This window comes from Carettochelys insculpta, chromosome 7, assembly GCF_033958435.1.
Source record: "Carettochelys insculpta isolate YL-2023 chromosome 7, ASM3395843v1, whole genome shotgun sequence".
In the NCBI taxonomy this organism is placed as follows: Eukaryota; Metazoa; Chordata; order Testudines; family Carettochelyidae; genus Carettochelys; species Carettochelys insculpta.
In genome coordinates this window covers 72,295,565-72,357,641 of record NC_134143.1, presented here as the reverse complement: position 1 = coordinate 72,357,641, position 62,077 = coordinate 72,295,565, and the positions used below count along the sequence as shown (strand labels likewise).

Here is a 62,077-nt window from a genome sequence, read left to right as displayed (position 1 = left end):
TTTGCCGCTGGGGCACATTGTGGTCAGTGATGACTCATTCTGGACCAGGATCAGTAGCAGGAAGAGAACACTGCCCAAGTTCAGCACTCCCCCGCCCTTTGAGTTTGACAAGCCCATGGATTGGCAATGAAATTAAAAACCTCGAGCTGTGATAAGACTAAACACGCAGCACAGGGAAGTAAGGTCCGCTTACTCTGGTAGCCAGGCTTGCTGAGCAAAGCTGGAAATATTTCCAAATCATTCGTCTTTGCTGACAGCAGAGATAAGAATAACTGCTGGATCACTCCTGAAAACTGGGATGAGCTCTTAACTCCAAAAAGGAGTTGGCTACAGGAACACTTACAGTGGTGTCCTTTCCTGCAATTTTATCCCGATTTTCAGGGCACGTGGATTTTTTTTGTTGTTAAAGCCCCAGGTCCTGGATTCATGTGACAGTGTGAGATACTTCGCTTTCACGTTTTCAGAAAGGTAAGTTGTGGGTTTCCTGAACAGGATCCAAGTGTAGCTCAAAGGCACCAAACTCAGAAGTAAGATAAAAAGTAGCCAAACTTCATTATTTGGATTTCAGTCTCGTGATCCCTGAAGGCAATCTCTCAGTCTCTCAGGGAGCGACTCATGATTTTGGAACACTCGTGTTAGGCTGTACTTAGACTCCTCATGGGGCGCAGGAAACACAGAGGCTATTACCAGGTTGTATGCAAACCTGTAAGACTCTGGCATGCTCGAAAACCAACAGTCCTAGAAACAGTGAGTACATCCTGGTAAACACCTAGTTGCAGAGTCTGTATTGTTAGCTGCGCATGAATCCAGCTCTTTGATCCCGGGTACTTGCAGGGTGGATACAGCAGGACTGACAGACAGCCACTGCAGGCTGACAGGCAAGGTGAGGGGTGGGGCTGGATGCATGCCCCAGAATGGGCAGAGCCAAGAGCCGAAGGGGCGGGGCCTAGGGCAGAAGGGGCAGGGCCTGGTGCAGTCAGACCTTAGTCCCACTTCGCAACTGGAAAAAACAACTAGTTTCCTGGAGCTTGAATAGCTTTGATCACACACAACATCGACGAGCCCTAAGAACACTTGGCTGAGACTTGGGAGCAGAGTTGGCCCACCAGGAGGCCTGGCCAGTGGGTGGAGCCCAAGGTGGCCTGCTGAGATCAGGGCCCGGCCGGTAGGTGGTTGATGCTAGAGTCAATTGGAGCGCAGAACCCTGATGGCGCTGGGCCTGAGGCAACTGCCTTGCTCGCCTTGCCCTAAGGCCGGGCCTGCTTAGGAGATCAGCATTCAGTTCCTTGCTCTGCCCTAGACTCCCTGTGTGACCTTGGGGGAAGTCACTCGAGCCCAGACCCGCAAAGGTATTTGGGTTGCTCACTTCCGCTGAAATCCATTGAGGATCTAGGCCTTTATCTCTGTGCCTCAATCCTCCCACCTGTAAAATGGGGACAGCAGCATTTCCGGATTGCACAGAGGTGCTGTGAAGGTGCAGCTCTTAAAGAGCGGGAGAGCCAGACCCGCAAAGGGATTAGGCACCTAAGTCAGGTCGATGGGGCCAGTGTGATGAAGGGTGTGTCTGCACAGTCTGCACTGCCGGCCTCCAAGCTCCAGTGGACAGCCGTGGGCTCAGGCTACCCGTGAAGCAGGTCCAAGCTTGCAGAGCGGCACTGGACCCAGAGGCTGGCTCCTTGGGCGGCACTGATGCGCCCGCCAGGCGTGGCAGGATCTGGGCCTCAGACACGGCGATCACGGGGGCTGCGGATGTGTGGCGGTGCCCCCTCGCCGGCGGAGAACCCTTGAGGCCGTGCGGCCCCAACCCTGCGGCTGCCCTGCGCACGCTGCCAGGCCCGGGCGCTCGTATTGTTCTTGCAGCCTGTGCCACCTGCGCGCCCACCCGGGCCTCGGAGCCCCGGCCACAGCCGGTGTCCCCCGGAAGCCGAGCACATGGGCGGCCGCCCAGGAGAGATTGGGGTGCTGCCCCGCTGCTAGGCAGAGCGCCCCCAGGCGGCAGCGTGCTTGCGTGGGTGATGCACATGCACACTCCTGGAAAAGCTCAGCGGGACCCCTGGGCATCGTTTCACCCTGCCAAGGCTGCAGAGAGGGTCCTGGGGGCGGCCGGTGGGCCCCACCCCTCCCGGCGCCGCGGCCCCTTTAAGGCCGGGGGGGGCCGAACGCGGCGGTGTTTCAATGTAGCGAATGGTGGCGGTCACGTGGCCCGGGCGGGGCGGGGCCCGGGCTAGAGGCTGCGGCGGCGGCTCGGCCCCGGTGTGAGACGGCGGCGGCGCGGCCACGGGAGGGGGGCGACGGCAGCAGCGGCGGCGGCGAGGCCCGGAGCAGCAGGGCGAAGAGGCGGCCGCGCACCCTCCGGACCGGACCCATCCCCCTCCCCCGCTCCCCGAGGCGGCTGCCGCCGCCTGGTCACTCGCCCGCGGAGGAGGGGGCGCCGCGGCCCCGGGGGCAGCTGCTGGGGGCGGGGGGACCGGCCGGGGGCTCAGGCCGCCCCCCCCCGCGCCGCAGCGCGATCCCGAAGAGGAAGAGGAGGAGGAGGAGCCCCGGCCCCTGCCGCCCCCCATCCAGCGGGGAGCCGCTTCCCGGCTGATTTCCACCCCCCCAGCCCCACATCGGGGGCCCAGCCGGCACCCCCCGAAAACCGCGTGGGCTTAGTGCGTGGGGGGCCATTTCTCCTGCGGGGGGCCCCCCCCACGAGGCCCGCAGCCCCTCTCTTTGCACCTGGGAGGTGACAGCCTTTTTCTGCCCCGCTGCAGCTGTCAGCAGACCTTCTTTCGGGCCCAGCCGGACGGATCTGTCGCTTGTGTGGTCCCCCCCCCCCCCTTGGCCTGCGTGGGAAATCCGGGCCCACCCCACTGGGGTCGTGTCTGGTTTGTGGGGGGGCTTTTTTTTTTTTAATTTTGTAGGGAGCCCGTTTATTCTGAACATCTACCCCTGCCCGGGGCAGAAAATCAGGGAAGGGGGAGGCGTGGGGAAAGAAGGGGATATTTTTTTATTATTCTAAGGGCGCAGGGAGGCAAATAGACGTCTATTTTTATTAAATAGATTATTTAAAAAAAAAAAAACCAAGATGGCTGGAGGTGGCGGTGATGAGCGCTTAGGCTTGCTTTTTTTTTGATCTGATGATAAAGCCAAAAGACAACAGCAGCTGCTGCAGCACAGACCCATTTTGGAGTTTCCCCTCCTTAAACTGACACATCAGGCGCATACTTCGCGGGGTGGTGCCGTCTTCCAGATTATTTTGTATTGTTTTGATGACTTTTTTTTTTTTAAAGTACCCCCACTTTTTTTTTTCTCTTGTCGCTGTGTTTTAACATCCAAACAGAGAGAGGCAGCTCAAAATGGCTGTGGATTGACTGGACCCTCCTGGAATTGTACATTTCAGCAGTCTCCTTTAAGCTGTCTGTCTCACCCCCTTTTTGCAGGCTGGATCTGAAAGGAGAAATAGCTTTCATGTCAGAGAGAAAACAGCGAGGAGCAAGGAAAGGAGGGGGCAGGGCTCTTCATTAGCAGTTGAGAAATTCCTTTTCAGTTTGATCAAGGCATGCTTGTTTTCCTTCCAGCAAACCAGCTCACTCTCAAATATTGAGGGACTGTTTTATTTTATCGTTTCTACTTTGGGATGTTTTATCTTGAATCAGAATCTTTCCAGATCCTAAAATGAGATTTTCTTCTTTAAAACCTGTTCCCTAGTGAGAATTTAGAGCACAGGTTGACCTTTTTTTTTTTTTTTTTTGGTATGTTGTTTCATGGGCCTTTTATCCTCTCCTAAACCGTTTTTTTCTCTCTCTCTTTCGTTCTCATTCCGACTTGTGAAAGGAGGAAGGGATTGGGAGGGTTCCTTTGGCTCTGGGCTGGAATTCCATCTGAATGATTGACCCGTCTTCCTACGGTGTTCTTCCGTCCAAGATTTCACTATTCCAAAGCAACCGAAAGGATTTTTTTTTTTGCTGCTCAGCTGCTTACAAGAAAATCTTTTGGGCAGTCGAAAGAATTCAGTTTTTCATTTTTTTTTTTAAATCTTCCATTGGGGTCCTAACTCGGATTTTTCTTTTAAAGACTAATTCCTAAAAAAAGGAAGGAGGGGAAAAATCGGAGGTCGTCTATTCTGTTGGACTTCTGACCAGGTTAGGGGACAAATGTCCCTTTAAATATTGAATGTCAGTTGCAAACCGAAGAGGAGAAAAATCAAATCTGGAGTTCTAAATTTAGGAGCTTTTTATGGGACTTGTACTCTGCGACTGGATTTTGTATGGATTTTTTTCCCCAACCGTTGGTAAGTTTTGATTCTGGAACCAAAAGAACTGCGAGCTGTGGGCTTTAACCCTGAAAGCTTCTGTGTTTTTTCAGCTGTTAACACCGGCTCTTAATCAAATCATACACATCCATTTTTGTTAGTGGTTGACTTCCGTAGAGCTCAGCTCTCTGCATTCTTTTACTTTTGAATTTTAGGATATACTGTCAGTGTTTTGTTTTGTTTTTATTTCAATAACTGTTTACTGGGAGGCTTCCCATTGCAGGGAGGGAAAAGTCGTCTCCGTCTGCTTCTCCAGATCAAACTGAATAGAGAGACATTATAATTGCATCAGCAGAAATGGCTGAAAATTGGAAGAACTGTTTCGAAGAGGAACTTATATGTCCCATTTGCCTGCATGTTTTTGTGGAACCTGTTCAGCTTCCTTGTAAGCACAATTTCTGCAGGGGCTGCATAGGGGAGGCGTGGGCCAAAGAAACGGGTTTGGTGCGGTGTCCCGAATGCAATCAGGCTTACAACCAGAAACCCAACCTGGAGAAGAACTTGAAACTGACCAACATTGTGGAAAAGTTCAACTCCCTCAACCTGGAGAAGACCCCTTCAGTCTTGCACTGTGTCTTTTGCCGCCGGGGTCCCCCGCTGCCTGCCCAGAAGATCTGTCTGAGGTGCGAGGCTCCCTGCTGCCAGTCCCACGTCCAGACGCACCTGCAGCAGCCCTCCACAGCCCGGGGGCACCTCCTGGTGGAGGCAGACGATGTCCGGGCCTGGAGCTGCCCCCAGCACAACGCCTACCGGCTGTACCACTGTGAAGCAGAGCAGGTTGCTGTGTGCCAGTTCTGCTGCTATTACAGCGGGGCCCACCAGGGCCATTCGGTCTGTGATGTGGAAATCCGGCGCAACGAGATCAGGGTAAGTGCACCCCCCCTTTTTTTTTTTTTTGTCCCTCTTTTTCCGAGGCAGGTGGAGTGTTTGCAGCGCACCAGTGCCCTGTGTGTGGTGCTGTCCCTGGGCGTGAGTCTCTGCCCCAAGGGGACTCCAATCTGAAAGATGTGGTCAGAGTCCTTCTAAACAACTGGTCATCGCAACTGAGCGGGGATGGGCCTGTGGGTCAAGGCAAAAGGGCTGTGTGGATCTCTTCTAATTTGAGAGAGGGGTGAAAATGTATGTCTCCCCCACATTTTCTGTGCTCTTTTATTACCTTTACCTGACCCACCTGGTGATTATTTCTGATCCAGGGCTTTTGCTCAGCTGTGAAGATCCCTTGCTCTGGTGGGCACTGGCAAAGATGAACCCTCCCCCTGCCTGCCCCCAATTCAGTCGGCTTTAAAATCCTTAAGGGTGAAAGTTGCCACCTCTTCCCTGATCTGCCTCATCTCTAATCTTCTGCTGTGCCACGGAGCCTTTTATTTATTTATTTATTTATTTATTTAAAAGGCCCATCAGTATTTATATCGTCTCAGAGGGGGATCGGTGTTAGTCTGTAGCTTCACCAAAAATAAAACAAGCACCTTAAAAACTAACAAAGTTATTTTTTAGGTAATGAGCTTTCCAGGGTAAGACCCGCGTCTTCCAATTTGGAGCAAAAATTAGAAGTGGTGTGTGTGTGTCCATCAAGGATGGGGGGCGGGGGGGAAAAAAGGGGGGAGAAATCAACTATCATTAATAGGTGCTGTGGAAAGAGTGAACCAGTGTAAATGAACTGATTTACATAGGCCCTACGCAAAATAACTCCTTGAATTCTGTTCTTTCCTGATAGCTTTGTATCTATTGTCTGTTCCCTGCACCTTGGTGAAGCTAGAGTAGAAATTAGGAAATAAAAGCCAACCTGAGAAGGCCGTGGCAGGTGAAGTAATAGGATTTTAGTGGAGCAGCCTATCTAGTGTGGCTCATATTGTGTGGCTGCAAAAGCAAAGTTAAGCTCAGCTGGAAAGGCATCCTGGAAGCTGGGCCCAAACAGGGGTGGCTGATGGAAAGCCCAGGAAAGTGTTGGGGGTGGGGGGGAAGGGGGGGGTGTTTTCCACTCTCAGGGGGTTATTGAAACAATGGAGTGGGGGTAGGGAGAGGAAGCGATGGGGGATCTTTTGAAGTCTTTTGTCACCCAGCTGCTGGTGACAATGGGACTTGAAATCTTCAAACTGCTTCGCAAGCTAATTAAGGAAGACATGCGGGTAACTGGCCCATGCAGCTGATAGGGGTCTGCTGCAGGATCAGCCTCCGCGCACCATTTGGCGTAGAGGTGAATGCTGACCCATCACCCTTGTTTTATGACAAAACAGCAGCGGAGAGACCCCTGGCATGTGCCTCAGGAGCCTTTTCTGAAGTCCTGGCCCTTCTTCCGCTTTCCAGATCAGTGGAGGTGGAGGGGAAGTCAGAGGGGTTCCTGGGCTGAATTGCATTGAAATCTGGTTTCAGGCAGCTTGTTCCCAGGGGCCAATTACAATGCATCCTTCCCATGATAGGGCTTGTGGTGTCAAATCAGCCGCCCCCCGGCTCCTAGCTGGATCCCCCACCCTCCCAGTCTCCTCCTCCTCCAGGGATGTTTTTTGGAGGTGGGCCTTGTGGAGGCACTCGGACGTCTGGGGGTGGTGTCGCCCCAGTGACTCACCTTCTCCCAAAGTCCCAAGTGAGCTAATGCTCCAGCTTTTCTCTCTGCCTGTGGGGCACTTGGGCTGACATTTGGCTGAACAATGAGGAGTTTGTGGTGGGGGACGGATGGGACCCGCACCCATCCTGGGAGGAGCACAGACCACTGGGATTTCGTGAGCCTGTGCCCAGAACCGGAATAATAGGGGGTTTTGTACATTGAAGCTTGTTTGGCCTGGCAGAGTCCTTCCTGCTCTGCTCCTGGGACCTAGTCCCTTGCCCTGAGTGGTGGAAACAGCGGCCATCTGACAAGCCAGTAGGCCATCCTCCCCTCCCCCTTGGCCGGGTTGCTTATGCCTTTCCTGCTCTGCCCTCTTCCATACAGCCGCTTCGGGGCAGCGGGGCCCTGGGCTTCCGCCCAGCTCGTCAGTGCGCAGAATAAATATTTAACAGTGAATCGAGGGGTGATTGCTGTGAAATGGGGATGATTTCCTGTGTATTCGAACGCTGCCAAAATGAGTCACCATTTAGCAATTAAAAAAAAAAAGGTAATAAATAAAAAGCGCAGCCTAATTACTTTCCAGTTGGATGGCCAGGCCGGGGGGGATTCTCTTCAGAGAGGAGCCAGTGTGAGCTCACGGGAAAGCGATTTTTTTTCTCCTCCCCGCTTCCAGGTTTTCCAGGGAAAGCAAAGTCTTTCACGGAGCTACTAATGGTTCTGCTTCCCACAACACACACAGGAAGGGCAAAGACTCGGCCAGGCTTGTGGGAAGCAGCTTGTTTGCATCTCTTAAGTCATCGCTCTGGGGGAGAAGGGCAGAGCCAGTAGAACAGGAGCCTTGTTCCCTGAGCCGGGAGCAGCTGGCTGGGCTGAGAAACCCGCGCTGTGCAGTATTAGCTAGGGCCGACGGGACGCGTTCCCAGCAACATCGACTCTCATCCGCTCCCACTTTTGAAATGAGAAGGGTGCCTTCTGTTGCCTATTTCTGACTGCCCCCCAAGAAGGCTTCCTGGCCAAACTTCAGGAAAGACGGTTCAGTGATTAGGCCACTAGCTTGAGATGCCTGAGACCTGGGGTTGGATCCATGCTCTGCCACAAGCTGCTTGTGTTACCTTGGGTGAGTCACTTAGCCAGGTGTGCCTCAGTTGCTCCTCTGTGCTAGGAGGATGATGCCACTGACACACCCCCCCCAAAGGGCCATATGCTAAAGATTGTGGAATGTGCTGTGAGATGCCCTAATCTAGTGGATAAGAGAGAGCTGGGAGGTCTAGCTTCTCCTCCCAGTTCTCTCGTTTGCACCTAGTGACCAAGGCCGTGTGCCTCAGTTTCCCCCACCACTAAAACAGCAATAAACCCACCTTACCTTGGAGCCTGGGGATCTGCTCCAGCATCTGATGAGTGGTGGTACTTTGCAGGCAAACGGCAACTTTCTGCCCTCAGGGTCCTGACCTCAAAGGACCAGACCTGGTAGTTGTTACTCTGGCGAATATTCCCTTTGACTGCTTTGGTATCACTTGTGTGTTTAGTCTCCCCACCAGGGATGGCAAAGCCCTCCATCTGGGCCCTGTGGATGAACAGCTAGGAGCATGTATTAGCAGTGTTCCCTGCAAGCCAGGCCCTTGGGCAGCCGCCCAGGAGAGATTCAGTTGCCACCCAGCTGATTAGCAAAGCGCCCAGAGCCAGCAGCCTGTGTTTCTCTAGGTGGTGTGCATCTGTACATGCATTAGTGGATGTAACAAAACTTATTCTGCCCTGGGTGGGAGGAAAATGAGAGGGTGCACTGATTCTGAGATCTGGGGCTGGGGGAAAGGGTTTTGACTAACTGACCCTGCAATATCCCTCCTGTATCTTAAGCACCTTTGTTTTGTTTTTTAATTACATAACAAAGACAGTCAGCGTCTCGGGGCCTGATTCTCCGCTCTGTCACTTTCCTGATGTCCAAATGCAGCGGAACGTGGGCTCCCTCCCACCCTGTCTGTGACAAGAGCCGGGGCCTGAAGTTAACATGGGAGGCCTTTGATGGTAATCTGATCGCAGCTAGCCAGATGGCAAGCTGTGATCATTGCCTTGGCAGGCCAAGGTGTGTGCCCATTGTAGCATTTGTGTTACCCTTGTCCCCGGCCACCCTTCCCTGACCCCTTGTTTGTCTCCCCCATAGAAACGGTAAGCTTGAGTGCAAGGATTGCAATTTTCAGTGTGTTTGGTCTCTGTTGTGTTAGGTTGTGTACAGTCCAATTGAGATCTGTAAGTACTACCGCGATCGAATCGGTACGTTGAGCCCAAGTCAAGCCAGATCATTTGAGGTTGCTGGAGGCAGGGAAGAGAGGAAGGTGGCATCAGAGGGGCAGGTGTGTGTCTAACACACACAGAACTGCAAAGGCAGATAGTTTTGTGTGCATTTTATAAGCTCTTCAGGGCAAAGGATTGTGGTCTTGTTCTCTGTGGGCACAGCCCCATGCACAGTAGGGTCTGAATCTGTGATTGGCACCCACAGACACTCTTGCAATGGAGAGAGCACAGAATTTGTGGTTAATTTTTTGCATGCAGCAGTGTGTAATGTATTTCCACCTTCTTTGAGATGTTTTGCCCTTTTATTAGCTGGTTTTTGTGGCATGGGGGAGGGAGGAGAGAAAATGCCTTTTTTTGGTCATTTTGTTTGTGTCAGGGAGCCAAAAATCGAGGCGTTTTTCTTCAGGCCAGGCCTTCATTGATGAAATCTTTAAGTTGCCATTTTTCTCCCCAGTTGAAATGGAATCTCCTTCCAGCCTTGCCAAATAACCTGTTTTGGGAACAAGTTACTTTTTTTTGTTCAGTTTAATACAAGTTGTATCCGATGCTGAAGTTACATAACGGGGATTGGCTGGAAGATGGAGAAACAAAACAGGCAAAACATTTTTCCTCCCAAACATTCTCCGAATTTTCCCCGGTTTGCCCTGCTCTGTATACCGGATATAACTGACTCAGTCTAGCCTGGCTCTGATCTCACTTGAGACCCTCAAAGCAGACACGACAGAGTTAAAATGCTGTTTATAGCCTTTGCTTTGGTACTTTTTTTTTTTTTTTTTAAAGGGATGCTCAAGAGTGGTTTTTTGTTTTTTTGGTCCTGCTGTTCCAATTCCCTGAAACACACAGCAGCTTGGGGTGGCGGGGGGTATTGTTGTGTATTCTGAATAGCTCTAGTATTTTTATAAGAGGAATGGGCCATCTAGATGTACCAGCCATTGTTTTCACAAGGTCTCACTAAAATAATGTCCAGTGCTCCCCCTGCAGCCTGGGAGGCAGCATAGCGGTGTTCCCAGAGCAGCTGCAATTTGATAGACGTGGTGGGCTGGAGAATTGTTCTGTGGTTGGGATTTTTTTTTTTTAAATAACACCAAGGGCTAAGATGATTTCAGGTCTGTTTTAAAATTCAGGCGGGAGGAGACATGTCTTGTCGGCCCACGGGAAAAGTCCAAAACGGATCGGGACTGGGGGAGGAGAGGCAGGGGGACAGAAAGGAAGGCCTGTACCCCTGCAGCAGAGGTTTTTAGGAGTGAAATTTCCGTTCTGGCTGTGTGCCCTGTGCAGGACAGGGGGAATTGGCCACTGATCATGACACAGATGTGACTTGTTAATCTTGCCAGTCCAGGCAGAGCAGTGACAGGCCCTGCCCTCCCTCTGGCTGGTCAGTGGAAAGTGTCCGTTGTGGGGTTCTTCCGCCCCCTTTCCTGGCTGGTCTGATCAGTTTTCCCTTTATGTGCTCCAGCAAGGACAAACCATTGTCTGATACACAATGAGATTGGAAGGCAGAGCTCCGCAGGCTTCTGACAGATAGCTGTGGGGCTGGGGAGATTTTTTTCCCCCTTGAAAGGGCCCTTCTGGCCCAGGGGTAAAAATATTATTGGAACGGAAGTGCCTCTGAATTGTATGTTGGCTGGTACTGGCCAGAACTGAATAGCTTTAGGTGGAGCTGACATGGGCTGCTAGTTAAAAACACAACAAAACCAGGTTTGGTCAGTTGCGGTGTGCGGGCTTTGCTTTACCAGGTGTGTTTGTTTTCCTGGTGATTTGTTGTAAGAAGACTGCAATACAGATCATTGGCTGGATGGCGTGTCTGTCTGCCTCCAGCTTGGTGTACTTTGTGATTGGAGGCAGTGTGGGCAGATGCTCAGTAAGAATTTCCCATAATGCTCTGCAAATGCGCCTCACTCCCGTCTCCTAGGACTTGACTGTTCCCGTGGTATTCCTCTCCATCTAAGCCAGTGCCTTCAGTCTTAAGGGGAAGTCTCCAAGTCCTGGACGCCTGCCACATGGGCTCCGCTGCTGGCCCTTAATCCCTCCTGATGTCCCACGGTCCTGACCTGCAGTACCCCTTATTATTCCAGTGCTGGGCTGCTCCCGGGAACTGATTTTGTGCTCTGGGATTCTGCCTTTATGGGCAGTGACTTTTCAGGCTGTCCTAGGTGAGCTCATTGTACGTCTGGTCCCGTCTCCACGGTTTTAACCGGCGTTGCTTTGTGTGGGCTTTGCTGCTGACCTTGGTTTTCCTGCTGATTTAGAAGACAGGAAATGAACTGCATAAGATAGCAGGAAAGGGTACAGCGGAGGAAGCCTGGTCTAGCCATCCCTGGGGTAAATCCATGGAAGTCCGGGAGGTTCCTGCAAGTGTGAGCTTGTCGTGATCCTCAGAGTCCCTCTTAGCAACACGGTACCGTGACGTGAGCTAATTTCCCTTGTGAATTCCTTGGCTGTGGGTTGAGCGAGTTCTTCCTCTGCTTTGCTGCCTCATTTATGTTAAGGTCTCCGAATGCAGTCCTACCTAGACAATATGACGGCTTATGCCTGCTTCACTGCCGCCCCCTCTCCAGTCCTCCAGTGCTTTATGCAGGGTTAACTACCAGCAGAGGCCCAGGGAGAAGGTTTTGGCTCAGCTGGGATACGAGACATGCGGCTGATAGAATAGAAGAAAGCTGCTTGATGTGTTAAAGGAGCAGTAGAGGAGAAGCTGTGATAGAAGATGGCGTGTAGGCATGTGCAGTGGAGGAGAGGCAGTGTTAGGGGTAAATGTGTATCGATTACATGCATGAGAGAGGTCCATGGAATGGTATGTGCTAGCAAGGATCTTAGTGGTGTAGAACCAGTAGCAAATTAAGCTTCTCTCCCCCGTGGTTTAGGTATTATCCCAGTTTACAGATGGGGAAACTGAGGCACAGTGGCTGACTTGTCAGAACTCAAGGGGTAGGCAACAGGCAGGTTACATATCCATCCTGGACTACTCTCCCTGTGTCACCAGTTATGGCACAAGGGCTTTCTCTACAGTTCCCACCATACCAAGCTGTGCACTTTGCAGAGCCTGTGATGGAGTATATGTATGGAGGTACACATCTCATAGAGGTGGGATGGACCTCTGGAGGCTGTCTAGTCCAGGCGCCTTGCCCTCTTGGCAGGACCAAGCACTTTTTTTTTTTTTTTTGGCCTCAGATCCCTAAATGGCCCTCTTGAGGATCAAACTCACAACCCCAGGCTTAGCAGGCTAGTGCTCAAACCACTGAGCTACCCTAGGGAGCATTGGCCAAATCTGACCCATCATAAATCTTCTGGTATAACTGCCACTGTTGATGACTGTGGAAATACCCAGTTTCTAAAAAAAAAAGTCATCCTCTAGCTTACTTTGCGCTGAGGCTAACCCCTGGTATTCAGACAGTGCTGTCCACCAGAGAAACTAGGCCATGGAAAATCATTCTCTGACATGTGATCTCGCTGGGAGGTTTGTTTCTCTGAAAAAAAGAGGCGAGGAAAAGACCTTCATTTGAAAGTCTAATGTCTTTCCCTTCCCATCCCCTCTTCCTGTTCCCCTCGTCTCACCCTGACACCCACATTTGAAAGTTTGATAACTTGCAATTAGCCATAATGGAAGGAGCAGAGGGTTTTGGTAAACATGATGTTTGAAAGATGCTTCTGGCTAGCCTCTCTGCCTCTGCCTCTGCGAATAGGTGGTCCCCAGGCTTTCTGGTTGCAGCTGCGTATCTGCCCGCATGTGGAGTGGGGTGGGGATGGACACCAGCGTTCCCTGTGAGCTGAGCGCTTCGGGTCCACCCAGGAGAGATTCAGGGACTGCCCCGCTGATTGGCAGAGTGCCCACAGCTGGCAGCATGTGTCTATTGGTGGTGTGCGCCATGGATGCATCGGTGCACCCAACAAAATTTATTCTGCCCGTGGACGGAAAACATGAGCGGGAGCCCTGAGTGGGATGCCAATTTGAAATGCCTCCCAGAGCGCGCTGGTGATCTGATCTGTGCAACCGCCCAAATGTAACTGGCTTGCGCGCGCCCCCATCTTAAAGCAGGCGGTGTTTCATGTGGTAGATCAGCAGCAGTAGGTTGGGGCTGGAGCAGCAAGGAGGGGAGGGCTAAAAGATCTCTGGGGCAGCCTGGTAGCACATGGGTGTCGGTGGGTGGGGTGCGGGGTGGCGCTGTTTCTTAGCACACCATGCTGATGCTGCCAGGTTTTGTGCTTGGAATTGGACCTGAACTGGGCCTGACGAGCAGCTCTTGTCCTTCCTCTCCTCCCCAAGGGGTAGCGTCAAGACAGAGGACAGTGCTTGGGTGGCTTTGCAGAAAGTGCCGGGGCGGCAGCCACCAGCGTAATCAGCGTGGAATGCCACGAGTGTGGCGGCTGCTGGCCATTGCGATGTAGGAGTACATCCAGATTTGTAAATCAGTGCTTGGGACTGGCTCCTGCGGAGAATCTACCACCGTGCCTTGTATTTATCTCCGGCCTGGTGTCTCTGGTGAAACTGTAGCAGGGAAAGCAGGGGAGGGGGCATTTTATCAGCCCAGTCTTGCTAAGAGTGGTGGTGGGCAGTGGCCTCAGCCAAGGACTTTATCTTAGGGGCCTTTGTCCCCTTGCAGCGTGAATGTAGATTTCCCTAGGCTTCCTCCCCCCCCCCCTGCATTAAATGGGGCTAACATTAATATACGACAGCCAGGTTGTGTTTGCACTGTGCCTAGCACAGTGGTGGTGTGCACGGCCTTTCCCATTATTGCACAGGGTCAGAACTGTGTGTCAGAAGCTCTGTATTGATGAAGAGTCTCCTTTAGCTCAAGGGCAGGAGCCTTGGCTTTTGGAGGAAGACAGCTAGCCCTGAGCAGCTGCGAGAGGGCAGCCTGGGTTCAGCCTTGGAAACCCTGCGTTTGCTAGCAGTATTTTACAGCTGGCCTACCGCTCCAACCTGAGACAGTAGCCCCTGTCCAAAGCCAGTTGTCGGCGAAGGCAACTCTGCAGCCCTGGGCCCAGCATTCGCTCAGAACTTCCCCCTCGACCTCTTTCCTATTGTTCATATTATGGCAGTGCTGAGAGCCCGCGGCCAGAACTGCAGTTTGCTTGCGCTGGGTGCCGGGGAACCCCGGAGCAACACATTGCAGTCTAAATTCTCTCCCCCGACGAAAGCGGGATTTATTTTTCGGTCTGGTGCCCGCCTCCCTTTGACGCTTTCTGTGCTTTGATTGGTGCCTTGCATTTCTGGAGCCCTCCGCCCGCGGCTTTGGAAATTCCTTGGCTGCGGGTGGATCCAGAGGGAGAGGTTGGCAGGCAGGAAAGTCCTGTCCAGAGCAGGAGCGTGCTGCTACGGGAGGAGTGAATGAATATTGGCAGGCCCGCAGGTCATCTAGTCTATGGGCGTGGTGGCAGCCTGGGCTGGGCTCGCGTCTCCCCAAGTGTGGGCTTGGAGGAGGGCCCGTCTCTTGGTGCTCCTTTGCAAATCCCTCGGCGGGTTTGCTTCAGCTGCACCTCTTAAAAGAATAAACTTACGAAACAGAACCGGACCTTTCCCTTGCAGCATGGGTGGGTGAGAGCAACCCCCGGTATTGTGGGTCTCCTATCTGCTGCCCTGGAATCGCTTCTCTCCGTCCCCCACCCGCGGCCCTCCCGGTTGGTTCTGCTGTGTGGCTGGCATGCTGCTGCTGTGCCTCATACGGACGAACGTTGATTTAAGTGTGTGGGGGGGGGTTGCCTCCCGAAGGTTGGGCAGCTGGAGGGTGGAACCGGCCCCCGCCCCTCCATCCACCCCTGGGCGCATGGGCACAAAGGGCAGGTCACGGTGTGGAAGCCGAGGTCGCCAGGCGAGGAGCCCTGCTCGCAGACAAAGGGATTCTCTGCCTGCGCGCGCGCGCGCCTGTCTCTTTGTTCTCCGGGCTCTGACAACAACTGCTCATGTGAGCTCAGCTTTCCAGAAGTCTTAAAGCAGGGGGATGAATAATAAAGCCACAAGGACTCGGTCACCACCAGCAGCGTTGGGGAGGGATGAAAGGGGAGATTTGGGCCCTGATTGGTTTAATTTCCCAGTAACTTCTCCGGGTCAAGGAAGCTGTTGGGCCCAGTGGAGCAGAGCACGGGTCAGGCTTGGACAGCCTATGGACTGTTCAGCTCTGATCTCGAGGGCCCAGCCGGCCTCCGCTTGACTTACCTAGAGCTATTCCGGAGCTGGCGCTGCTCGGGCAGGAAGAGCGCTGTGGTTTGGGTGGTAAGATCCTCTTCGACTCTGCACCATCCCTGCAGCATGCAGGGTCTCTGGTTTGTGTCTCCTCCCACCTGTGTGGGTCACACAGCGAGGAAGGGCGCACAAGTGGCCTTCCCCGGGCTGGCCAGCAGGAGGTGCTGGTCACACACAGCAGGTCCTCACCCCTCCCACATTTGTTACAACTGCCTGGGTTAGTCTGCTGGTCCCTGGCCAACGTGCATCAAAATCACAAGCTTAACTGTGCGGCTGGGAGGTAGGCTGGCATTCTTGTTTTGCAGTTGGGGAAACTGAGGCTCAGAAGGGGGAGGCCTCTTGCTCATAGTCACATGGCAAGTCCTGGGCTGACCGGGTCCCATTTTCTAACTACTCATCCGTGTGTGGGCACCAGCACCCGTTTGCAGCGCCGTGGAGGCGGCTGAGACTGGAACCTGCCTTCTGGCCCTGATTCAGCAAACTACTTACACACGGGCCAGGTCTGCCAACCGTCCCCACCAAAGGCAGCGTAGCTGCTCAAGCGCTCCAGGATCTTGCTCAGCTGGGGCCCCTCTTCCGTCCTGATCTTGATTCTCTTTGGGGTTGGCTGGTTGTGCTTGTGACCCGTGAATTCACGCAGCGTTAATCTCCTCGCACCAGAGTGCGCCATGGCTGGCGGATAGTAAACACAAACTCATCTCCAGCGAGATGCCAGAGCTCCCCCAAGAACAGAGGGGAGTCCTGCCCACAATCCAGGGCATGTGAAGGGGTGCCCTGGTGGAGGGATTGTCTGACAGTGTGGCTGCTCTCTTGCCCCACAGCTGTGGCTGGGTCCCGTCAGCTGTCCTACGCGCTGGAGGCTTGGGCTGCCCTGCTGTAAGACTGTCTTGCAAGGGTCTCCGAGCCCAGCCTGCTAGCCCAACTTGCCCGACGTGGGCTCTAACGTGTGATGCCGCAGGTGTGTGTTATCACGGTCTAGCCGTACCCTAAGGCTGGAAATTTCAGTTACGTTCAGATGGGAAAAAATCCCCTTTTGCCACCTGTAGGAGGAGAAGTCTGGAGAATGTGAAAACCTTATTCAGCAGTATATGAATCTGAATACATGGGCATTTTTGATGAGAGGGATGAGACTGACAGATAGCAGCCAAACATGCTGTGCCCCTCCCCAGGATGTTTCACACACCCCTCCCCGAGGGGGCCCGCCCCCCTGGGTTGCTCCCCCCGTCCTAAGGGTGACTGATGGGAGCCCCATGCCGATAGGTAACCCGAGCATAGCACTTCTTTGTGACAGATCTCGGAGCCCTTCAGAAAAGGGGGTTAAGTGTTCGTCCTGCTCTGCTGAAATGAAGTCGCCAGGCCACAGTGGAGTCAGCGAGACAGATGGAAAACATCGGAGGGAACCCTGCCTGGGAGTCCTGGTTCCTAGCCCCATGGACACTTTCCTAAGCCACAGCAGCCCTCTGTATCTGCCTCAGCCCAGGTCCTGCCTGTTGAAGGGGAGCAAATGTTGACCCGTTAAAGGTCAGACCAGATTTTAGGCCTGATTCTGAGGTGCCCCTGTGCAGATGTCCAGGTTACAAGGGAAAACAGCCTGTACGCCTCTGCAGGGGGCCAGGCTCTGAGGAGGTGAGAAGTGTAGGGAGACTTAAGCCCCTAAGTCAAAATAAACATGTAAGTGAAGCCAGGAGAAGCGCAGGGCCTGGTGAGAGTGTGGGACCACAAATGGTCAAGACACTTTGGAGAAAAGGAAATCGGCCGCCTTTGCCAGTACAAGGGTGGAGGGAACTTGTGGGGCAACCCAGGCCCCTGAAAATTGCTGCAGTCCTAGCAGAAGGGCATGCTGGAAGGGGACCAGGTTTCAATGCATAGCGTGGAGCCCAAGACAGTTGGCCTTGTCTTTAGAGCCCTGCTCCAGAAACTGTCAGTGAACCCAGAAATGAGCCTCGAATTTGAATCAGTGCTCTGACACTGTCTCCTTTTGTGGCCGTGGACATATCACTTAACCTTGGAGCCCCAGTTTCCCAGTGTTTAAAATGGCAATAATGTTAAGACGCTGGGCGGGAGAAGGAGGCTGTATCTTAGACCTTGCACTGCCAGCCTCCACGCAGTCCGAATGGGGCCCAACTTTTAGGGTCAGATCTGTATTCTATTTCTGCTGATTGCCAGCTTGCTTGGGGCTGGTGTGGTTTACTCTGTGTTAGTTCTGCACCAGATCCAAAGGTTCCCTGTGCAAAGGAAGTTTCTCAGGCTTGTCTCCACCACACTTATAAAGTGGGGTGGATTCTGCTGGAGAATCGGAACATTTGATGTATTGATATCATCTGCGGAGAGAGGATAGTGAAATCCACCGTAGCGTTGTCAAACTGGGATAGGTTTGCATATCCCATGATAAACAACCAAAGTCGGAGAGTAGCTCCCTCAAATACCCCAGCTTAGCTGTCCAAAACTCGCAAGAAATTCTTGCCACACATCCCTTGGGATAACCGCCGAGGTTGGAATTTGAATCCCTGAGCACCAGTCATCGGAAATCAAAACGAGAAGAGAAATGACAGTGTCATGGTCTTCAGATCAATAGTGTCAAAGGCTGCTAACAAATCAGGGAAGATTAAAAACCAATGAGAGGTGCGCAGATGTTAGCAGGGGGGAAGAAAAAGGGTAATTTTAAAACAAAGCTGCCACAATCTGTTAAATGTGCTTCTAAACACAGAAGGAGACACTGTCCCTGCCCCCAGGGTTATGTGATCCAAAAAGATAAGCAGGTATTGATCTGAGGATCCTATCTATGGAAAAGAAATGTATGAAACACCTGCCACTGCTTTGTGGTCTCCAAACGGCTGTGATGGCTTGGTCCCCGAAAACTGCCGTCATCGGTCCGACACGCCAGGTCGGATTATAGTTTTGAGACCAAGGCGTTCAGAGGACTTTTGTTTTAGCCAGTTAACCCTGGTTTAATGCAAATGGCGATGGAGCTCAGAAGGAGTTCTCCGCTACGCCAGGGAAATAGCAAAGAGCAGAGAGAGGTGTGCTCCCAGATCGATGGGTGGAACGCCGCCCTTAGTGAAGTTCCCGCAGTCCTAATCTCCTCCAGGGCGTTGTACATGGCTGGATTTGCAGGTAGGGTTTTCCAGCTGTTGGGAGCAGGCAGTTCTTCATTCCCACAGTCTGCCTGTCCGGCCTCTGGGGTTGCCAGAGTAGTTGCCAGCATACCTGACCCAGGTGATCTTAAAGAGGATCTGCAAAGAAGGAGGGGAAAAAAACCTAGCGGTGCTCTGTTCTTCTTCATGCTCTTCTGCCGTGTGTGCTGGGTCTTGGAATTCAGAGAAGTTTAATGCAGAGCCAAGGAGTGCGCATCGGAAGTGCCACCCCAGTTCCCCCGGCTCAGCTTTAATCTCTTGAGACGTCCCAGGGCTACTCAATTTTCCTACAAAAAATGAGGAAGTCGGGCCAGAAGGGTCCATTGTGATAATCTCTTCTGACCTTATAATGTCCCATAGAACTTACCCTAATAGTTCCTCGGCATGGTATTTTCAGTGTCTTGGTTTTATTAAAAAAAAAAAACCCACTGAACAGATTTTTCTTACTTTAAACTTTTCCTTTGAGAATTGTAAAGCTGCACAAAGCAATGTGGCTGTGGTAAGGCTGGGAAACTGATGGTCCCCTAGATCAGAGCTTCTCAACCTTTTTTTTTTTTTTTTTTTTTTAAAAGATAAAGTACCCCTTTTAAAAATGTAACTATCCCCTCCCCTCATCTCTCTCACATATCCCCTAAGGGTTCACACACCACTGGTTAAGAAACATGAGCTTAAGGTTATCTGAGGTCTAGAAACAAATGCCGTTCAACCTATTCAGATTACTATACCCTTTGCAGGAATCTGATTTATTTTGCATACCACCAAGTTACACCTCACTTGCAAAAACATGCAGAAATATCACAGAAGACTAATCCTGAAATTGACTGACTTTCTGCCCTCTTAATAACAAAGAACTGAAATCAAAATAGAAATGTTCTACTTCCATTGCAGCGTGAGGCATGGGAAGTCATTGTCTGAATGAACTTTTAGATTGTACTGGTTTTCATGTAGCCTGTTGTAAAACTAGGCAAATCTCTAGATGAGTTGATATACCCCTAGAAGACCTCTGTTCCCCCCCCCCGCCCCCCAAAGGTACATGTACTCCTGCTCTAGTCACATTGGCTTTATAGTAAAGATCCCAGAAAAGGGAACATTTTCCTTTCTTAGGTGTGTTCTTCCCTTCTAGTGCATCCATCAGCCACATGGTGCTGGCTATAGAGGCCCTAGTTGCAGTAGGCACAATGAGAATTTCCATCTTCCTGCAGGGGCTTGGCCTTTGTGTGAAGTAATCCCTCATGAAGGGATCGGTGACTTCCTGAGTGGCCTGGCCTGGCCTTTTACTACCCATGAAGATGTCACTGAAAGCATTGAGCGCGTGGGCAGAGCACACAAGAAATGAATCTGTGGAATGCCCTCCAGTCGTTAACTTACCATCTGGGGGGTAATGAAGAGCAGACACCTGCGTGGGAGCTTTTCCTCCTTTGGGTGGTAACTTTTTGTCCTAAAATTCCACTCTGGGTGGTCGGGTCCGGTTTGTCTCCTGCTTAATCTCTAAATCTGTTCTCTTACATAGAAATGCTCCTAGGTCACGTGGCTGGGTGTGCCTAGTTGAGCTCTAAGAGTGAGTAAACATCTGCTCTCATCAGCCAAGATGGTCCAGTGGTCCCTTCTGTACAATTTCAGGTGGGATCAAGCTATTGCTTTCAGATCAGGAGTCAACAGGGTCAAGGCTGAGCCCACAAGTCTGAACACTCTCAAGGGTGGGGTATTCGGAGCTGATGTTCTAAGTTGGCTTCACAGCTAACCCTTGCTTAAGTAACTGCAGATTATTTTCCTGTTGCTAAGCATGGAAATGGGAAGTCTAAGTACATTGGTGCAGGTGGGCCTGAGCTGGTTTGCTTGGCCGAGTACAGACCACCTGCTCTCAGCAACAGGGGCCAAATCCTGGCAAGCCTGCAGTGTCAGCTCAGCCAGGGAGCATGTGGTAGAATGGGGATTAGAACTCAGCTCGGCTGGCCCTCAGGCTTCAGCTGTAATCATTGGAGCCTCCTTCTTGCCTGGAGGCTGATCTGACGAAGCAGGTCTTTGCCCACGAAGTCCTTATGCTCCAAAATATCTGTTGGCCTTTAAGGTGCCACAGGGCTTCTTGTTGTTCTCGAAGATACAGACTAACACAGCGACCTCTCTTGATTCTTGTTCTTGAGGGCCCTTCTACAGCTGAGCACGTCCCCTGGGGAAGCTAGCAGTCCTGGCCTAGCTTCAAAGGCAGAGGGACTAACGGGAGCCGTATCCAAATTTTCCCTAGTCAGGAGACTGCATTGGCAGGTTACCAACGGCTTGGGGACCTGCCCCTGATTCTTACCAATAGCATGCAGATTTGCGGGCGCTGTGGTACAGCGGTGGGACTCCGTGTCCCAGAATGCAACGTTCCACCTAGCCTGGATTCTGAGAGCAAGACGGAGGCTGGAATGCTGGGAGTGGAAGTCTTTGTTTCCACGCTGATGGCCATTTTGCAATAAATGGGAGTTACGCCATTGAGGTCAGTGGGGTTTGGCCCTGAAAGTGAAGTCAGGCAAGGGCTTTGCTGCAGAGCACCCAGGGGCTGCGTTTGCTCTGTTGCTGGGCTCTATTCACTCCTGTTTGCCTCCGTCCTCGCAGCATAAGCCTGGATTTGGCGCGGAAGCCAGGAAGGTTTGCTGTCTTTTTTGCCACTAGAGAAGTTGGACCCTTTCCTCTTGAGTGTACATAAATGTTCGGATACCCGGTATCTGGTGAGGGCCTTGCTTCAGACTAGGGGTAAAAGATTCATTACTGTTTTGCAGCAGCGGGAAGTGCAGCCAACCATTGTTGGGCGTGCTCTGGAGAGGTTTGAAACCTTCACAGTGGGACTGAAATTATCAGGCAGGCTGTCCTGAGTGCGGTGAACATCCCCTTTCCACTCCGGGGCTGTAATTCCCTCTCTCGGGGCATTCAGGCAGCTTATTGTTAGGGACAGAGAAGATTCTTTTCCACGAGACGTAATTAACCCCCAGAACTCCCTGCCACAGTCTATCAGTGAGGGAAATAATTTCTGAAGTTTGCTCAGAGGAGAAGAGACTTCGCAACAGGAAAAGAATCTGCAGTTGCTTAAGCAAAGGTAGCTTTGGAGCCAAGTTAAAACACCAGATCTGAATACCCTACCCTTTAGAGTGTTTGGATTTATGGGCTCAGCCATGACCTTGTTGACTCCAGATCTGAATGAAAAGCTTGATCCCACCTGACCAGGCAAGGCAGGGGTAAAAAAAAAAAAAAAAAAAAACACCTAGCATAGCATGGCATTGCATTGTACCTCTTATGCTTCAAGTTATAAGCTAATCACCATCTGGGGTTTCCCCATGGAGTGGCGTTCCCCATGGGGCCAGGTGTATTTCAGCTAGGGATGTGTCTCCTTCCTTAGAGGCATCTGACAGTGGCCAGTGTAAGGGCCGGGATGTTGGCTGAGGGTCTGTACTGACAGGACAGTTACTTTGCCACTCAGTACCAGTGGCCTGCTGTGTTAACTTAAAAATCAGGTCCCTTTCCTGCCTTGGGCTCTTCTTCCTAGGGCGGCTTTTCCCTGGCATTACAAGGAAGGGGTAAGTGGGGCGAGAGCAAGGTAATAAATAGTCTTAATGCAGGAGATAATTGGAAAATTAAGGTAACAGGAATTGTTTTCCCGTGTTACTTTACTGATAGTCAGGATGAGCTTCATCCACCCTGCCTTCCATCCGAGCAGGGCAGAGAACTCTACAGACGTTTGGTAAGCTGCAGCATAGTGAAGTGTCAATTAGCCCCATTTTACTGCCAATACAGTGATCAGTGAAGCGAGTCAGCCGCCAGTCTTCATAGTATCTTGATTCCCAATCTCCTGCTTTAACCACTAGGCTCACTCCTCAGCAGGTGGGTGATCAGGCTGACTTTTGGTCAGCTGCCTTCCTGCGACAAGCTCCGTACCGTATCCCTTTGACCATCCCACCTTCAAATTGCTACCTTATGGTACCGTCGCATGCCCCTTTTATAGCATGTGGGAGATAGGACTCTAACGGTGAGTGGAAAACCAAAGTGTGTGTCTGGGAGTCTGCCCTTGTGAGTTTGGATGGCAGGTGAGCCCTGAAGTATTAAATGGGCACAGGGATAAGTGAAATCAGTAAGTACAGCTATCCCCATTTCGTGGAGAAACTGAGGCACAGTGGTCAAGGCACTTGTGCCCAGCGACTCTGTCACTGAGTTGAGACTAAAGGAAGATCTGGCTCCTGTTTCATGACTTAATCATGAGATCATCCTACATTTCCCCTGCCCCTCTCAAAGCCGATCTGAATAGAAACCCAGAGTGGCCCCCTTCATTGTAAACCACGCCAGTGAGGTGCTGCCACTTCCCCCTGGTTCTGGCATCGTTAGTTAGGTAGTGTTTATTTGTGGTGCTTTACTGTTTATTAGCGAGTTTGGGCAGACCCTCAGAAATCCGCCTCCACTCAGAAAGTAACGTGACTCTTTCCTAGTCGGAAAAGGGCCAGGCTTCTGAAGACCCAGTCCTTTGCTGACTTTCGCCACATAAGAGAAGCACGACCCACAGCTTCTGTCAGTACCACAAGGCCTGCGCGTAGCTCAGATACATATAATTTTTTTAATCCACATCTAGATCATTTTGCTTTTTAAAATGAAAACAGGCTGCTTGCAGCTGCTGCTTGGCAGCCTTACTGGAACATCTGCTGTTGCCAGGCTGTTCTTGACATTCTAACTATGGGATTTATAAAGATCCTGATCCAAGCCTTTACAATTCTGACCAACCACCCCCCCGGAAAAAAAATGTATCCAGGCTGATTTTATTTTAAAGAGCCAGCTGACAAGTCGTGAGCTTCAGCAGCTTTGTAACTGGTAATGGCACTTCATGATTGAAATGCAGAGCTTCGAGGGGGGGAGAAATCTCAGGTGTTGAGTTTGATGGACATTGCTATAGAAGTGCAGAAGCCGGTTTTATTTTTCCTTTTGGTTGCTGAGTGCAGCAGAATGTGAAATTCCTCTGGTTTGTTTTTCTATTTAGCTGAGGCAGCAGTTTTGCTGTTTACTGGACCAGCCTTTTGTAGTTGTTAGAGGCATCCAGGGATTGGACCACAATGGGAGTGTTCATATAAATGAGCTAGCGAAGCCCTTGAGTAACATTTTCAAGAAGTGCCTGAATAGGTTTCAAAAGGGGTTGGGTTCAGATGATCAAAGGTATTAAGGCACCTACAGATCCAGATGGGCACCCTGGGGAATTTACAGATGCTCCTTTCTGCATGTTTGAGCCTTTTTTTCAAACGACATTCCTGAACACCTGAGTCACTCTTGACAACGGGGCCAGGTTCATGGGTGCTTCAACTTGTTGGCCCGTGTCTGTCCTGGAAAAGTAGCACCGGTTTAACTAAGGCCCCATCTACCTTACCCAGAAGATCAACCCAATCAGGGTCAATCTTCCAGGGTTTGATTTCGCGCATCTGGGGTTAGCCGTCAGCCTCTGCACTCCTTGCTATCACCAGGACTAAGGGAGGTCAGTGGAGAAACTCTCCCGTCAACCTTCCTCCGAGAGGCTGGCCAAGTACGTTGACTTCAGATCAGTCGAGTCCAACTGTGCAGTTGTCGTTGGTAGACTCGCATCTCTGAAATCGTCTTATTTTCCTAGCGTAGACCTGGCCTTATTCAGTATGGAAATATGGCTCTTTAAACAGGTGAAAACGCCTATGAAAGACACATTGAAGCAGGTTGAACCAGTGGGCGTATCAGTTTAGCCAAAATTTGCAACTTACCGACACAATTTAAATCGCTTTGCTTGAGGCTTAAAGCACTAGCTGCCTCTGTCGGAGGGTTTTGCGTTGGTTTAACTCGGTTGATTTTTAAGCCTGTTTTCTTTAAAATGGTGCAGGTTCCTAGTGCAGACAGACAGCAGGTGGAGAGCTGTGTGATTGCCATCCAGTTCCCAATGAAAAGCAGAGTATCCGCTATAGTCAGCCGCCCCGAGTCCCCTTGTTGACTGTTCCTGGGGTAGTGCTGTCTGCGTCAGGACTGGGCCAGGCCGGGGGGGGAGAAGTTTCCATTGCTTGCCTCTTCCCTTGGGGTGGGTGGGGCAGACATGCATGGTAGGAGCATGGAGTTTTTAGCCACTTCTCAGAATAGGAATGAAAGCAGCATGGGCGAGCGGAGGGGGGAGCTTTTGGCCTCCAGAATGCCGGTCTCAAATCCCTGCTTAGATGGCGGCTAAAGATGGATTTAGATGATCCCGTCTCGGCTGAACTCGGAAACTCCCTACACAACTGGCAGACAGAGACATGGGACTGCGCTACCTGTGGGGGCGCTGGATGGAGCTTGAGAGGCGTGGGCAGGGGAGGAGACCCTCAGCTTGGAATAGGCTGGCTTGGGCTTAAGAGCAAGTGGTAGAGAGGCGCCCAGGCTGGCATAGCTGTGGGGCTGTGGACTGGCATGGAGAGGTATGGGCAGAGCAGGTGGTGGAAGGAGCATCATCGGGCTAGCATAGCAATGGTGCGTTGCAGTTGAGGCACCGGGGGTGGTGCTGGGTGTCTTGAGTCCAGGGCTGGGAAATGGGCTCGTGCACGACCGGCTGGAGGTACGTGGGCAGAACGGTTTGTTTTGCAGAGGTGGGGGAAGGCCATCTGAGCAGGCTCGATTTCCCACAGCCCTTGTCTCCCCTGCACCTCGCTCAGGCTGGAGGTTTCGGTTTTCTCCTTCCGACGAGCACTAAACCCACTTGCACCAGAGAGGTAACAGAGTTTGACTGTGTCTTCAAAAACAGCAAGGAGTCCTGTGGCACCTTATTGACTCACCAAAATTTTGGAGCAACTGTGTTTGTTACAACCGCTTGGTTTAGTCTGTTGGTCCCTGGCCAACGTGCATCAGAAACACGAGCTTAATTGTGCAGCTGGGAGGTAGGCTGGCGTTCTTGTTTTGCAGCTGGGGAAACTGAGGCTCAGAAGGGGGAGGCCTCTTGCCCAAAGTAACAAGGCAAGTCCTGGGCCAACCAGGGTCCCATTTTCTAACTAGTCACCCGTGTGTGGGTCTCAGCACTGTGAAGGCGGCTGAGACTGGAACCTGTCTTCTGGCCCTGATTCAACAAACTGCTTACACACGGGCCAGGTCTGCCAGCCGTCCCCACTAAAGGCAGCGTAGCTGCTCAAGCGCTCCAGGATCTTGCTCAGCTGGGGCCCCTTTTCCTTCCTGATCTTGATTCTCTTTGGGGTTGGCTGGTCGTGCTTGTGACCTGTGAGTTCACGCAGCGTTAATCTCCTTGCACCAGAGTGCGCCATGGCTGGCGGATAGTAAACACAAACTCATCTCCAGCGAGATGCCAGAGCTCCCCCAAGAACAGAAGGGAGTCCTGCCCACAATCCAGGGCAAGTGAAGGGTTGGTCCGGTGGAGAGAGAGTCTGGCGGTGCCCATGAAAGCTTATGCTCCAAAATATCTGAGAGTCTATAAGGTGCCACAGGACTTCTTGTTGTTTTTAAACCCACTTGTACATTCTTAAAGCAGCCCGGAGGGCAGAGGATCGATTGCCTGGTATGCTCCGGAGCAGGTCAGGGAAGGGGTGTGGCAGTACGCCAGCTGGAAAATGTTTCATGTCAAAAATTTCCAAGGGAAAAGCGCATGCAGAAAATTTTTTATTTGCTGCCATAACAAAAGAACTAGGGGGTCACCAAATGGTATGGGTGGGCAGCAGGCTTAAAATTAACAAAGGAGGTTTTTCTTCACACAGCGCAGGGTCAGCCTGTGGAACTCCTGGCCAGGGGACATTGTGAAGACCAGAACTTTAAAAGGGCTCAAAAAAGAGCTAGATAAATCCATGGAGGTTAGCCTGGGTGGGTAGGAATGGTCAGAGGCTGGGAATGGATGATAGGAGAGCGATCAGTTTGATGATTACCTCTTCTGTTCACTTCCTCTGGGGCATCTGGCATTGGCCACTGCTGGGAGACAGGACATTGGGCTAGTCAGAGCAAAGGTCCATCCCAGGCTAGCCATGCTTATGAGCTGTGGAACCAGGTCTTAGCCCCATGCCGTCCCAGTCCCCATGTGCAGATTGCCGCACTCTCTGGCTGGAGGGACCCGGGAGTTCTGGGGGTGATGAATTTCTTGCAGTAGGATGGGGGTGGGGGCGTGTTTGCTGCAGGTAAATGACTGACTGCCCTGGAGGATGAGGGTTCTCTGCTAACTAAACAATACAAAGCGAAATGTTTCGAAGGCTGAGATATTCCTGGCGGTTGTGTTTTCCATCGAACGCTTTCAAAACATGCTAGAAATAACGAACACTTGTGCACTCCTGTCCCAAGACAGGGCTGTACTCTTATCATCACTGCTGGGTGAGGGAAACTGAGGCCTGAGACGTTAATTGATTTGCCTGAGTTTACCCGGGTCCCTGACTCTTCCTTCCTGTGGTCTGAGCCACAAAACCACCCTTTCCTCTTGCTGATTTATTTTCCCTGTTCTTTAGCCAGCGCCGCCTGTGTTTTCCAGGATTTCATGGCTGCGGGATACACGCAATGTTGAAGAATTCAACTGCTGAATCTAGGTTTGCACTGAGGAAAGTAAAGGTCAGGTCTCCAGCCAATGGGTGTGCGGAGCTAGTCTGAATGTAGCTGAGGCAGTGATGATTGCAAGCAGCCCGGAACAACAGCACTGAGAAATCATTCCTTGTGCCCCCTGAAGGGTCAGTGTTAACTCTGAAGTCTAATGACAATGTCACTTGTTATTTCCCTGGTCAACCTTTCAGCGAAATCATTTGGCTGTAGTGTTTTTTTTTCCCCTCACTGCATGTGTGGTGGCAATCAGGGAGGTTGAATTGATGGGATACAAGAGGAGTTGAAACGCTCCAGAGAGTTTCAAGGTCTCTTTCCCCTTTCGTGCTCTTTGGAGCCTGCCTGTCAAGTTTAGGCTGGAAATAAAGAAAGGCGGCATTGCAGCGTGGATGATTCAGCTGTAGCATATCCCCAGTTCTGCGTGCTGTCTGCCCTCAGGGAAATGGACTGGGTTCTGATTAATGCTCCCTCTTAAGGTTTTCTATCCATGTGCAGAATTAATTGTGTTGTGTGCACCACCAGTAAAAATGCACCCTGCTGGCTGCAGGCGCTCTGCTAATCAGCTGGGTGGCACCTGAATCTCTCCTGGCCGGCCGCCCCAGCGCTCGGCTTTCAGGGAACACTGACCCTGGTGCCATTTTTTAGACCAGGCCACGGCTGCTGGGTAAGGATTGTGCACTTGAGGAGCAGCTGCGTCTGGCGATGGGCACCTGGAGGCCCCCCCACGGCCTCCACCTGTGAGCTGGAGGAAGAGAGCAGCTTGGCCAGCCATGAAACCAACCTGTTTTGCTTCTCAGTACAAAAAGTAAACGGTGAGCCTGCAGGTCCCACCTGGTGCCCACCCCGCCCTTATGCTCAGGACCAGGGGGAGTGAGTAGAAAGGGAATTTCTGTATTGAGGCTGCCTGACTCAGAGAGAGAGAGAGAGAGAGAGAGAGAGAGACACACACACACACACACTCTCTCTCTCTCTCTCTCTCTCTCTCTCTCTCTCTCTCTCCCCTGACCTCGTAGTTCCTTTTGCCACCTTGCTCCCCGAGAGACGCAGCCTGGCCTTGCTTGGTTCCCGTCCACCACCTCTCTGGATCTTGGCCTGGATTTTGCCATTTAGACTCTTGCTGTTCTCCACAGCTCCCCCTCTCGCTTCCCCGCTGAGCGCCAGCTTCCCTGGTTCCTGCAGGAGTCCCTGAGGTCCCATCCCTCTGAGAGCTCGACAGGGCCTTCGGGCCACAGCCCTGCCTGGTTCCTGGTTATCCAGCAGGGCCTCTTTTTGCTGCATCCAATCTGGCCCCACGCTCCAGCCTGATCCTATTAGCAGAGCTGCCTCCTGCCAGAGGAGGTGGCTTGGAGAGCCCAGGGCATTGGAGGGGGTGGCGGGCGGGTACTGGCAGCAGCCGCTCGGCTTCAGGGGCGTAAGCCACAGAGCGACCTAGTTTATGTCTTCTAAAGTACAGAGCAGGTCGGCCTGAGCTGGGCTTGGCCAGGGCTGAGGAGGCAGGGGTGGGAGGGGCTCGTCTGCTTCCGCAGAAGCTGGGACCCAAAGCAAAGCTGGCAGCAGGACCATCCAGCCACCAGATGTCGGAAGTTTGATAGGCTGTGTAGCCCTCTGCAACAAGGATGCTGGCTCCAGCCTCTCTGTTACCGGCCTGCGCTGCTGGGCAAAGAGAAGGATTTCAGGGCCTGGGTTTAGAGCTCCCCTCTAGTCAGTTCCCGTCTGGTAAATTACACCTTGACCTCACTAAGGAAGGCAACGGGAGAGCAATTCAAGGCGCCCAGCACCCAGAAGGAGTTAGGGGTTTAACCACTGCCTAAGCCTCTGGGCAGCACCCCCAGTGTTGCTGCCTCCGATTCTAGAGCTGCAAACCAGCTGTGGCACTGGAGGAGTTAAGGGAGCCGCCCAAGGTTGCACAGTGAGCCAGTGGCACAGCTGGAATTAGGCCTCGGGGCTTTGAGGCATCCGCTGCTCATGTTCAAGCCACCAGGGGAGCTCAGCTGCGGGCTTTTATGTCACATTGATTCCACAGGAAAAAACCCAGGGAGGGGGAAGTCCTGCACTTGCTGAAAAGTCGGTGGGAGTTTTTCCACTGTTGTCAGTGAGGCCAGGAGTTCACGCTTTCCTGATGTTGTGATACACGGGTAAAGGGCAGCGTTCCCTGTGAGCTGAGCGCTTGGGCAGCTGCCCTGGAGTGATTCAGGGGCTGATCAGCAGAGTGCCCGCAGCTGGCAGCGTGTGCTCCTGCCGGCGGTGCCGATCTGCACGCGCCTTGGTGCGCATTATAAAATTTATTCCCTCCACAGATGGAAAAAATTAGAGGGGACCGTGGCCAAAGGCCAAGGGGTTTAGTGCCTAACTCCCTTGGGCTCTGCCGCAAAGTCCAGCTGCTGGCTTCAGCTCCCGTCCTGTGTTTCGTGGCACTTTGCACAGCAGGGGCCAGATCTGTGAGCGGGACTCCCAGGTGCTCCCACAATGCACGTTATAAATCATCATTTCTTGTTACAGGGCGTCAGGTGCTGAGCGTGGGAATAAATCCAATTTCTGCTGCTCTCGCCTCACTCTCGCTTTCTGCCATGGCCATTTTTGTCTCTCCTCCGCCTTTTCCTCCTCTCGGCCTCCTCTCCCCGGCCACACGTCCTTTCCTCCCGCCTCCTTTTCGCTCTCCCTCTGCTTTCCCTCCCGCTCTCTGCGCCTCCCCGCCCAACACGCCTTCCTTGCTGCATTGCTGAAAATCAATACAGTTCCTAATCGTTAACAAGCGCAGGGGAGAAGAGATGAGCGAAGGAGCTGATGGAGGCGAGCAGGGCGTGGGGCTGAGCCCTGGGCGTTCGGAAGGGCTGTGCTCTGGGGCTTGGGAAAGGGGCCTGAAAGCCCAGAGTGGGGGAGGAACAGGGATGGGAGACGCGGGATACTCCAGGCCCTGGCTCTTGCTTGTTCTAGTTCAGGGGTCCGACAGTCAAGCTGGGCCTCCAGAATTAGATTGGAACCATGTACTTCGTGGTCCCCAGTTGACCAAAGAAGACGGTTGTGCCCCCCACACCCTCCTTTGAGATCTTCTGGTGAAAGGCAGCTGTATGACAGCAGTGTGGTCCACTGGTGCAGGGGTCTGCAACCTACAGCTCCTGAGCCGCATGCGTTTCTTTAACAACTTCTTTGTGGCTCCCGAGCCTGTCATTGCAAAGAAAAAACAAAACAAAAAAACCCCTCTCCTGGTTATTTTTGATATTGCGGTGAAAGTCTGAAAGCCGAACAAGGAACAAACTCCTATTTAAACAGCAAAGGGGGTGTGATCTGGGAGCACCGGATAACTCCCCTTCCGGACCTGCACTGCACTGGGGGATACATGTGTGCGCGGCCCTTCAAATCGGGGTTACAAGCAGTGCCGACTGCCGTTATTTACTAAGGACCCTCTCATAGTCCCAGGCAGAGCGGCTCTTGAAGTATTGAGTTTTTTTTACTGAGTTTGGAAAAAATGACTGCTCGAAAGGGTTGCCGAGCCCTGCAACGGGCAGACCTGAGACGAACAGTCAAGGTGAAAACCTGGGCCGGGTCTCCCAAGCGGGATGGCGTCACTTGGTTTGGGCCTTGCCTTAGGCCCTGTAACCTCTGCATTGTCCCTTGCCTGCCCACTTTCTGCAGCGGTTACTGTTTCGGTGGCCTTCACCTCTCGTATCTCCTGAGTGTTGGAGCCGATGGGAGCCCGTCCTTTGCACGGGGCAATGTTGGCTGGTGTCTGCCGTTCATCTGAGGCCAAACAACGGGCTCCTTGCGCGGACGAGGCCTCACTGGCTCGCAGAGCTGCTAACCTCCCCCTTAGCCATTGCCTAGCTGTGCCCCTGGTTTCTCCATCCCGTTGCCATGGTGACCGGGCAAGTGAAAGTGGCTGGCTGTGATTTGATGGTGGGGCCTTCCCCTTAGGAAGTTCATGGCGGGGGACTGCTGCTTGGCCTGTAATTAAGGTCAGGCGATGGAGCTCCCCCTTGGGAAACCTCGCTATTGATCAGTTTCCCTTCTCCCTCCAGAGAGGGAACTTTTCAGGGTTAATCACTAGGCTTTATAAAGAGGGGTATTTTCCCACATAAATATTGATTGAGGGCAAATTACAGAGAGAACTTGTGCGTGTTTCTCTCTCTTTCTGCAGGAACACAGCTGCGCTTGAGTGTGTAAGAATTTACACACACGTACAGGTGCATGGAAAATTCTGCTGCACGCAGGGAGCCTGTGATCCCTGCACAGAACACGTTAGTCCAGGCCGCTTGACGTAGCGGTTTTTTTAAAAAATAAATAAATAAACCTGCGTCCGTTGTGACCGATCCTGATGATAAAGTCCACGTTTCTTTTTGGCTGTGGGCGGACTGCTGTCTCTAGCCACGTTTCCACGCTGCGGAGCTACCGATTAGTATTCAGGGGGTTCCGGGTTTTTTGCGTTCTGCAAAGGCAGAAACGCACGGTGATGGCAGATTGCAAATGAGCCTCCCTGTACGCATGGAGACAGCCCATCCTCTCGCTGCAATGTGACTGCTGCCTTCCCCGCTCTTAGCATTATTATTTGCCTGGCGAGGGCCGTTGAGCCCCGGCTGCTGAGCTAGGCACTGTGCAAACATAGCGAGGGATTCTGCTCGTCCCTGCTACAGAGACGCATGTACGGTCTAAACCATGGGCAGGGAGGGAGAAAAATTAGCTCCCATCTGTAGGTGACAGCCAGTGAATAGCAACCTAGGAGTAGCATCCCCATCTCGGAATCTGTATCTGGTTCTTTACCCACTAGGCTGCATAGCCTCCCCCTCCCCCATGTATTGTCTTCCTCTCGCCAGCCAGCCTCTGCCTTCTGTCAAGTTCCTTGCTTGCTGTTAGCCCAGCGGCCAACACACAGATTATTTTGATGACTATAAAGCACCCGTCTCTGGATTCTGGCGTTGCAGGGTCTGGACCAAGTCTGATGAGCAGGGCGGGGGGAGCAGCCTGACGAGGGAGGAAAAGGGGTTAAATCTCGCGCCTAGGGAGGGCTGGCGGATGGGAGAGCTGCGTCTAGCTGGCCTGAGAGGGAGGTGTGATGTCATCTCCCCGTCCGATCTGTCCTCTAACACTGCAGCGTTTGTCCTGTCTGCAGTGCCCGAGTTCAGCCTCGGGCTGGGTCTCTAGGCGAGAGCTGTGGGGGCAAGTGGCAGGGTGTCAGGGCCCTTAAAGAGGCACTGCCCCAGCTCAGAACAGGCTTGTTCCTGCTTTTGTTGGATTCCGAAGGGGTTTTGCCCGTGCCGGGCCCGGGCCCGGGCTGGGCTGGGCGATGGAGCAGGCTTTTCCCAGGTGACTCCTGTGTAGCCCCAGGACTGTCCCCTGGCTTTCAGCAGCTAGCGTGGTTCCCCTTTGCAGAGCCCTGCCTGCAGTGCCGTGGGCAGCCTGATGGTGCAGAGAAGATGCTCCTGGAGGGAACAGAGAGATCAGGGGAGCAGGGTAGGGGAGAACACCGGAGAGTGGGGGAAGGAGGATGTTTCCTGCATTCATTCTCTGCCTGCTCTTTCTCTGTCTCCCTTCCTGTCTATCCTCCCTTGCCTCCCTTTCTCTGTCTCTGGCAAAGGCCCCTAGCCAGCTCAGGACAGGCCTGACCACCTGCACTGGTCTGCAGCAGTTGGGGTAGCTCCAGGGGATGGCAGCCGGGAAAGGAACCGATCATCCGCCTGACTGTGCAATCACAATTGGTTGCATTGTCTCCCTCTGGAAACCTCCCTCTGATTGCGGCTTTCCTGTATCGGGCGCTCACCCCCCTGGAGGGGTGACTCACAACAATGCTGCTGAGGGACAGGGCAACCCAGCGGAGGTCCCTGGCCCGCATGGTTCCAGGAGGGGACGTTTTCCCCGTGGCAGCCTGGAAGTCTCACTAAAGGAAACGGGCCGCGGAAACGGAGGAGGTTCTTGCCGAGGGGCACCACGGTGGTACCAGCGCCCAAGGGCGTTCGCAGGCTGCCCCCTGGGAAATACGGCTGGAGGGAACAAGGCGCGCTCGTTTCGCTGTAGCTCTTGGCTTGGCTCGTTCTGCCGCAGCTGCGGCAGGGGAAGTAGGAAGAGAGCCGGACACGACCCGGCTTCCCCTGGGAGGCGTGATGTGGGTGGATCCACAACATACATGCAACGACTGCAGCGGCGTGAGATGGGCTCAGCCCAGCTTCTCCTGGGCGGTGGGATGTGGGGGAAGCCACAACGCTAGCAAGGCAGGCCCAGGTCTTCAGAGGCATTTCTGCACCTAATTCCCATTGGCTTCAGCAGAAGTTAGGTGCCTAAATACCTTTGGGGATCTTCCCTAGGAACGTTTGGCTGGGGCCAGTGTGTGATGGCTGCTAGGCGTGGCTACCTGTGACCTGGTGTGGACGGGTGTGAAGGAGGGCAGAGTCCGTATAAGTGGCTGGATTCCTGGGTTCTCTTCCTTGCTTGTGGTGGGAATTTTGAACCAGTGATGTACGCTCTTCATGTGTTAGTTTCCACGTGCAGAAACAGGCTGCAGCTCACAGGATCTTGTGAGAGTTGATTAAATGTTTCTCCAGTGCTTTGAGATCCTCCGATGGGGGATCAGAGCCAACCAAAGGTGGTGGTTATTTGGGAAGGTGTCAGGTGCCTTGACTTCCCCCTAAGAGAGTGATTTTGAATGCCTTGGAGCTAAGTTTGCACTTTGCATGCCCATATAGCTATATATTTTGTAACTGTGGCAGATCTGCAAGGCTTGGTGCATGGCCGGGAAACCTTGAAGTCACTAAAAAACCGCAGCCATTTTGGGAGAGAAGATGGGCGAGGTAATACCTTTTCGTGGACCAACTTGTGTTGCAAAAGAGACGAGCTCTGTTCAAGCTCAAAAGTTTTTCTTCAGGTCTGGCAAAGGTACCATGAGTGTCCCAGCCAAGTGCAAGTTGGTTCGCGTAAGCCGTTAACGTATTCAGACCTGCGAAAGAGCTCTGTAGAAGCCCAGAAGCTTGTTTAGCTCACACTCCGACGCTGGTCAAGTAAAACAATATTACCTCCTGCAACTTGTCACTGGAATGCTCTGGGACCGATGCCAACCATTTGGGGAATCATGTTTGAATTCCAGTTAATAACAGTTTGTGATTACATAACTTTTTTCTGTTCAAGGCTCTTAAACCAAATGGTTCTGCTGTGTGTCTTAGGCCCTATAGCGCTCAGTACTAGGAGAGATTGTCTTTTAATTCAAGAGGGCAAGGCCTGTAGGTTTGGACCAGAAGGATCTGAGTTCTGTCCCTGCTGGGAGTTTGAAATTCTGTATGGCTCAGCTGTGTTCAATTCAGCGAGCTCCATGAAGTGCCTCCTGGGTTTGTTACACACTGGGAAAAGGGATAGCTCAGTGGTTTGAGCATTGGCTTGCTAAGCCTGCGGTTGTGAGCTCAATCCTTGAGGAAGCCATTTAGGGAATAGGGAGCAAATAAATAAATAAAAAGAGCCTGTTAGGGATGGTGATAGGTCTTGCTGTGAGTGCCTGAGATTGGACTCCATGACCTCAGAAGGTCCCTTCCAGTTCCATAAGATAGGCGTTAACCTGTCCAGAGAAACACAATTCAGCCCCTTTGTCAAATTGCTAATCTTGCAAGCACCAGAAGCTGAAATGCCATTGAATGGGTCACAAGGCAAGTAGGTAACCATGGCAATTGTAGAGCTGGAATTCCCTGCCATTCCTGTTTGAATCAGAGCACGTCTTTTTTATCAAAACCTCCAACCCTGATTCTAAAAACAACCAGCAATGGGAGTTTCCGACGCCATGTTCCCTGTAAACTGAGCACTTGGGTGTCTCCCAGGAGAGACTGCAATGCAGAGCACCCGCAGCCAGCAGCCTGTGTGTGTTTCAGTGGTGGACACCTGCACATCTCGGTGTGCATAACAAAATTTATTCTACATTGAGATGGAAAAAAAAATAGAGGGCACATTGATCACAACCCTTGGTAAATTGTTCCAATGGTTGTTAATCCTCCAGGGTTACAAAAAACAAAAAATCACCTGATTTCTTTATAAAAGGCTGGACCTGACAGGAAGAACAACTCATTGTGGTTTTAATGTTGTGCAAAATAGCTGGGTCTTTTTGAAATCCAACTGCAAGAGTGATCTTGAGGTGGAGCTGAGCCGCTCTCTCCCATGTGAATTCTCAAGACGATTCTGGCAGTGTTCCCCCCGCGGCCCCCCGACTGTGTTGGTGGAACTTGGCTTGAGATCCAGATCCTCCCCAAAGTAGCGTGAGAATGGCCAGACCTGAAAATAGATAGTGTGTGTTTCGCTAGCAGGGCGGGGGGGGCATTCAGTTTAGCCTCCAACCTCCTCCGTTGACTGCTGGTTACTGTAAATTTGTGTAAGATGAAACCCAGAAAACATTTTCTTCCTGCCTATGTAAATGGATCAGCCTACAGTGAATCTTGAAGAGGTTGGAGGCATCATTAAAGGGCCAGCACCTCTCTGTTCTGGATCAGTCGTGGCCCTTTTCCCAAGCGGAGAGGCTGGGATGATTTCAGGTGGGGACAGGTGAAGTCCCAAGGATGGCTCAGGGAGTTAGCTGCCTCCTGGCTCTGAAGCAGCAGCGTTCTGCGTGCTGATTTTGTGCGCATTAAGAGCAGCACAGTGTTTTCTTATGCAGAGCAGTCACTGAAGGCTGTGAGTGTCTCACATCGGATGAGCTAAGCAGAGCTGGGCTCGCATAGTGTGGGAACAAGGGGCCTCCAAGGAGTGAGCCAGGGCTGTGCGTGGTGTGGAGTTCCAGGGTCACTGATCCTCCGTGGCGATTCCCCAGCGCAGAACCTCACACTCTGTCATTTATAGTTTCTGCAGGAGTCGGAGGGCAGAGGGGGTCGTCCCAGCATCCTGGCCAAATTCCAGCCCTATTATTTAGTTCTGGCCCCCTTAAAATGCCTTCTGTGGCTTTGCATGGGTGCATTGTTCATCATTTCCTGCCTTGCTCTTGTACAGTTAAACAGCTGTCACGTTCCCCCCAGAGGTGGCTGCATTTTAGAGGGGACTGAGCAAGCTCCATATAACATCTGCAGCTGGTTGACAGCCTGGAGGCCTGTTGCCCTGCGTTGAATGGGAAGGGTTTGCTGTAGTTACAAACACAGGTCCCCGGGTTGGAAAGCAGGGGGAGGAGCCCAACACTGGATGCAGCCTGAGACCCATGCACGTAAGGGGTGGGGCTGTGTGTGTGCATGCAGTTGCCTGCTGTGTGTGTCTAGCGTATTGTGTTCTAAAATTTAGTTCCAGTGACTTGATGCTAGGATGGTGGGGCAGCTGCTTTCCCTGCAGGATGGCTGTGTCAGACTCTGCTCTCAGGGTGGGGCAGGGGGACCATTTTACCGCTGGCCCGTTTAAAGTGTCTGGAGCCTTTGCTCAAGACAGGCAGCTGCTGTTGGTGATCTCTTTGCTCTGGCAGCATCTTCCTCTTCCTGCCCCCCCCCCACTCCTCACCCTGTCTGCTTCCCTTCGCTCGGTCTTTCCGGTTGCTGCAAACAATGTTCTTATTCACAGGAGTACTCAGCGCCGTACCTTGGCTGCAAGGCAGGAGTGAGCTGGAAGGACTTGCCATCTACGCGGTGTGAGAATGGGGCTAGCTAGCCAGTTGCGTGGAGAGGACCAGCATCAGGCAGAGTGGATTTGAAGAAGAAAGATTTGGGGTGTTTAGAACCAATTAAGCGCTGATCAGACTCTGAATTTCCTGCTGGGTTGAATGAAAGTGTGTGGTGCGTTGTTTGCCATCAGGGAGCCCCTAAAGACCCTGGTCTGGAGTTGAGGCCCCTGTTGTGCAAGGTGCTGTACGCACAGAACAAAAGAACGGCCTTGTAAGTTACAAGACAGTGCCAGTTTCGCCCCCCCCCCGTGGAGTTTGCAGCCCAGACCTTTGGCCACAGCATGAGAACTAGCAAGTAAAACTCACTAGACACCCACCCCACAGACCCGTTAGACACAGGGGGCTGCTCTCCTTGTGCACTCAGAGAAGAAGCAAAGCTTTTGGCCAAGGGCAGGGCCAGCGAGAAGGGAAAAGGTTTAAAAAGCTGCTTCAGTCATCTCTGGGGTTTGTCAGTCAGAACTTTGCTATTCCCTCTCTGGAAACAGGCAGAGCCCCCTTCTCCCTGCTTGACTCCGGTCTACCTCCTGTAATGTGCCGCAGAGAGAGCCTAGCAGCTCAGACATTCAACTACCCTAGGCTGGGCCAAAATCTTGGGCTAGCACCAGCCCTTTCCAGGCCAGGCTTGGGGACCATCAGACTGTGCTGCTGAGTCCGGTCTTGGCTTGAACGGGCGGTATTGCTTATTAAATGCTAGGCACTGCCAGGAGCTCAGCCCTGGCCCACACATTGTCAGGGCTATTCCCCACTCCAAACTCTAAGTGCAGAAAACGTAGTCTTGCAAAAAACTTAAACCACCTTGCCTATAAAAAGGCTTTGCTTAAAAAACTCCTGAAGGTCACAGATTCCCTGACCTGGGGTTGGTAGACTGCCACCACCCAAGTGAGTAAAAACCCCTTGAACCAGGAAGACACACTTGGGCTGGCTCCCTTTGGGGTCTCGCAAGCTCCTAACCCTCCCTCAGAAGGCATCTTAGATACAAGACTATAATCTGGTAGCTGACCTTTCAGCCTAAGGCACACACGTAGACAATATCCTCTAGGACACAGGATTACATCATTTGCTTAAAAGAAGTACTTTATTCACAAAGTAAGAGAAAATAAATCATACTGGTTGCAGCACAGAGAATTACTTCCCTGGGATTCAACTTAAAAGTTACAGATTACAGGGGAAGGAATCAAATCATTAACGGAAGCCACTGAAAAAAAGATAGTCCGCCCCAAATCCAAAATAACCATAACCTGATCGCGTCCGTCTACACATTTCCCTTCTACTTAAGTATCTGTGGCTGATTTTGAGACGGGCAGGATATTTGGTGAATTCATTCCAGCTGCTTGAAATCAATAATTTCTGTCTCCCCTCTGCGTCAGCCATGAATACAGAAGGCCCCTCAAATGGCTATTCTCAGTTCAAAAAAATCTCTCTCCCTCCCCTTGGCTTACCTACCTGCGCCCTGCCGAGAGATGTCTCTGTAAGGGTTAATTAACCCTTTTCCCTGCCTTCGTTCATGACACAGGTGAATATAGGACAGTCACAAGGTAGTGATGGAATGGATTGGGCAGAAACCCTGCATACGAGTCGCTAGCTGCGGAGAGGGTGACCCTCTGGTTAGACTAGAGCATTCGGGGTATGGGAGTGTGATGTAGTGGGGAGATAGGTGTGTGGATGTGTGGGGCGCTCACAGAGGGTGGGGGGCTCCTGCTGAGGGTAACCGAGGTGACCAGGTGACACCCCTGGGCTGCAGACAAAGGGGGAGGTGGAGCCTGAGGGGGTTGAATTGGAACTGGGAGTTGGGAAGCAGGTAGTCAGGGCTGGGGGAGAGAGAGAGAGAGAGAGAGAGAGAGACAAAGTAGGGAGCAAGGCCCCGGCTCCGGGGGGCCCCTCGGGGCCTCCTCTCCCCAACATGGATTGGACTGGCTGTCTCTGCCAGCTGCACTGACTCCTCTGTTTGACACTGTGCCACTGTTGGCTAATAAACCCGCCATTCTCCTTCTGAGTGAGAGTCACTCCTGCCTGCGGACGGGGGGGCAGAGCTTGGGGACCCCTGAACCCCATCACAGAGAGGCTGGGGTTCGTTTCCTTTCTTCGCTGCGGGCGGCCTCCGTGACCTTGGGTGAGTCATTTGTATTCCATTTGTGGTATGCAGAGAACTGCCTGGCCTCACAGGTGTGGTGGTGGGATAAACACATTTTAAAAGACTGCCAGGAGTCCAGCTGCTCTGTGGTTGGGTAGGTCAGTGTCGTGGACAATTAGCTGGGGAGGCTTTTTATTTTTCAGAAGCTCTCTTACCTAATAAGCCCTGGAGGGGGACGGGGCGGTTCTTTTCCTTCTCTCTGGAAGCTGAAAATACATATGTAACCTTCTACAGAGTTGCAGTCCATAGTATCAAAATACCTCCTCCTACATCCCTATGGCTGCGGTGCGCAGAAACTCCCTCCGGCCCTGGTCCCTGATGGGATGTGTCTGTGATACAGGCAGTAATTGAGTGTGCTGGGGAGGAGGTCTGTGTTATGGTGGCTGAAATGTTAAAGGCACGGAAGCCTCCCTTGCTTCCTGATGACATTCAATGAGATTAGTGCGCCTGGCTCCCCTGCTGACTTTGGAATATCGCCGTACTTGGGCATTTGCTGCCCTTTGATGAGTGCTTTAAGTTACCTCTGGTTTTTTGGGGTGCCCAGTTTGACACATGCAGGATGTGTCTACATTGTAAAACTCCCACTCCTCCACGCCACCACCAAAGTGAGCTCAGCCGTCTCTCCGTTCTCGCCAGTCTATCTATGGGTCTGACCGACCGGTTGCCTGGTAAGAATGGTCTATCAGTGGCTCGCTGCTGGCTGTGACTTAGCGGTTTAGGGTCCTTGCATGGCCAGGTTGATTGTGCATGTGCCGGTCGGCGTGTTTACAATACTGTCTCATCCCGCAAATGGAATTTCTCTCCTGTTGGTGTGATCACAGGGGTGAAATAAACGTTCCCAAGTGTTGGCCGGGCCTTGACCCCTAGACATCCTCTAATGCGGAGCTTGGCTTTTCTTTCTTCCTGGTATCTTGGTGTTCGTGCTGTTCTGATCCTCCCCTTCCCTTGCACTTGGCTCACAGTTGGCCATTCAGGGCCTTTTGGAGAAGTTACATGTGATGCTAATAAACAAGGCAGGTGTGTAGTGGGTATTGCGTACCCATTCAGCCCATGCTCAGAATAATTTGTGATCCCCACTGGTAGGCTACTCTGAGGAAGTTACAATAACATTTCCCTCCATTCACAAATCCATTGTGCTCTGATCTGGAATTGCTTCCGCTTTCTGCCTGTGAATCAGTGTGTTTCTGGCTGCTAAGGAACCAGTTACAGCTTTGGTAACTATGCATGGGGAAAACAATAGACTCAGCACAGTGGGGGCCTGTCCTGCAAGGTGCTGAGTGCCCTGCTTCCAGGGTGCTCAGAGCTGTGCAGGAGAGACTCAGCCCTGCACACGCCAGATTATATGAGACTATGTTAGAGTACTGGGACATTTTACGTGGATTTCTTTGTAGCTGATAACCTTATTTATTAATAAGATACCGTCAGGGTTTGTATGTAAAATAAGACTCTTTCCCTGTGTTCCTGCCAGCATCACAAATGACTAAGCCTCAAAGAATCTAAACAAACCAATTTGCTTTTTGCTGTTGAGCCTTTTTTTGCATTTCGCGTGCCTGGAACAGTGGAACTACACCTGTCAGTATTTCTGGTCCGTTAACCCAAGCTTAATGCGTTTGTAACTCACAAGGGAAGGCTTATATTAAACAACCCCCCGACCCTCTTTATCCTGAAATAAAATGGAAATGAATAATCTATCATTTCTCTTTTGTTCGTCCAGATTCACGGTGCAGGAGCATCCGCTGTTTGCTTTTTTGGTGGTTTTTAAAGGACAAGGTGGTGGAGGTGTTTTAATGGGTTACAGCAGGGCTGCGACATTCGCAAGTGTTCCGTGTTCAGAACCCCCGCAGATGTGATTTTCGCAAACACAGGGGCTCTGGGGAAGCAGCATTCGCGACTAATTGAATTCCCGAATGTCACACTCGGCGATGTCGAGACCTTACTTTACATGGATTGGCTGCCTCCCCAGCAAATGAGTGTCCCTTCCCAGTTCTCAGAGAGAGGAGGTAAGGGTTCTTAGGCTCTGGGAAGTACAAACCCCTCAGCATCAAAGAGATGCAAAGGGGCTGGGATTATCAACAGGAAAATCCTGCATGAACTGTGACGCTTGGCTGGGAATCCTGGGGGAGAATCACTCTTTGAGTGGTGAACCTTGCTGAGCTGGAGGGAGGAGTTAGTTTGTGAAGAGCCTGGTGGGGAGCCAGGGGGAAGGAATAGCTTCAAAACACATAAGGAACGCCAAGGAAGAAAACTACTCTCGTGAGCAGTGCAACGGGCGGTTACCGCTCATATGTTTGATTAATGAACCTCGTTGCTGTGGGTACAAATGCCCCCTGCCCTACTGTACCCGCAAATCATGCATCAGGTCCCCAAAAGGCAGAGAGCAGTTTCTGAGCTGTATCAAACAGTCCGAAAGGTCAGGGGGTTTTATTGGTCTTTTGGGATGTGAGCTTTTCGGTCCCACGTGCTGGTCTGTTTCCCAGCTTTTCTCTGCTAAGGCAAAGCCTGGGGATTAACAGCAAGCTGGGATTCACAGGTAGCCACGGATCTCCAGGAGCTGGGCCTTTAGGTGAAACGCCACGTTTTATGGGTCTTGTAATGGACCGACTAGAGTTGGCAGCGTGCAGATCAACGGAGGAGATGAAGGACCCTCTGGGCAGGGGGCTGGACGCAATGACCTCCAGAGGTCTCTCCCAGCCCTGGGATTCTATGACCTGTAGGCAGGTCGGGGTTAAATACTTAAAAGAGCTGGCACAGGACAGCAGAGACACGAAGTGTTTAGTATGTCGGTCCGACCTTTCCAGAGCCGTGGGCCAAGAGCTGACTCCACATCTCTTGCTAGAGGGGTCTGCTAGCAGCTAGGAGCCGGTAGGGCCCCAAGCAGGTCTGCTCTAACAATGGGATATGGAGTCCCATGGAGGTCAGGAGGGGAGCGCTAAAGAGGAGGGTGAGAAGCTGTTCTCAGTGGTGACAGACGGCAGAACAAGGAGCAATGGTCTGAAGCTGAAGAGGAAGAGGAGTAGGTTGGATGTTAGGAAAAACTGCTTCCCCAGGCGGGTGGTGAAGCACTGGAATGCGTTACCTAGAGAGGTGGTGGATTCTCCATCCCTAGAGGTTTTAAGTCCCGGCTGGACAAGGTCCTGGCTGGAATGACTTAGTGGGGTTGATCCTGCTTTAGGCAGGGGCTGGACTAGATGACCTCCTGAGGTCCCTTCCAGCGCTGGGATTCTGTGATTCTGGGACTTTTCCTGCAGGCTCTGGGTGGGTGCTGCGGGATGTGCCTGGGCACCTATAATGGAGGTGATGTGCGGGAGAGGAGTCAGTTAATGCAAAGGGAGGTTGTGTTTCAAGGCTCTGGAGCAGACCAAGCCCTCGTTTCCTGGGCTGGTAGTGTGCAGCATGAGAAACCAAACTGTGCTGCATGGAGCCTGGCTGGGCCTTTCTGGGATGGATGACTGACCACATCCTGACTTTAACGGAGCCAGGATTTCACCCACTACATCTGTATATTTTTTTAAAAGAAATCCTACTGTCACTGTCACTGTCCCTGCAGAGTGGAGGGTCACACCTCGCTGGCCAGTCACCACAGAGATCACCTGTCACAGGGGCAGGCCCGTTAGTCCGTGTCTGCAAAACCAACGAGAAGTCCTGTGGCACCTGAGAGACTAACAGGTATTTTGGAGCGTCGGCTTCCGTGGGCAAAGCCCCACTTGGCCAGATGCATGTCGGAGATCCGCACATCAGAGGCGTGTGGGGGATCCTTGGATGCAGGGCTCTGGTTGTGTATCCATGTCCCCCCACACGTCGTCTGTCTCCTCCTGAGCAGCTGGAGGCCAGGGGTGACTTGAGTCTGTTGCAGGCTGATGTGTATCTTACGCCAGACCTTCTAGAACACATCCCCCTGTAAGAGGCTCAGATGGGATGAGCTACTTCCTTCCTTGCTCCCACAGGGGCCAGGGCGGCCTTTCTGCTGCAGAGGCTGCCTGGGCTCTTGGCCTCTGTGTTTCTGGGAGGCCCCTGAGAAGTGATTTCCTTTTTTCCACTGAGGAGACGCTGGGGACATGGCAAAGTTGGTCATCTCCTAGCTGGAAATGGTGATTCATGGTTAGATCTGACTTCCGAGGGGTGTCCCAAAGGCAAATTAATCTTCCTCAAGATGTTGTGAGCAGATCCCGAAGGGGGCAGCTCTTCAGTGGGCTCCCTGTAGGCTGCCTGGGGATAAGCGGGAGCTAGTTACCGTGATTGGCAGAGCGCCCACAGCCGGCAGTGTGTGTTTCTCTCGGTGGTGCCCGTCCCCATAGGCCTGGGTGCACATAACAAAACTTATTCCGCCCATGGATGGAAGAAATAAGGGAACTCTAGCTCTGTGTTTGTACAGCACCTAGCACAGCAAGGCCCCATTGTCCCTTGTGACCGGTCAGTGCTACTGCAATATAAATATTACTAAGGCGGGGGGGCACACCCATAGCTCCCCATACCAGCACCCTCCCACCCCCTAGATACACACCTCTTCCTGTTCATGGCACATCTAGTCAGTTTCAGTCAGTTCCCCACTCAGGTCCTCACGCCCTGCCCCGCCCGGGGCAGCAGTCCGGGGGTGCAAACCTCCCCTGCTGGGGAATGCAGGTTTGTTTTTAAAACTAGTTTCCATGGTGTACGTTAAAAATAAACCCCAGCCGCTGCCTCCCTTGTTTGGCTTTTTAGCATTTGGTTTAGGACTTTAACCCAGGGGCAAGAGACGGGCGTGGAGGGAGAAAACAGACAGCGAAGGCAGGTCCGGGGCTCTGCATGGCCGTGAGTTTGATCCTGAGCAGAGATTTCGGGTCAGTTTGATGCATCAGCCCCTTGAAGGCCCATCCAGCTACTAGGCCTGACTTCTCCCAGTGCTCCTGATGCTGCAGGGGCCCCAGATCTTAAGAAAAAACAACCACATGCAGAGGTTTCAAATTCTGGCTTGTGAATTAAGTTGCAGGCTACAGGCTTTCCCTGCCGCTCCACTAATCGTAGAAACCACCCCTCGGCCTCCCCCCTCCTCCCCCTGTGTAGCCCAGGAATTAATTACGTGATGATAAATCCCCCACGGTTGGTCAAGATTAGCAATAATCTCCTCAAAATTGGTCTTTGCTGCTGCTTTGCCCACATCCCTGTGGCCAGAGGCTGGTTGCTGCGCCGCCTGTCTCTTCCAGCTGGTTGGTTTCCAAGCAACTCCTCCCTTCTACCTCTGTCGTTAACGGTTAGGAACGCAGCGGCTTTTCCTGCCGAGATTAGTGCAGGCAGAATTTCGGGCAAATGCCTGAGAATCCTTCTATAGGCGCGGTATGGGCTGAGCTCCCTTGCCAGGGTGCCTGTTCCTGTGCCCAAGGCTCTTAGCTTGCCTCCTGGCATGACCACTGGCCCTCTGAGCCAAGCTGTTTGAGCAGGCAACACTCACACGGTTGTAGCCATTTTTGGATTTTTAATGTATTCGGTCTTTTCGGGTGTGTGCGTCTCTCCCATCTGGTTGATGCCAGAAAAGACACTTCCCAGAACAAGATCCGAGATCTCCCAGCCCCCGTTAGAAGTTGCTTGCATGGCTGCTTTTAAAACGTTCTTCGTCTCTCAGGCCTAAATTCTCCAGGATGGACTTCTTCTTTCCTCTGGCAGGAATTGACTCGAGCTTCCTCCCTCCGCAGGCGTAGCGTGAAGCCCCATTTTTAGCTAACCTTAGCGAAATCAACCTGAAAATGCCCTCGCCTGGCTGGTGATCAGCCTGGAAAACACATCGTGATATTTTGCTTCCCTGGCCAGAAACCTCCTTTTGAGGGGAGCAGGGATTTAGAAGCACGTTTTAGTGTGTTGCCCAAAAACCGCATCTGAAGTGAGATCACCTTCTCCCCTTCGTCTGGGCTGCAGGCCCTCATCCGCTGTGCTGTTTATCTGAATTGCCGTCCTGTCTCCCAGCTTGTTGTGTCTTTGACACGACCCGACGCAATGTAAAGAAACCACGGCCCCTGTTTGGTCCCAGATAACCTGGTTTGCTACATATCCATGAGCCTGTGGGGCCGAGGGGTGGATGCACGGCTGCTCTGCCTGGTGTTCTAGCAGTGTCTGCAACACAGACCGTGGTGAGACTTACGAGAGGGCTCACAGGCTATTAAGAGGGACGCTGGTTCGTTCCCATACACTGCACGTTTCCCTCAGCTCAGCCAGGCTATCCTGTTTCCTTCTATCATCACCCTTAAAGAATCAGGGGATACAGGAATTGAGATCAGAGCTCTGGCACTTGTTCCTGACTCTTCTGTGTGACCTTGGGCCTTTCTCTTAACCTTGGTTCCGTGTGCATCAAATGTGGGGTAACTTCTCTTTCACGCAGCAGTTTGGGATCCTCTCAGGAAGCGACAGGCCTCTGGAAGTGTAAGTTAGTAGTAGTAACAAGAGCACTTACCTAGCACCCTGTACCGGGAGTCACGAGTCTGGCTTGAACTTGCAAACTTCTGTACTGAAGCAATGGCTTTTACCTCTGAGGCTAAAGGAGCAATTTAGTCTGCTGTTAGTGGTAGTAGGCTCTTATCCTTCCCAGCCACTGGAGAGGAATTCAACATGTTCAGCTTGTTGAATTTAACGCCAGGATTCTATTCCCTGGGGTTCTTTCCTCCGAAGCTTTGACGCGCTCCCTGTCCCTGCATAACAGGGATGTGGAGCTAACGGGACAGCAGGAGGAGGATGGAGGGGGCCGGGGTGGGATGCATTTGTTTCTCTTCTTCTCTTCGTGGCCTTTTTCAGTTGTGCTGACGCTTATTGGCAGCCCGACCTGTGGTTGTGCAGAAAGCCTGTGCAGGAGAGGGGCCTCATTCAGAATCCATGGGTGACCCAGGGACTGCAGGACGGACCTATGGTTTGCCGCAGGGCTGGGAGAGAGAGTGGCTTATGTGGGTACCCAGGAAAGGCAGCTGGGCAAGGGGCTGGCTGTGCAGCCAGGGGAGTCACCCTCAGTTGACAGAGAGGTGCTGCTTCCTCCTGGCCAACGCAACTCCGGATCCACTTCTGCTGGGAAGCCAGAGTGCTGGCCCACTGGCTGTGATGGGCACTGCAGCATTGCTTGCAGGGGGGAGCTGAAACACAGGGTTCTGTGTCCCGGCTTGACAAAGTCCTGGCTGGGCTGATGTAGGCGGGTTTGGTCCTGCTTTGGGCAGGGGGCTGGACTCCATGATCTCCTGAGGTCCCTTCCAGCCCTCGGATTCTGTGAGCAGAAAGGGGGCAGACCCTGGTGTGGGCAGGTCCGCTGGGCGGGGAGAGAACGTTGACCTTTCACATCCGACCCGTGGGACGAGCTGTTCCCAGGCAGGTTCCAGGCACAAGCAGGCAGCCGCTTAGAGGAGATCTCTGAGGGGCCCACCGAAGCCATTAAGAAAGAACCAATACAAAGTCCCTCCGCGAGGGAGGAAGCAGAGGTGCCTCTGTCGCTCTGAAGGACCCTCCCCTGGGTCAAGGCGGGGGTCAGCGCCGCAGAGAGACTGGGAGTCAGGGCGGGACGAGGATGAGACCGTGTAGAGCCGGCTGCAGCGGGGGGGATTCACACCCCTTCGCTAGTGACCTCATCTGCCCCGTTGATGAAGCTGTTGCTGCTGCCGTCACTTGCCTGCCTGTCCCCCCTCTCCCCGGCTCGCCCCAGCGCCTAACGCCACTGGCCCCGGCTCTCTTGCAGAAGATGCTGATGAAGCAGCAGGACCGCCTGGAGGAGCGGGAGCAGGACATAGAGGAGCAGCTCTACAAACTGGAGTCGGACAAGCGGCTGGTTGAGGTAGCTGGTGCTTTTCCCTTCCTTGTGGCTGTGTCCTGCAGCCGAGAGCTGCCCAGGCATCACACCCCCCGAGTCCTGCAGCTGAGGCAGGGGCTGCCCAGGCATCACCCCCCCACCCAGTCCTGCCCTGCCAGGGGCTGCCCAGGCATCGCCCCCCCCCCAGTCCTGCCCTGCCAGGGGCTGCCCAGGCATCACCCGCCCCCAGTCCTGCCCTGCCAGGGGCTGCCCAGGCATCACCCGCCCCCAGTCCTGCCCTGCCAGGGGCTGCCCAGGCATCACCCCCCGAATCCTGCCCTGTCAGGGGCTGCCCAGGCATCGCCTCCCCAGGTCCTGCCGTGCCGGGGGCTGCCCAGGCATCACGCCCCCCCAGGTCCTGCCGTGCCGGGGGCTGCCCAGGCATCACGCCCCCCCAGGTCCTGCCGTGCCGGGGGCTGCCCAGGCGTCACCCCCCCCCAGTCCTGCCGTGCCGGGGGCTGCCCAGGCATCACCCCCCCCCAGTCCTGCCCTGCCAGGGGCTGCCCAGGCATCACCCGCCCCCAGTCCTGCCCTGCCAGGGGCTGCCCAGGCATCACCCCCCGAATCCTGCCCTGTCAGGGGCTGCCCAGGCATCACGCCCCCCCCCAGTCCTGCTGTGCCGGGGGCTGCCCAGGCATCACGCCCCCCGCCAGTCCTGCCCTGCCGGGGGCTGCCCAGGCATCACCCGCCCCCAGTCCTGCCCTGCCAGGGGCTGCCCAGGCATCACCCGCCCCCAGTCCTGCCCTGCCAGGGGCTGCCCAGGCATCACCCGCCCCCAGTCCTGCCCTGCCAGGGGCTGCCCAGGCATCACCCGCCCCCAGTTCTGCCCTGCCAGGGGCTGCCCAGGCATCACCCCCCCCCAGTCCTGCCCTGCCAGGGGCTGCCCAGGCATCACCCGCCCCCAGTCCTGCCCTGCCAGGGGCTGCCCAGGCATCACCCCCCGAATCCTGCCCTGTCAGGGGCTGCCCAGGCATCACGCCCCCCCCCAGTCCTGCTGTGCCGGGGGCTGCCCAGGCATCACGCCCCCCCCCAGTCCTGCCCTGCCAGGGGCTGCCCAGGCATCACGCCCCCCCCCCAGTCCTGCCCTGCCAGGGGCTGCCCAGGCATCACGCCCCCCGCCAGTCCTGCCCTGCCAGGGGCTGCCCAGGCATCACCCGCCCCCAGTCCTGCCCTGCCAGGGGCTGCCCAGGCATCACCCGCCCCCAGTCCTGCCCTGCCAGGGGCTGCCCAGGCATCACCCGCCCCCAGTCCTGCCCTGCCAGGGGCTGCCCAGGCATCACCCGCCCCCAGTCCTGCCCTGCCAGGGGCTGCCCAGGCATCACCCGCCCCCAGTTCTGCCCTGCCAGGGGCTGCCCAGGCATCACCCCCCCCCAGTCCTGCCCTGCCAGGGGCTGCCCAGGCATCACCCGCCCCCAGTCCTGCCCTGCCAGGGGCTGCCCAGGCATCACCCCCCGAATCCTGCCCTGCCACGGACTGCCCAGGCATCACACCCCCCCAGGTCCTGCCGTGCCGGGGGCTGCCCAGGCATCACGCCCCCCCAAGTCCTGCTGTGCCGGGGGCTGCCCAGGCATCACGCCCCCCCAGTTCTGCCGTGCCGGGGGCTGCCCAGGCATCACGCCCCCCCAGTTCTGCCGTGCCAGGGGCTGCCCAGGCATCACGCCCCCCCAGGTCCTGCCGTGCCGGGGGCTGCCCAGCACGTGCCCCAGTCCTGCCAAGCCAGCCGCGCTGCGTGCCTGGGTCGGCAGGACAGCTGGCAGGGAGTTAGTTCGGCCCAGAGCTGCTCTGGCTGCGAGGCTCCAGCAGGGCCTGATGCTGGCGGGAGGTCCCCTGGACTCATGGGGACCGTTGGGGTGGGCAGGGGGCCCCCAGATGAAGCCAGGGCGATGCTGTGAGGTCTGGGGGCTGGGACAAAGGGGCTGATGCGGAGCTGCCCTGCGAGACGGGGCGGGTGCAGCTGGAGGTGTGAGCCCCTCTGTTGGCGGTGTGCCGAAATCCACAGGGGAGGGAAGCGTCAGAGATCCAAGTTAATAATTTGCTTAGGGGGGAATCTGTAGGGTTTCCCCCCAGGTCTGCACCCCCCCTTGGGTCTGGGCCCCCTGGTCTGTGGACCCCCATCATGGCAGCTCACCCCTTGGGGACACAGGCAGAGCAGAGGGCCCCTGGAGCCTTTCACTAGCTAGACAGCAGCAGCCGACCTCAGCAAAGTGTTTCTGTGGACCGGGCAGGTGGGTCTCGGCCCAGCGAGTGTGGAGGGTTGAGTCCCTGTAGGTCCCAGGGGACTGGCTTGGATCCGGGGGAGAGTGGGGATCCCACCCCCCAGCTGAGGCCTGGAGCCTCCCCAGCTGCCCTGGAACCCCTGCGGTTCCCAGGCTGCTGAGCCGCACCTTCAGGGATGCCCCAGCTGGTGGACAGCGCTGATCCATTGTGATCATTCCTAACCTCACCCCGCCAGCGTCCCCCAAACCAGGAATGGAACCTGGGCGTCCTGCCCTGCAAGGCCAAGCTTCCCCCTGCTGTAAATACCTCCCCAGCCCTGACTCTCCGGGGCAGCGGCTCCTGTTCAGAGCAGGGGGGTGGGAAGCGGTGGGCCAGGGACTGGGCAGAGTGGAGGCTGACCCTGGGTGTTCTCCCCAGGAGAAGGTGAGCCAGCTGAAGGACGAGGTGCGCCTGCAGTACGAGAAGATGCACCAGCTCTTGGACGAAGACCTGCGCAAGACCATGGACATCCTGGACAAAGCCCAGGCCAAGTTCTGCACCGAGAACGCCGCCCAGGTGCTGCACCTCAACGAGCGCATGCAGGAGGCCAAGAAGCTGCTCAGCTCCGTCCAGGTCATGTTCGACAAGACCGAGGACATCAACTTCATGAAGGTGCCGAGAGGGGCTGGCCTGGCGGGAGGCTACGTGCTGGGAAAGAGGGACACCGGCGGGGAGGACAACAGGGCTGGTGGCCGGATTCCAACAGAGCGGAGGAGGGATGGGGGACAGCTTGGGGCTTTGGCAGGGTCCCCCCAGAACAGAGACGCTCGGTGATTCCCGCACCCCTTCCCCTGGCCACCTGCCAGCTCTCCCTGTGCCATGTCACCCCAGCCCCAGCGTGGCCATGCAGTGCCAGGGGGCAGGGTTTGCCGGCAGGATCGGCTCCTCCCAGGAGTCTCTACCTGGCTCTAGCTTCCCAGAGGAGCATCCCAGCCCACTGGCTCTGTGTGGCCAGCAGCCGGGATGCACTGAGTCCTTCCTGGCTTCCCCCGGGGTGGGCAGCTGGCCAGCCGTGCCCACGTTGTGGCCCATGGGGTGACCAGCCCTGCGGGATTTAGTCGGTGCAGCTAGAGATGGGCCAGGAGCAAACCCCAAGTCGCACATGTGGAGGGGACCCTGTGGCTCACCCGGTGGGGCTCTCCTGCCCTCCTGAGCCTGGCTGGATTTCACAGCTGCCCAGCCCAGCCCTGGTGGAGCTGGTGTGCAAATGGGTGGCCCCGCGTCCTACTCCACTCGCTCCTTGGGTGGGTCCCTGCTGATTGAGGGGCCCTCCCTGGCCTGGAAGCTGGATGGGGGGGCAGCCGGGTCAGCATCTCCCCTCTCCAACCCTCGCTCTGGTGGTAATCTGCTCGCAGGCCCCGGACAGCTCTGCGCCCCCCTCTGAACCCCGTGATCAGCCCCCAAGGCCTCAGGCATTTGCAGGCAGTGTGCAGCTGATGGGCAGAAATTGACACGCCTGTACAGGGCACTGGGGCCAGTTACAAACACAGCCCCTGGGAAAGGCCAGGGTCAGATCCGCTCCTCGAGGTGACTTTGGAGGCTGCTGTTTTAGGGAGCTGGGGGGCAGGAGGGAGCCGGGGCAGGGGGCCGCAGGCCCAGGGGCAGGCACGTGGGGGGACACAGCAGACAGCAGCCGCTTACCAGCCTTTCTCCTCTCCCTCCTAGAACACCAAGTCTGTGAAAATCTTAATGGACAGGTAAGAAGCCCAGTTCTGGGCAACTCTTATTCTCAAGCCGGGAAGGGGTGAGGGTTTTTTTTCAGGCCATGTGGGAGGGTGGCAGCGCACAGCTCAGACAGAAGGCAGGGCCTCGTGCGACCTGGGTTCTGTACCCGCCTCTGCCACACACTCACTGAATGACCTGGGGCATGTCACTTTCGTGCCTCACTTTTCCCTGTCTGTAAAATGGAGCTACAACTCTGCCTCGCAGGGGGTTGGTAGGGGCTGAGTGCTTGCCCCGTTCGGAGTGCTTTGGGGGCTTCAGCTGAGAAGTGCTGTAGACGTGAAAAGCTTGGTGTTGGTTTGAGATCAGAGATGTTAGGTGGGGGAGGAGAAGGAGAAAATACCACCCTCTCCCAGAAGAACAAGAACAATGTGGCACTGAGGGCAGCACCTGGCCCCATGAGTTCAGTGGGTCCAGCCCAGGACCTGCATACCAGCCCTGTGGGGACTCGCTGTCCCCACCCACATCACCTGCACCTCGTGGGCGCTCCAGCCAGGGCCTGGCCTTGACAGCCGCAGAGACCCACGGGGCACCCGCCCCAGCTGTGGCTTCTCCCGACGTGGGAAGGGCCCAGAGAGATGCATTCCCTGCCCCCGATGGAGAGCCGCAAGGGGGAGCCCCGGACTGATGCAGGAGGCGAGATTAAAGGAGCCGCGGGGGCACGATCATGGGAGATGAGCCTTCCCGACGGGAGGGGAGTGCTGTAGGATGGGCCCCGGGCATGTCACTGGGACTCCTGGGCTGAAACAGAGGCTGGCTGTCAGAATCCGCTTCCTGCCTGTGCGGCGTCAGGTGGCGGAGCGGGAGACGGGCAGGTCGCACCGCCTGGGCCGTTTGGACCTGGAACTCAGCTGGCCAAAGCCCCAGGCAGCCGGGGGAGGGCCTGGCTAGCCTAGAGGCCGTTCCCTCCCCGGTGGCAGTTACCACTGCTCTGATCACAGAGGAGGCTGCACGCCTGACGTCCGGCAGCCTCTGGGAGAGGGAAGGACAGGAGCTGGCAGGGAAGGGTAGGAGGAGGGGAAGCTGGCTGTGTTTCTTGATCCATCTGCTCTCCCGGCCTGCTCTTAAAGGACGCAGAACTGCACGGGGGGCAGCCTGCCCCCACCCAAGATCGGCCACCTCAACTCAAAGCTCTTCCTGAATGAGATCGCCAAGAAGGAGAAGCAGCTGCGGAAGCCGCTGGAAGGTGAGTGGCCTGTCGGGCGCCGGCTTCCCAGGGCCGCCCTGACTCCGGGGGAGCACGGCTGCAGACGCGGCCGGTTCGTCCCTTTCTCTCCACCCAGGGAGGGCAGCAGCTGGATCCCCTCTCCTCACGCCCTCCTCGTGGCATTGCTCTGTGGTCAGCAGGGTTAGCTCAGACCCAGTCCCTCTGCTCACTGCTGACTGGCCTCTGCTAAGCAGCTCCACCGGCCAAAAGCCTGCAGGGAATCGAATGCCCCAGGGCTCCTGCATTGCTTGCATGCAGGTTTCAGTCCGCCCCGCTGTATTGCTGCGGGAAGGCCCCAGGAACTCAGGTGGCTTTGATCTGCGCTGCAAACGAGATCAGGGTCTGGCCCTTTGTGCGTGCTGGGGTGTTGTGTGTGTCTGTGTGGCTCCTCTGCTGTGGCCCCTGGGCAGCTCCTAGCTCAGGTTGTCCTGGGACTGCGATCTGGTGCTTGTCGCACCCCGCCAGGGGCAGAAGGTTGGGCGGAAGCGATCATTAGGGAGCCTCTGGGCCCTTTTCCCAGTACAAGGGGTGGTGCTGGAGCACCAGCCAGGGAAGAGAATTGCATTCTGCCTTCCAGCCTACCCCTTTGCAATTCCCACTGGCTACAGCGTCGTTTGTTGCGGGCACCTCTGGGGCTTCGCCTGGCCCCAGGACCGAACATGAAGTGAACACAGCGAGGATGAAAACAAACCGGCCCTGGAGGGAAGGTGGGCAGGGGAAGGAGCTGGCAGTGGGGAGGAAAGAGGCTCACGTGTGACCTCCTGTCCTGAGATGCTGTGCAGCTCGCGCTGCCCAGTGGCTGCTGCGTCGCCCCCCAGAGGTGGCTGCACCAGCGAGCCCCGGCATCCGTGTGCTCCCTGACGGCTAAGCGGGGTTGGAACTCTAAAGGTTCCATGGCACCTTGAGATGTCCAGTTTGCTGTCTGCTAACATGCGGCCAGTCTAACGTTGCCTCTTGGGGCTGGTCGTGAGCCAAGGGGACTGGCGCAGCTCCTTTAAACAGACCTTAGTCTTTATCATTAGCACCCCGGCTCTCTGAAGCAGTGACAGGAGACGGCACCGATTTACCTCGTCGGTCACTCATTCCCATCCCCGCAGCGTCTGGGCACCCTCCTGCCAGTGCCTGTGGCATTAACCAAGGACTGGTCTCCACTACACCATCCACCCACCGGGGTCCACTTTGTGGGTCTTTGCTGGTTCGCCTGCAGCGTCGATCCACTGGGGGCGTGTAGGAAGGGACGTGCTAAACCGACCTCCGCTCGTTTGCCCATCAAGGCCGGTGCTCCGCCGGCACAGGAAGATTAAGGAGAATAGATGTTAGAATTTCTCCCAATGACCCAGCATGGTCTGAACCCCGCAGTAGATAAATCTGAGCTCTGTCGGCTTGGGTTATGCTACTAGAGCCACTCCAATAGCACAGCCGAGATCCACTCACCCCGTCGGGCAGACCTGACCTTAAGTAACAAAAGAAACCTCTGTTTGCTCCTGAGCTGGGCTGTGCTTAGTGGTTGTCCCTCCAGGTCCCTGTCCCAAGTTCCCCCTGTCTGAGGTATCCACATACCCATTCGTGGCCCTGGGTTGGAGCTAAGAGGGCCCACGTGGCCTGGCTGCCAAGGTGAGTCAGCAGCTGTAACAGATCAGCTGCAGACCTGGCTTCTCCAGGGTGTTTGGCGCTTGCCTGCCTTCCCCTAGGCCCTTCTGGACGGTGAGTGGGCAACAAGGTTGCCTGGAGCTCTTGAGGCCCCAAGTTCAAGACCTGTGGAGCCTCTGCTAGGTTGATTTAGACCTTATTTCCCCAGGAGGGAGGTGAAGCACCGGCATGCGCGACCTGGAGAGGTGGTGGAACCTCCATCCCTAGAGGTTTTTAATCCTGCCTTGACAAAGTCCTGGCTGGGATGATTTAGTTGGGGTTGATCCTGCTTTGGGCAGGGGGCTGGACTTAGATGACCTCCTGAGGTCCCTTCCCGCCCTGGGATTCTGTGGTTCTCTCGTGCCTAGGCCGTGCCAGCCGACCGCAGTAGCACTGCAGAGCAGCTGTTTGGCGGGGAGGCCGAGGGAACATCTGGCCGGTGTTCTTGGCGCTTCCCAGGCTAGACCAGTTGGGGCGCGGCGGGACTGGTACCAGGAGGGTTCTGCAGGTCTTAGGGGGCTGCCTCAGCGGGGCGGATGGGCTGGGGGTTCTCTCTCCCCACTGGGTCAGGGTGGGAGGGAGACGGGATGGCCTGGTAGGTCTCCCCCAGAGGCCTTGATGCTGTGTTGGCCCGTGCGTCAGGTTTGCCTCGAGTGCTGGGACTTGCAGGTCCCACTTCTGGTTGGATCTGGTCATCCTTCTAAGGCCAGTTTCTTAGCTGGGTGAGGCTGCGAAGCCGAGGCCCGCTCTGGTCGCCGTGGGCAACCGTTAGGATTCTCTGCTGGGTCCCCCAAAAGCTGCAGTTCACCCACGTGTCCAGGGCCGAAATCTCTCCGTTCCGTAGCCAAGCCTGAGCCGACGTGCCTGCCTGCCTGCCTGCCGTCCCCCAGAAACGGTCGCACGGCGGCAGCGCCCAGGGACGCTGTGCCACCTGGCGGTGGGCCTGGCTGGAAGTGGCTGGGGGTCACCCTGGGCGAGTAGCCCTGCCAGAGGAGCCAGCACTGCAGCCCCGTCCGAAAGGCCTTCAGGGTGGGGGCGTTTTCACCCTGTGGGACCTCGGGGACGCAGTGGCGGGTGTGCCCTGGAGGCCGACGTGGCTGGGGTTGGTAGGTAGGTGAGCTCCTGCTGCCCCACGCTGCCATGCCGCATGCCTAGCCAGGATGGGCCCCTTGGCCCCCAGAGGCGATGGGGGAAGCCAGGTTCAGAGGCATCAACCTCTAGCTGTCCCTGGCTGCTCTGAAGCTTCTGCCACACTCCACGCTCCCCAGCTTCACCTCTTCCCTCGCTGTGCCATTCCTCTCCCCGCCCCTCTGCCTCCTGCCTGCTTGTGGGGATCGGGGGGGCTGACTGGCAGGGCTGGGGGGCTGGTGCGTGCCCCCCGCGGTTTCTTTTTCCTGGGCGTTCTCTCCCTGGAGCCGCCGCAGGGTTGGTGCCGGTGGGCTGATGGGTGGTTTGGTCCCCCTGTGGCTCCTGAATTCCAGCGGGGGGCGTTTTCTGATGGGACCGTTTCTTTCTTCTATCTCCTCTGCCAGGTCCTTTCAGCACCCCGGTCCCGTTCCTGCAGAGCATCCCCATGTACCCCTGCAGCAGCACCGGGGCGGAGAAGCGGAAGCACTCCACAGCATTCCCCGAAGGCAGCTTCCTCGAGCCGTCCTCCGGAACGGTGGCCAACCAGTACATGAGCCAGGGGGCATCCGCCGGCGAGGGCCAGTCCACACAAGCCATGGTGCCTTGTAGCTCCACGCCGCACATTGTCGGGCTGCCCGGTGGCCCTCAGCCCGTCCACTCCGGTTCGGTCTTCAACCCCTCCCACTACCCCAACAGCACGTCGGCTCAGCAGTCGGTGCTGTCCCAGTACGGCGGGCGGAAAATCCTTGTCTGCTCGGTGGACAACTGTTACTGTTCCTCGGTGTCCAACCACAGCGGGCACCAGCCGTACCCCAGGTCGGGTCACTTCCCCTGGACGGTCTCTTCGCAGGAGTATTCTCACCCCCTTCCCCCGGCTCCGGCCGTACCTCAGTCTCTTCCCGGACTTGCCGTGAGGGAATGGATTGACGCGTCCCAGCAGCACGGGCGTCAGGATTTCTACAGAGTCTACGGCCAGCCTTCCACCAAACACTACGTCACCAGTTAACGCTCAGGCTCCCTGCGGGGCGCTGCTCCTCACACGCTCGGAGATGAAAGCCCCATTTTCTTGCTTTCTTTTGAAATCTCGCCCGCCTTTTCCCACCCTCCCCCGCCGCCTCTTCGGAACTGGGGAGGGTCGGCTTCTCTCCCTGCTCTTTTTTTGAAATATTGCTTTTAACTTAAATTTTCCAAATCCCGCCCCCACACCCCCCGGCTGGAAAAAAAAAAAAGGCTGAGGAAGAAATTAACAAGAAGAAACGAATGAGGTTTCTCAATCGGACGTCGGGTACCAAATTTCAGGCGTACTTGCTACTTTCTGGTTTCAAAACGGCAGAGGGACGGTGGCTCCTTTCCTCTTACAGCATCTCTGGGGTCTCTTTGGTTTATTTTTCATTTTCCGTTCCCTTAAAACAATTCTCTCATTGATTCAGTCAGAAACAACACATGTAGATTTTTTTTTTTAAGGCTGATTTCCCCCCCCCCCCCCCGTGTGTGTGTTGAGAGGCCACTTATCATGAATCCTGGCTCTTTTTTTTTTTTTCCTTCTTTCGGAGATTTGTAAATACACAATGGCAGGAGATTTAATGCACAAGCAAGTGAAACGAAACAAAACAAAAAAAAAAGGGGAAAAGAAACTTTAAAAAGAAAAAAAAGAATAAATAAAAAAAAAAAAGTTCTGTTTTAGTTTCCGGGCAAGAAGCGTTGCCAAGTGGCGGACGCTCCTTCCTGTGTATCGCTGATGCAACTTCCTGTAACAAGCACTTTGTATAAAAAAAAAAAAACCGTGGACTTCCTGCTATAAGGCACAGGTATTTATTCTGTAACCAATTTTAGAACACAAAAAAAAAATATTCAAATAAATGTGATCACTTAGAGCAAATGCCTCGTTTGGTGCCCTGCCACCCCCCCCAGCCCCCACCCCCCCGGGACCAATAGAAGGCTGTGACCTCCCTTTAAAAATAGACCGGTGGGTGGGCGTCTCTCTCTGTTTCAGGCATTGGAAGTGAAGTCCTGAGCAGCAGCAGGGCTGGGGGACCACAGCCAGTACTGGTGGAACGGAGGTGGGCTTTCGGCTGCTCACGCTGGAGGGAATCGGGCAGAAGCTTTTTAAACTCAAGGGGCCTGATCCTTGTTGCGGGTAGGGCCTGATTCTGGGGTAGATCACTGCTCGTGGCTCGCTTTTCTGCTGTGTTGCACAGTTTGCCGGAGTCTCCTCTTGCTTCAGTTTTGCAGGGGTGTAAAGCCATTGACTGGAGCAGCGCTGTTCGTCAGCGACAGCGGAGGGAGCTGGGATTCAGCCCCCCGAGGTGTCTGTTTGCTCCTGATTCAGCAGAACACTGGAGCGTGTGCTGTTGATTTGACTTCCGGTGGGTGCTGATGGGGGCCTTCCCTTGTTCTGACCTGGTAGCATTTCCCATTCACTCTTGAAGGCGGACATGGTTGCAACGCACAGCAGAGCAGCAGAGGAAGCCACCCTTGGACTTCAGCGGGGCTCCAGCTAGTCGTAAGGGCTAATTTGTGTAGTAAGTGCATGTAGAATCAGGCCCTCGTATGGCCCTCTCTGGATCAGACCCCTTGTCAATATCAACCTGTCCTCCGGGGAGCCGTGTGAGAGCCCTATTTGTGGCTCTAACGTTCTGAAAGCTGTGACCAAGGTTTGGTTACTCAGGGATGGGGACAGGCCAAAGATACTGTCCTACTTCACTAGAGTGATCTTGAGTACAGCGTGCAAAAGGATCTGCCAGGCCTTATCACCTAGCCATCAGCCCCGGATGCCTGCAGGCCACAGCCGCCCCAAGCACAGGGATGAAATGAAGCCACGCCCTAAGAATAGGCCATTTATTTTGTAAATTAAAGCCTGGTGGTAAAAGTAGAATAGTCCCAAAGCTCCTGTGTCGGGGGAAATTGCAAACAGTACAGTTCAGGATTCCCGGCCTGTTTTGAAGGGGTGTGGACATTGTCTAAGTCAGCTTTCTGCAGTCGGAGGGGATTCTTGATGCTCAAGACGGGAATTTCCTTCTGAGCCGGCCCCAGCTATGCAGAACGGTGACCGAGGCAGGCAGACGCATCTGGATGCAGGCCAAGGGTGTTGTCGATGCCTCACATTGTAATGTGACAGCAGGAAGCCACTTTCCATGTGGCATGGAGAGGACAATGAGGCAGGCTCTTTGAGGAAGGTGAGGCTTGTTTTCTGGGGGCAGTGGGATTTTGCAGGGTTTGTCACCTGCATGCGAGGACTTTAAAGCAAACCCATTTCTGAAGACAAGGGGAAAGGCTCTCCTTGCTTCTGGATTTCTTCATGACCGTGTCCTCTCATTGCCATTTCCACTCCAAATTCCCCCTTTACTTCTCAGACACCTGCATGGATCCAGAGGAACCCTGCTGCAGTTGGCACAGCTGAAAGGAGAACAAGCCCTTCTAGGGTCTTCGATCTGTTTCTGTGCCGAAGGGCCCCATGAGTTGCCGGGGGACTGGGCTAACCTGTGTTCCCAGGCTTGATCCTGGGGCTCACTCGTGTGCAGGGAGGTGGTTTTCCTGTTGCTGGAGTGAAAGCTAGGAGGCTGCGATCTTTGCCCTGAAAAATGCAGAACCCACAAGCCCGGCAGGGCCCTGAAAAGAGCAGGGTTTGTACAGAGCTCATTCTGCTGTAGAGAGAGAGATCCTGGGAGCATGAGAGGTTTGACTTACAACTTCTGAAAAACAATCTAATAAAATGCAAGCGATGGCGGGTTTTTCGTTAAGGTCCCCGGTCCCTTTCCAATAACTCCAGGTGCAGAGGTGGAAAGAGCTTGCTGGAATGGGGGTGCAAGGGGGACAAACCCTGTGGGGCTGCGTTTCAGAGCCAGTGGGGGCCAGCTCGTGGGCTCAGGACTGGTCTGCACCAAGAGCTTTGGGTCACATGAATGAGTGGGTGTTTGCCTCTGCATTTTATAGCCTAACTGGTACTTAAAGCAGCCGAGCTGGAGGCTGCAAGGGGCAGATCAGAGGGAGCCGCGCGGCCGAGCACTAATTCTTGTAGATTTCCAGAAACCACCCAGCTCCCCTTTGATGCTGCAGAAGTCAGTTTGGAGACACCAGCAGCAAAGTCCAGCCTGGCTTTGGGCTGGGGCCTGCGGATTTAGTGCTGTTGAGTTTGCTTCTGATTTACACAGGCCTTCGTGGTGTCTGCCTGGCTCGGTCGGGACACCAGACGCCTTCCGGGAGGAGCATTTGAATGGAGCATTTTGGCTGCAGATGCCGGCACATGGGAGGAAGGCTGGGAGGGCCAGGAACATTTGTGGTTCCTGAGCTGGGGACAGCTTCCAAGCAGCCCTCCCCGTTAGCCAGGGTGTGCTTTGCTGCTTCTGTCCTGGGCCAGTGATGGGCGCAGGAAGACCAGCAGGGGCATTGTGGACGGGAGCGTACCACCAGAGCAGGGGCCGGATGGACAAAGCGCTCAGCTCCCGCTGGGGTTTGCCTTCTCTTCCCTGTTGCAGCTGAACATGTGGCCATGGGACAAAGGCATTTTCTGCCCCCCCGTTGGTCAGCAGGTCCCCTCTGCTGGCTCCTTCCCCTGGCCAGCCCTTTCTCCTCTGCCTGGGGTTCCCAAGTGGCCAGAAGGGGTGGGCTGGAGCGGCACAGTGGAGGACCAAAGCCAAGAAAGCCCGGGGCACAACCAGCCCCCTGTTGTGCAAGGCGCTGTACAGACACCTAATGAGAATCAGTGCCTGCCCTAGAAGAGTTCTCTCAACCCAAGTAGACAGAGGAAGGGTGGGGAGGGAACCGATTTACTTATGTTCGCTGGCAAAGACAAGGCCAGAGCCCAGATTGCCTTTTCCAGTGAACCAGCAGCTCTAGCCTCAGGGGCAGTCTACACTGTAATAAAGGCCCCAGGGTCCGGCCAGGGGCAAAGGCTGGGGGCTGAGCCCGGAGCTCAGGCTGAACCTGCGAGCTGCAGGCAGTTGTCCCAGCGCCGAGTCACAGTGCCGTGGTGTTTTCTGGCGGTGCAGGCGTACCCCGTTGGCTTTGACAAGAGCCCGATCCCGCCACTGGGTTCTATGGCTCCTGCTGTGTCCCTGGATCATCCCCCAGGCCGCAGCCCGGCTCCCTGCTCTGCAGGCTGAGGCTCAGAAGCTGGAGCAAAGCACGCTCTGGCCCTGGACTGGGTCTCTCCCAGGCTGTGCAGAGCACGGTGCTGTGTTCTCCTTTCAGCCCCAATCCGGCCCTTTGCGCCCCCCACGTGCTTGGTGCTGTACAAATGAAATGAAGCAGCCATCTCCGCGCCCAAGGGCAGCCCGCGGCAGCGCTTTGCTCCACACCTGCGCAGGGGAGCAGGCGCTTCAGGGCTGGGCTTGAATCTGCTCCGGTGGCTGCAGGCCTTGTCTGTTTGCTCGGAAGGGTCCTTGTGCGGGGGGAAGCCGGGTGAGGCTACTTACCCTTCACCTCCCTCCTTTACAGAGCTCCTGGGTGGGGGCTGCTGTCCTGGGCAGGAGAGGGGAGACACACCCCTTGTTTCAGTCCCGCTGTTGTGCAACAGTGAGTTGGGCCTTGCTGCTGTTTTGAGGTCAGTGGGACAGCGACTGCAGGTTCGAACCCCTCCCTGTCCCTGTTATGTCACTGCTGCACCCCCCGCCGCGCACCCTTTACTTTCCTGCTGCCTCCCCGGCCCTCGCACCCTGAGCACCTTGCCGCTCTGCGAGGCAGAGGACATGCCCATGTGCTGGGCATGGTCAGACCTGGAACGGAAGGCGCCTGGCTGCCGGCAGTTTGTCATGCAACCTCTCCCACGTGGCTGGTGTCCTGGCCTGGCATTCATTGTCAGCAGGAGGGGAGAGGGACGCTTCGGGATACCTCTTGGATGCCTCATCGAGCTGACGGGGGCGTGGGACCAAAAGGCTTGTGTGTTAAAGGAACAGCCTGCTGGCGACCGAGGAATAGCTCTGTGCGGGAGCCACCCCGAGCCTTTGTACTGCAAGGTGTTGCCCGCTGTGGCTGGGCTTCCCTGCCCTCTGCTGGCTGCAAGCGGCACTCTTCAGCTGTGTGTCACAGCCCCCATACTGACACCACCTCCTGGGAGTTTGCTTTTTGCACCCCCACCCGCCCTGGGCCTTTGGAGGAGAGATTTTTCTCTCCGCAGGCTTCCCGGAATTCTGGGTAATCCCAGAACCTCCTGGGTGTCTGTGTTGTACCCTAAACCACTGAGGATTTGGTCAGGCCCCATCGCCCTGCATGGCAAACTAAAACGCTAAGTGTGTGACCGACCCTGGCCTTTGACGCCATAGTGACCACAGCCGAGGGATTTCGCCTCTCTACCTCAGCTTCTCGTTGGCTAAAATCTGGGAACTCCCCCCCCCCCCCCCCCCCCCCCCCCCCCCCCCCGTTTAGCAGCAGGCGCCACGTTTCCCTGCGGGTCTTTAACACCAATACGGCAAGAACTACAGAGAGGAGCGGGTTGGGGGCGGCCGGGGTGGGGGTGGATTTGGTCTGTAGTGGTTCTGTACAAAGGTGACATCAGGCATCCACCAGAGGAGTCGGTGGCAGGTTTGTCTCTCTTGGCCGGAGTCCTGGGTTTTTAAGTGTGAAAATCCACAGCACGGACCCTTACGAACGGGGCGGAGGCAGTCCTCTAGCACCTCAAAGACGAACAGATCTATTTATTGGGTAACGAGCTTTGGGGGGGTAAGAAAGCTCATTACCTAATAAATGGATTGGTTGGTCTTCAAAGTGCAACAGGGCTGCTGCTTTGTTGTGAAGCTACAGCCTTACCACGGCTCCCCTCTGGGCCGGGTTAGAGAGGCACAGCTGATCACAAAGGGCATTGTCCCGAACCTCTTTCCTGGGCTCCTAAAGGCAGCCACATGTGTCAAAATTCTCTAGTCCCACCAGGTTTTATGCTCCTTTGCAGGGGGGGACCATGCAGCTGTCCACCCTGTAGTTCCCAGGCCTGGTTTGCTGCATGTTAAATGACATGATTGTATATGCTAGAGTGCAAACAAGCCCTGACTGCAGGAAGCTGAAGCTACACTGAAAACAAGGGGGAAAAAAAGCAGTCAAGTAGCACTTTAAAGACGAGACAAATAGTTTATTAGGTGAGCTTTCGTGGGACAGCCCCACTTCTTCAGACCATAGCCAGACCAGAACAGACTCAATATTTAAGGGACAGAGAACCAAAAACAGTAAGCAAGGAGGACAAATCAGAAAAAAATGATCAAGGTGAGCAAATCAGAGAGTTCTCTGTGCCTTAAGTATTGAGTCTGTTCTGGTCTGGCTATGGTCTGAAGAAGTGGGGCTGTCCCACGAAAGCTCACCTAATAAACTATTTGGCTCATCTTTGAAGTGCTACTTGACTGCTTTTTGTTTTGATAGTGTATAGACTAGCAGGGCTCCCTCTCTGTTACTATGAAAATAAGGGGTCAGAGTGGAAGGTTATATGGTCCCTTTAAAAATCTAGGAAAACAAACATTTCTACCTGGCTGCGTGGATGGGCTGAGGTTGAACATACTTGTGCCCTGGCTACCCTAGACTTTATTGACATGCTGATCTGGGTTAATCCACAGCTAAAAACTGACATGTAGCCAGACCTGGCCCAGGCAGGGCAGTTTCACATGCGAATGTTTCAGCTGAGTGTATTTGTTTTGTACAAATTTTCTTTGAAAAAAATCTGTGGTGACAGCTGGCAGAACAAGGA

The 62,077-nt window shown here is 54.5% G+C and overlaps 1 protein-coding gene across 2 annotated transcripts; it reads left to right on the top strand.

Annotated features, from left to right (window-relative positions):
- The first annotated feature begins 2,258 nt into the window (after positions 1–2,258).
- TRIM8 (tripartite motif containing 8) lies at positions 2,259–56,290 on the top strand. 2 transcript variants are annotated; one of them, XM_074999255.1, is made up of 6 exons: positions 2,259–5,161; positions 46,359–46,454; positions 49,104–49,337; positions 50,391–50,422; positions 51,518–51,633; positions 54,816–56,290. In XM_074999255.1, the coding sequence occupies exons 1-6, from the start codon at positions 4,592–4,594 to the stop codon at positions 55,415–55,417; spliced, it is 1,650 nt and encodes a 549-aa protein (XP_074855356.1). In that variant the 5' UTR covers positions 2,259–4,591; the 3' UTR covers positions 55,418–56,290. The 2 variants fall into 2 exon arrangements, with proteins under 2 accessions (XP_074855356.1, XP_074855355.1); XM_074999254.1 differs by having other exon boundaries at positions 46,359–46,457.
- Positions 56,291–62,077: the final 5,787 nt, after the last annotated feature.

Bases quoted from the DNA above. Each gene is read 5' to 3' on its own strand.
- TRIM8 (XM_074999254.1), top strand. From the start codon at position 4,592: ATGGCTGAAAATTGGAAGAACTGTTTCGAAGAGGAACTTATATGTCCC. The intron at 5,162-46,358 runs GTAAGTGCACCC...GCTCTCTTGCAG, and splicing joins TCCGGCGCAACGAGATCAGG to AAGATGCTGATGAAGCAGCA. The intron at 50,423-51,517 runs GTAAGAAGCCCA...CTGCTCTTAAAG, and splicing joins GTGAAAATCTTAATGGACAG to GACGCAGAACTGCACGGGGG.